Here is a 72,089-nt window from a genome sequence, read left to right on the forward strand (position 1 = left end):
ATGTAAAGGTGGACATGGTCTCCTTGCTTGCTTGTTCTGATCCATTGTTGTGGCTTCCAGATTGACGGCATCTCCAGGGAACGCCACGAACACCCCCCCCCCCCCCCCAGACAATAACGAGTTTGCCGTCAGACATTTCACGCTGTAAACGTCACGCGTCGTCTGTCTGATGGAGCATGAAACATGACTCATTTGAAAAGGCCATTTGTCGCCAGTCAGTAGACGTCCATATGCAGTATCGGCGTGCATATTCCAACCTTCGCCGCCTGCAAGCATCAGTTACCATGGGTGCATAAACCAGACGCCTGTTGCGGAGACCCATACACAGCAACGTTCGCTGGACGGTCGTTGAAGAGCCACTGTTGGTAGGCCCTTGGTTCGACTGGCAGGTCAACTGCTCAACAGTTGAACTTGTATTCGCCCGTACACATCCCCGCATCCGTCATTCACCCGCGTCGTCTATGGCACGTGGTGCACCTCAGTAGGCTCGGCTCTTGTTTTGGAAAGCCCCATTTTTTCATGCACGGCATATTTTAACCACTTTAACCACGGTGGTCAGCGAACAATTAACGGACTCAACCACGACGGAAATGCTTCCACCCTTGCGCCAAAAGCCAGCTATCATACCGTTTTGAAAATCGGAAGTCGGCCGCTGTGGCCGAGCGGTTCTAGGCCCTTCAGTCCGGAACCGCGCTGCTGTTACGGTCGCAGGTTCGCATCCTGCCTCGGGCATGGATGTGTGTGATGTCCTTAGGTTAGTTAGGTTTAAGTAGTTCTGTCTAGAGACTGATGACCTCAGATGTTAAGTCCCATAGTGCTCGGAGCCAATTGAAGCATTTGAATTAGAACGTCGGACAAATCGCTCCGTTTCCGCATTAGGGCAACGACTCCGTTGTTGGCCGCCCTCTTCCCATCCACCCCACCCCACCCGCCCACGTCACGCTTTATATATCCTCCACTGCTAGTGCTGTCACCTACCGTCTGGGGATGGTTATTGTACGTTGGTTTCGAAGAAAGGCACTTGTCACATTATGTGACCGGAGCGTGTAGTTATAACCTCAAGAACGGGCATAAATTTGCAGAACGAGTAATTTTTGTTATGTAAGGAATTTCTTTTATTCGTCTGCGTGAGTATTACCCACTTCAAGACTGGTATTATATGCCTGTGCTAGCGCTTTTTTAATCCACGAAACACGTCTAGAACCCGATCTTTGGAATACCTTTTAACTCTTTCAGCGCTGTGCTTTTAACCTCACTTCTGCTTGCAAAACGACGGACTTTTAAAGTTCTGAGAACAGAAGATATTCACACGTCGCCATGGCTGGTGAATGTAGAGGCTAGGGCAGCATTATTGTGTTGTTTTTGACCGAAAATTCACGAACAAGCAACTATGTGTGAGCGGGAGCAACATCGTGCTGCAGAAGTCGTCCACTTTTTCACCAAAAATTTAGACTGTTTTTCGGGTTGGTTCAAGTAGAACATTGGCCAGACGACAAGAACTATGGAGATCAGGTGCAAAGAACATCAGAGGCACACTAGTTTAAGACAGGTGACTAAGTCAGCCATTGCTGAACACTGTCTAGAACTAGACCATGCCATGAAGTATGAGGATACCAAGATTCTAGCACAAACACCCAGATTTTGGGACAGTGTTATAAGAGAATCGATAGAAATTAAAATGGCTGACGATCTTATGAACCGTGACACAGGGTACCAGCTAAGCAGAGCCTGGGTTCCGGCTCTGGAATTGTTAAAAGAGCAACGGGGCCAGCTGCAACACTACACAGACAGTAGAACCAGAGACAAGGAGATGGAAAACGAGCCCCTGACGGACTGCCAGGCGCACCAGACCGAAGATGGAACACCCAGAAGTGGGACTGGTGGGCGCGGACCGCAGAGGGAACATCCAGAGCTGCAGCGGACGAAAAACGGAGTGGCGACGCTCCAACAGGTCGTGGTGAGCGGGCGCGGACTGCAGGGGGAACGCTTGGTACCCCCAGACCGTAGATGAAACCCCCAGGAGCTGGTTTGGTGGGCGCGGACCGCAGAGGGAACACCTAGAACCGCAGCGGACGGAAAACGGAGCAGCAACGCTCCAGCAGGTCGCAGGGAATGGGCGCGGACCACAGAAGAAGCGCCTGCAGCCGTTGGCGGAGGGGGAAGGCCATAGGCATAAATACTGGACCAGGTCCACTCGAGGAGCAGTCTCAGGTCGCACCTGATGAAGGTTACGAGCTACGTGACCGAAATATCGTGCAAGTACGAAGCTGATATCCGGCAGAACACCCGACAACCCAAGATGTCATCTCCTGAGCTGTTGGCAATCGTTCGAAATTCATCCATTTTTGAACAAATTGTGCTGTACACGTTTCACGTCGCAACTTACGAAATACTCTACGGTGCGACTCTATTATGTCAACAACATCAGCAATTTCCGTGCTTGTGATTCGGCAAAAGTCCACAATCATTTCTTTCATTTTCATCGGTTGATGATGCGCTGTGTCGTTCAGGCGCGAATCGGACTCGCAGAATTACAAAATTCTCGTTGCTATTTGAACATACCTCGTAAGAGTGAAATTTGGGACTGTATTTAAGCCGCTTAAGGCGTCATTAATATTGTAAAATCCCTTTTATTTTTGTATTTAATTTGTGTTGTGTTAACAAGCAGCGTTTGGTACATCTATTATACGACCCACAACAGGAATCTGTGCGTAGTGGGCAAATCCATATTTCAGAGGGAAAGGAAGGTTATAAAAATCTATATGGAATAAAAATCAACATGGATTCCGCAAACAGAGATCCGGCGAAACTCAGCTTGCTCCGTTTCTCCCTGAGGTTTACAGCGCAGATGAAAACGGCGCTGAAGGTGATGCCGTGTTCCTTGATTTCAGTAAGGCATTTGACACCGTCCCACATTGGCGTTTAGTGACAAAAAAAAATAATACGAGCTTACGGAGTATCGGCGCAGACTCGCTGTTGGATTCAATACTTTCTTGCTGATAGAACTCAATAGGTCGCTCTCAACGGAACTAAATCGAAAGATTTAAAGGTAATATCTGGAGTACCACAGGGAAGTGACCGTTGCTGTTCACAATATACACTCCTCGCCATTAACATTGCTACACCACGAAGATGACGTGCTACAGACGCGAAATTTAACCGACAGGAAGAAGATGTTGTGATATACAAATGATTAGCTTTTCAGAGCATTCACACAAGGTTGGCGCCGGTGGCGACACCTACAACGTGCTGACATGAGGAAAGTTTCCAACCGATTTCTCATACACAAACAACAGTTGACCGGCGTTGCCTGGTGAAATGTTGTTGTGATGCCTCGTGTAAGGAGGAGAAATGCGTACCATCACGTTTCCGACTTCGATAAAGGTCAGATTGTAGCCTATCGCGATTGCGGTTTATCGTATCGCGACATTGCTGCTCGCGTTGGTCGAGATCCAATGACCGTTAGCTGAATGTGGTATCGGTCGGTTAAGGATGGTAATACGGAATGCCGTGCTGGACCTCAACGGCCTCCTATCACTAACAGTCGAGATGACAGGCACTTTATCCGCCTGGCTGTAACGGATCGTGCAGTCACGTCTCGATCCCTGAGTCAATAGATGGGGACGTTTGCAAGACTACAACCATGTGCGCGAACATTTCGACGACGTTTGCAGCAGCATGGACTATCAGCTAGGAGACCATGGCTGCGGTTACCCTTGACGGTGCATGACAGACAAGAGCGCCTGCGATGGTGTACTCAACGACGAACCTGGGTGCACGAATGGCAAAACGTCATTATTTCGCATGAATCCAGGTCCTGTTTACAGCATCATGATGGTCGCATCCGTGTTTGGCGACGGTGAACTCACATTGGAGGCGTGTATTCGTCATCGCCATACCGGCGTATCACCCGGCGTGATGGTATGGGGTGCCATTGGTTACATGTCTCGGTCACCTCTTATTCGCATTGACGGCACTTTGAACAGTGTACGTTACATTTCATATTTGTTACGACCCGTGGCTCTACCCTTCATTCGATCCTTGCGAAACCCTACGTTTCAGCAGGATAATGCACGACCAGATGTTGCAGGTCCTGCACGGGCCTTTGTGGATACAGAAAATGTTCGACTGCTGCCCTGGCCAGCACATTCTCCAGATCTCTCACTAATTGAAAACGTCTGGTCAATGGTGGCCGAGCAACTGGCTCGTCACAATACGCCTGTCACTACTCTTGATGAACTGTGGTATCGTGTTGAAGCTGCATGGGCAGCTGTACCAGTGCACGCCATCAAAGCTCTGTTTCACTTAATGCGCAGGAGTATCAAGGCCGTTATTACGGCCAGAGGTGTTTGTTCTGGGTACTGATTTCTCACTATCTATGCACCCCAATTGCATGAAAATGTAATCACATATCAGTTTTAGTATGATATATTTGTCCAATGAATACCCGTTTATAATCTGCATTTCTTCTTGGTTTAGCAATTTTAATGGCCAGTCGTGTATATAAACGATCTAGTAGAAAGCATCGAATACTCTTTAAGGCTATTCGCAGATGATGCATTTGTCAATATCAAAGTTGCAACGTCAGAAGATAGAAAGAATTTCCAAAATGAGCTATAAAGAATTGATGAATGGTGCAGGCTCTGGCAGTTTACCCTGTACGTAAATAAATGTAACATATTGCGCATACATAGGAAAAGAAATGCACAACTGTACAGCTACGTTATTGATGGCAAACAGCTGGAGACAGCGTCCGCCGTAAAATATCTAGACGTAACTATCCAGAGAGACCTTAAGTGGAAAGACCACATAAAGCAGATAGTTGGAAAAGGAGACACCAGACTCAGATTCATCGGAAGAATCTCAAGGAAATGTAACTCATCCACGAAAGAAGTGGCTTATAATGCGCTTGTTTGCCCAATTCTTGAGCATTGTTCATCTAACTGGGATGCCTATCGGGTAGGACTGATAGAGGAGGTAGAGAAGATCCAAAGAAGAGCTGCGCGTTTCGTCACGGTATCGTTTAGCTGGAGAGCGAGCGTTGCGGAGATGCTAAACAAACTCCACTGGTAGACGTTACAAGTAAGGCGTTGTGCATCACGTAGAGATTTACTATTAAAATTGCGGGACAGCACTTTTCAGGAGGAGTCGGACAATATAGACCACGAGTAGAATATTCGAGAAATCAGAGCCAATATAGAGGCTTTCCGACAATCATTCTTCCCATTCACTATTCGCGAGTAGAACATGGTTGGAGGGATCAGATAGTGATACCGAATGTACCCTCCGCCACACATCAGTAGGTCGCTTGCGTAGTATGATGTAGATGTAGATATTGTAAATGTTAGGGTTAAACATCCAACAAGAGGATGTCATTAGAGATGTACCTTTCATAGAAGCTATTTCGTAATTTGCCTTAAGCGAGTTGAGTAAACCACGGAATATCTGCATTTGGATGGCCAGGCGGCAGTTTAACCCATCGTCCTATCGAAAGTGAGTACAGTGTGCTAACCATTGTACCACCTCACTCGCTGTATGTTTAAACGTAGAGTAACTCCAAGTTTATTTAGCTTTCTCGCCTGAAACCGATACGCCACCTACTACAACGATCTACCAACGGACTGGTGTGCCATGCGGTGATGGAGGTTTGCCTACCGGATATTGGTCACCGCACAACACTGGAGACAGCGCTTTTGTAGTAAGTGAACACACCATACAACGGTAACTGAGCCATTCTTAATTGGATAACACCAACATTTACAAATCTCTAGAATGACTTAGTACGCACGGACGTTAAGAAAAAGTGATGACACCTGTATAAGGTTGTGTGGTGGCAGTAGCGTTTGACAGCGGAGGGGCACACATGACAGGACCGCCAATCGACAGTTTGCAGCAGCCACAAATAGGCTGGATATGATAGTTGAAAGAGTTTCACGACATGGGTTTTGGTAATGCCTGACAATGTACAGAGCGTTCATATAGTTCCGCTATCATTTCAAAAGATCATAACATGGAAACTGTTAGAGACAGAGTAGCGTAGTTTGTTATAAAACGTTTAACAATTCTTAAAATTTGTTTCTGTTACGCCAGAATTTTAATATTCACCGCTCTCGTCGCTAGTAGAACACCAAGGCGATATTCAAGTTTTGCCCGTATAAGGGTCAGCATTGCGCAACATCAACAGTTCTGTTTACGTCATAGATTCGTGCTCGAATTGTAGCAATGTCATTGACTGGCGTTGCGTGCACGCGAGATTTGCCGTAACGCCACAAAACAGAAGCATAATGACGTGACGTCGGGAGAATGCGTGGCCCACGCGATGGGACCATCAGGCCACTGTATGTCTCTTTAAAATTTTTGAACCACCTCATTATGCTTTTTTTTTTTTTGCCAGTGGGGTTTTTCCAAACTGACGTCGATAATTCCACAGTACTGTAGCCACAGATTTGGATTCTGCGTGACACATTGGCCCTTCTCCTGGTCTGTCACCATTTTGATGCACCTGACACCAAATCTGCGACAAGATACAAATGAAACAAACTTTGAGAGCTGTTAAATGTAAATGTTTCAAAACAAGCCACAACTCTCGGTCTCTTGCAGTTTCCAAGTTAAGATTTTTTTTTTAAATGATAGTGGGACCTCATTGACACCCTATACTACAATGAAATATAAGGTCTGTAACTTTTCTCTGTGGTAATTCGTTCCATATGTCTCTTCGGGATCCACTTTCCAATACGATAGTAGATTTTAACTGTGGTGAACTGTTAGAGCAAAATTCTAAGAGAGTAGCGTAGCCGACGGAGGTCCACATGTTTCTACATGCTCCAGTCATACTGATGTGGCCACTGCTTCTCTTCGAAGCCAACGTGCAGTGACTACTCACAGACGGCAGGTGGGGGCACTAATAATGACGGGTATATAAAGCGTGTTGGAGGTATACGGAAAACAATGCAGTCGTTGTCGTAATGCGGAAACGTAGCTATTTGTCGGACTTCCAAAATAGAATTTCATTGGCTTTCGGGTCAAGGGCGGAAACATTTCCGAAACGGCTAAATTTGTGAACTATTCGCCTGTCGCGCCGTGGTTGAAGTATACCGTGCATTGCAAAATGCCCATAAGCCACAGCGTCGCCAAAGCAACTATGGTGCATAACGGGCATAGGTGACAGGGGTGAACGACGGCTGCGGAAATCTGTGCTGTCGCGTGATCCCCAGCGCACACCCCTTTTACTTTATATGCAGTTTATATGGCATAATATTTTAATTAATTTTATATTACTTATTGTTTTGAGCACGACAGATAAAATACGATTTTCACTATTAGTTTCTGCAGTTGAAAATATTTTAACTTTATGCACTTTGACCTATTATGTGGGGATACTCACAACACAGAAAGATTTCCTGCTGTGGACCTACGATCTTTAATTTGCAAACTATTTTTATATAACACTGATCTGGCTTGTTAGATACGGAACATGGTGTCATTACTGTAACTAATTATGAGAAAAAAATTCCCTTCGCTACTTTCATCTCTTGAATGCACAGAAAATTACTCTTATTGCCTGTACGGAAGTTACAGTATGTTATGTTCACTAAACGTAAACGCTGCAGTGTTTTTTTTTTTAATATATGAAGACTATTGACTGCCACGACTAACATGAGAGCATGAAACAAACAAAAAATGAAATTTAATTATTATGTTACTAGCCAGAATAGGTTTTGCACAGCAGTCTTTGATCACACACAAGTAAAACTTATCACTCTTGAATTATTTACGAAACTGATAACATAATACCAGCTTCCGATGTCCACCTGAAAATGATATAATAAAATCCACAATGAAGTCTCCAGGAAGCTGAAAGAGATAGTTTTAATGTACCGTGCCGGCCGCGGTGGTCTCGCGGTTCTAGGCGCGCAGTCCGGAACCGTGCGGCTGCTACGGTCGCAGGTTCGAATCCTGCCTCGGGCATGGATGTGTGTGATGTCCTTAGGTTAGTTAGATTTAAGTAGTTCTAAGTTCTAGGGGACTGATGACCACAGCAGTTGAGTCCCATAGTGCTCAGAGCCATTTGAACCATTTTTTAATGTACCGTTACGTGCCCGCTATATTGCGGGAAAACTGCTTTCATTCAGATAAATTTCAATTTGCCGCGGCAACGGTTCCCGCGATCGCTGCACGGCTCTGCGTCATGAAAAATTCCTAATATGCTGAAAACTGCTAAGAATATGGAATGAAATCTTGGGCAAGCTAGCAATAAATTATTACAGGTAATAATTTTAACAATTTCTATATTCAAAAAATCAACATAAATTGAACGTACACCTTTTACAAATATCAACCACCAATGGCGTCTTCCGCGATCAAAGGACAAACGAAGGCTACTTACGCATTCAAGCGAGCATCACAGGCTCTTACAACTTTAACGGCTACAAAAAGACAGAGAGAGTAATGTTTTAACCTCCACTATTTATAGGCAATTTAATAAGCATCTTTGTAATTATTTTTCATTATCTGCTTTGATACATACATTCGCCGACCACAGACGTTATTTGTGAAATATAGATACGTAAGTATTGCACAAACATAAAAAAATGAAAAATTATTTCCTTTTATACATAATCTACAACCATTCATACAGTAATGAAATAATAATAATACAGATAAATGTTTATTTTTATTATTTTTTAATGTTCTACCGATTTTGTCAATGTCTTGCCAGGAGACGTCACAGTGCCGGCGTAGACGTGCATCTGCTGAACAACTGACCAACCAGATGAATCAAAGACCCCAGCGTTCAGCGAATGTTGCTGCGTATGAGCTTCCGCAGTAGGCGACTACTTCATGCGCCCAGGCTGAGTGCCGTTCATCAGCGACGAAATGCGCCGAAGCTCATTACTATTCATCGGCGACAAAGGCTGTGATCTGCACGACAATACCGCAAGTGGACTTCCACTGGGCGGCGATAGGTGGCTTTTTGACATGAATCACGTTTTATGCTCCAACTGATAGACGGCCATTGTATTGTACAGACTAAAATGCCTAAAAAGCAAATATCCTGCACCTAACGTCGGATGTGTTCAATCCGGAGGAGAGAGAGTTATAGCCTGGATAATGTTGTCGTGGCATTCTCAGGGTGATCTCATCATTCTGGGGGGCACAGTGGGATCAACACAAGTATGTAGCTGTCCTTGCAGACTACGTCCACCCCTTCACGCAGATTGCTTTACATCGCTAACGCGTGACACAGCTCGCAGTGTACGTGCAAGGCTCGAAGAGCAACAGGATGAGCTTACCGTGCTGCCCTGACCAGCAAACTCCGCGGATTTAAACCCAGTCGAGAATCTGTGGGACCACTTCGAGCGGGATGTACGCATCGTGGGTTCTCAGCCTAGGAGCGTAGCACAGCTGGCCACGCCCCTGGCTCCACCTTCCAAAACCTCACTGATTCTTTCCTGCATGTCCGCACTGCAAATGTTGGTTACTGAGGATATTGACAGGTGGTCACATTAATGTGAGTGGACAGTGTATATCTAAATCTACTCCCGTACCCTGCAAATCACCATGAAGTGCATAGTGGGGAGTATTGCCCATTGTATAGTACGTTAGTGTCTTTTCCCTTTCCATTCACCAATGGAGTGCGGGATGAATCACTACTCAGAAACCTCTGTGCGCGCTGTAGTTAGTCTGATGTCTCTGTGTGGGTGACTATAAAATGTTCCTAGACTGTTCACTTAATACTGGTGCTTAAATCTTTACAAGTGTACTTTCGTGGCATAGTTTTCGTCGGTGTTCAAGCACCAGCTGGTAGAGTTTCTTCAGCATTTCTGCGACGCCCCGTTGTGCATCAAACAAACCGGTCACCATTCGTGCTGCCCCACTTTGTACATTTTCAGTGTCTTCTATTATCCTATTGGGTATTGACGACTGTTTTGTAAATAGTCTTTTTAGTTGCCTGAGTGCATTTTTCTCATCTCTCTGTTGTGAACCGAAGTAATACACCTGCCTTACCTACAACTGAACCTATGTGTTCGTTCTATTTCATATCCGCTCAAGCTATTACACTCTCGTCTTTGTATGAGTTCACTGATTAAGACTACACTACTGGCCATTAAAATTGCTACACCAAGAAGAAATGTAGATGATAAACGGGTATTCATTGGACAAATATATTATACTAGAACTGACATGTTATTACATTTTCACGCAATTTGGGTGCAGAGATCCTGAGAAATCAGTACCCAGAACAACCATCTCTGGCCGTAATAACGGCCTTGATATGCCTAGGCATTGAGTCAAACAGAGCTTGGATGGCGTGTACAGGTACAGCTGTCCATGCAGCTTCAACACGATACCACAGTTCATCAAGCGTAGCGACTGGCGTATTGTGATGAGCCAGTTGCTCAGCCACCATTGACCAGACGTTTTCAGTTAGTAAGAGAGCTGAGGAATGTGCTGGTCAGGGCAGTAGTCGAACATTTTCCGTATCCAGAAAGGCCCATACAGGACCTGCAACATGCGGTCGTGCATTATCCTGCTGAAATGTAGGGTTTCGCAGGGATCGCATGAAGGGTAGAGCCACGGGTCGTAACACACCTGAAATGTAATGTCCACTGTTCAAAGTGCCATCAATGCGAAAAAGAGGTGACCGAGACGTGTAACCAATGGCACCCCATACCATCACGCCGGGTGATACGCCAGTATGGCGATGACGAATACATGCTTCCAATGTGAGTTCACCGCGATGTCGCCAAACACGGATGAGACCATCATGATGCTGTAAACAGAACCTGGATTCATCCGAAAAAATGACATTTTGCCATTCGTGCACCCAGGTTCGTCGTTGAGTACACCATCGCAGGCGCTCCTCTCTGTGATGCAGCGTCAAGGGTAACCACAGCCATTGTCTCCGAGCTGATAGTTCATGCTGCTGCCAACGTCGTCGAACTGTTCGTGCAGATGGGTGTTGTCTTGCAAATGTCGCCATATGTTGACTCAGGGATCGAGACGTGGCTGCACGATCCGTTACAGCCATGTGGATAAGATGCCTGTCATCTCGACTGCTACTGATACGAGGCCGTTGCGATCCAGCACGGCGTTCCGTATTACCCTCCTGAACCCACCGATTCCATATTCTGCTAACAGTCATTGGATCTCGACCAACGCCAGCAGCATTGTCGCCATACGATAAACTACAATGGCGATAGGCTACAATCCGACCTTTATCAAAGTCGGAAACGTGATGGTACGGATTTCTCCTCCTTACACGAGGCATCACAACAACGTTTCACCAGGCAACGCCGGTCAACTGCTGTTTGTGTATGAGAAATCGGTTGGAATCTTTCCTCGTGTCAGCACGTTGTAGGTGTCGCCACCGCCATCAACCTTATGTGAATGCTCTGAAAAGCTAATCATTTGCATATCACAGCATCTTCTTGCTGTCGGTTAAATTTCGCGTCTGTAGCACGTCATATTCGTGGTGTAGCAATTTTAATGGCCAGTAGTGTATGATTCAGAGATAGTGTAGTCATTAAGGGACTACGTTTTGGCATTATGTGAAGTGCACAATTTTATGTTAATGAATATGAGAAGAAAGTTGCTAATCTTTGAACCACTTTTATATCTTCTCAGGGACTGACTGAACATATCTGCAGTTTCTTTTTCAGACAGTACTTTCTTATAGATAACTGCATCACCCCCAAAAATGTCTGAAGTTACTATTAACATTTTATGTCAGGTTATTAATACATATCATGAACAGCAAGATTATCAGCACACTTCCCTGGGATGCGCCTCAAATTAACTATGCGTCTGTAGATGACCCTACATCCAAAATAACCTGCTGCGTCGTCCCTACAAATATGTGCCCAACCTAGCACAAATTCTACGTGATACACCACACGATATCACTTTCGTAAATAAAAGTTAGGGTCGTGCTGGGTCAAACATTTTATAAGCTTCGAGGAATATTGCGTCTACCTGATTGCCTTGATGCACAGCGGAAATGAGGCAAACGTATACGTCTCAGAAATGTTGCTATCGGACGTGCTCCTGATAATCGAACATACGGCTCTCACGTACAGCTCTGCTAACGGACTGTAAGACCGTTCTGTGTAAACGTTCACGTGATAAGGACAGTGATTTCAGAGGTGCAAGCTGTTGTCGTTCACTCGTTAGTGAACGCCTTGGGTACTATGAAAACATGAAACCGTAGCGAAGGGGCGTCTATGGAGACGATATTGACCTGCGCGGAACTGAATTTTAGTCACCGACATACACTACGTGATCAAAAGTATCCCGAGCCCCCCCCCCCCAAAAAAAAAAAACATATTAGGTGCATTGTGCTGCCATCTACTGCCAGATACTCCATATCAGTGACCTCAGTAGTCATTACACATCGTGAGAGAGAAGAATGGGTCGCTCCGCGGAACTCACGGACTATGAACATGGTCAGGTGATTGGGTGTCAATTGTGTCATACGTCTGCACGCGAGATTTCCACACTCCTAAACATCCCTAGGTCCGATATGACAGCTAAGTGGAGACGTGAAGGGACACGTACAGCATTAAAGCGAACAAGCCGAACTCGTCTCTTGCTTGACAGAGACCGCCGACAGTTGAAGAGAGTCATAATGTGTAACAGGTAGACATCTATCCGGACCATCACACAGGAATTCCAAACTGCATCAGGATCCACTTCAAGTACTATGACAGTCAGGCGGGAGGTGAGAAAACTTGGATTTCATGGTTGACCGACTGCTCATAAGCCACACATCACGCCGGTAAATGCCAAACGACCCCTCGCGTGGTGTAAGGAGCGTAAACATTGGACGATTGAACAGTGGAAAAACGTTGTGTGGAGTGACGAATCACGTACATAATGTGACGATCCGATGGCAGGGTGTGGGTATGGCGAATGCCCGGTGAACGCCATCTGCCAGCGTGTATAGTGCCAATAGTAAAATTCGGAGGTGGTGGTGTTATGATGTGGTCGTGTTTTCATGCAGGGGGCATGCACCCCTTGTTGTTTTACGTGGCACTATCAGAGCACAGGCCTATACCGATGCTTTAAGCACCGTCTTGCTTCCCACTATTCAAGAGCAATTCGGAGACGGCGATTGCATCTTCCAACACGCTCGAGCACCTGTTCATAATGCACGGCCTGTGGCGGATTGGTTGCACGACAATAACATCCCTGTAATGGACTGGCCTGCACAGAGTCCGGACCTGAATCCTGTAGAATACCTTTGGGATGTTTTGGCATGCTGACTTCGTGCCAGGCCTTACCGACCGACATCAATACCTCTCCTCAGTGCAGCGCTCCGTGAAGAATGGGCTGCCATTCCCCAAGAAACCTTCCAGGACCTGATTTGAAAGTATGCCTGCGAGTGTGGAAGCTGTCATCAACGCTGAGGGTCGGTCAACAGCACACTGAATTTCAGCATTACCGATGAAGTGTGCCACGAACTTGTAAGTCATTTTCAGCCAGGTGTCCGGATACTTTTCATCACATAGTGTACATTGCCTCCGAAGTCAGGTACCGCATAACGTTTGCCCGTGAGTTTTTCCGTATTCTGAATATCATTACATCTCTTCTACAGACAGATACTATTGAAAAGTATTGTTAACACGTTTCATAGGCATTTTGACAATATACATTCTATATGTACTCTTAACGCCATGTATCACAATAAAATATCGTTAACTTTTTTGCTATAGGAAAGAAGAGACAGGCATCGCTATTTATTGGGTTTCGTACTGCACTCTGTCGTATTGGCGAATGTCTGTTTACTAAACTCTGCAGCAACGACATCACGAAATGTACGGTATTTAATAATCACTTTTTGAATATAGCAGGTGAACAAAAATGAAGTTTACTTCCTACAAGGAATCATATAACTTCCATATAAAATAGCTTTACAGGCTTGTAATCCTATATACTCCTCGATGATACCGAAAAGGTGGAGACAGAGTCAATAATTAAATCACTAAAGACTACAGACTCTCAAGGGTATGACGGGATATCTAGCAGAATGCTGAAGTACTGTTTTGCTTATGTTAGACAGTATTTATGTACTTTCCTTTCGGAATGATCAGTTTCCTAACCGATTGAACAGGAGGAGGAGATTAGTGTTTAACGTCCCGTCGACAACGAGGTCACTAGAGACGGAGCGCAAGCTCGGGTGAGGGAAGGAAATCGGCCGTGCCCTTTCAAAGGAACCATCCCGGCATTTGCCTGAAGCGATTTAGGGAAATCACGGAAAACCTAAATCAGGATGGTCGGAGACGGGATTGAACCGTCGTCCTCCCGAATGCGAGTCCAGTGTGCTAACCACTGCGCCACCTCGCTCGGTCCGATTGAAGAACTCAGTAGTGAAGCCACCTTATAAAAAATAAGAAAGGATTAATGTAGACAGTTTTAGAGCTATTTCTGTGCCATCAGTGATTGCTAAAGTTACTCTAAAGGCTGTATATACAAGGGCAATTAATCACTTCAATTCACATAATTTGCTGTCAAACGTACAGTTTGGTTTCAGAAGCGGTTTAGCAATGAAAATGCTATATTCTCTTTCCTGTGTGAAGCTCTGGACGGATTAAATAAAAGGCTGCAAAAGCGAGGCGTCTTCTATGGTTTAATTAAGGCATTTGATTGTATTGTTCACAAAATATTATTGCAGAAGTCGGACTGGTATGGAATAAGGGGAGTAGCTCACAACTGGTTCACCTCTTACTTTAAGAACGGACAGCAGAACGTCTATTTAATTTTATCCATATTTTGCAGCTTAAAACGTGACTGTATTCAAAACATTGGAGATATGAATTAAACAACGCCTTCAGTCACAACTTTCTCGTGTTTTATTAACTACACGATGCATCTCGGACCCTGTGGGTCCATCGTGAGGTGTAATTTGTCATAATACATGTTTTATTTCTGCTCTTGAATGAGATGGAATGCATATTCCTGTCACGAAAAGGTTTAATGTTAGGTTATGAATTTCGTAAGTCGAACGCGGAAAATATGTGCAAAATAAGGAAAATTAATAGCGTAAACTTACCACACAATCCAAGGAAAGCATTTTTAACGTTTCAGCACCGGCAAATATTCTTTTCTCCGTCGTTTAAGTACATGTGACTTCATTCAATATGTACATTTGCACACACATGTTTATAAACACTTCACAGATGTTTTTGTACATGGTGTTGTCAAAGAAGAATTTATTCGTAGTGCTAAAAATATAACCACTAAACAATTGACATATGGAAGAAATAACTTTAGAATAGGTCTTTAAAATTATTGAAATAACGTTTCCAACATATGTTGTGCAATGACTGATTTTTCGTATTTCTTGAGCCCGAAAGCATTTACATGTTGTTGAAGACGGGTCTTGAAGTTTCTGCCTGTTTTCCCTACATAGTAGGCAGGACAACAGTGGCATGATACTTTGTACACTCCGCTATTGTGGTATGTTTGTGTATTTGATTTTACGTTATGGATGAGCAAGTTTCCTAACTTATTGTTGGTTGAGAATGCAACTGTTACATTTGTTTTTCTGAAAAGGTTGGCGATGTTTTGTGATATGGGGCCCAGGTATGGGATACTGGCGAATATTTTCTCTTCTTTCACAGTGTGTCCATTCATTGTCCTGCTTTTGCATATTTGTCTGCTTGTAGAAAATAAAGTGATGCTACAATACAGTAACACTCGCATTGTACAGTTTCCAGCATACATTTCAACACAAACTGACGATATGATTACAGAGAATAGGCATATGATTAGTGAGGCTGAACAGTTCAAATTCCTAGGCGTTCATATAGCTGATAAGCCTTCGTGCAAAGCCCAGATTATTAGTATGGTAACGATTCTAGGCCTTTGTGACATTTACCTGCGAAAAGGAACTTTAACCTCCTCTAGATGAGCACCCGTCGCGGTAACAGATATTCACCACTGCCATTATTCTTCTTAAGTCTGCAACCATCGGGTTGGTTAGCAGCAGTTCGCCATACATTTCTATCTTCGACCTTTCTCTTGAGATCAGAATAGGTGGTGGGCAGCAGGTATCCCCCATGATCTGGGTGATGTATTCCGGTCTCAATATGCCTCTTGTATTAACTGAAATCAGGTGATAATTCTAATCTGATGTTAGCTACATGCGCAGTACGATCTGCTCACCACACACACACACACATTCACACACACACACACACAATTACTTCGTAAATGAACGGACTTTTTGCCGACGACGTACATTGACTCCAAAAGTCACGTAAGGTTTGTCCGGAAAAGTTATGCAGACTTTGAGTATCTCTACATCGCTACCACATACTGATGTCTTGTGGATTTTGTACACGCGTTTCATAGACATTTTAATAGTTTTTATTCGATATCTGGAATGAACCATAGAGCTTTGAAAAGACAAACGCGAGGGCATTTCGCTTCTTTGCGAGAATTGTCTCAGCTCGGATGTGACTATTATTATTATATTGCAGGAAAAGAAGGGAAGGCTACTGCCACTATTAGTTTTTGTATTGCATTCGATCGTATTTGCGAGTCTCTGTTTTAATAAAATGTGCTACGGAGTTATCCGGAACGATTTTGTAGTTTGCGAAACTGAAAAGAGTCCCGAAACAGCATCGAATTTGGAGTTATGACATGAAGCAAATATGCGATTTACCACAAACTTAATTATTTTTATAGACAGAATTTTTCTGTTTTTACTTTCTGGTACCAAAATTTTAATCTTTGTTCATGTTTTGGGGAACTAAAACACTAACCGCACATAATCTTTCAATGTATCGTTGTTACTAACAGTATAGCCTCCTATTGTGACTGCTTTAAAATAAGCACAGTTGCCTGTTATCTCTATAATACGGAGAGTGACATATATACGTCATATCTGCAGATGTACAATGCTCGGTATGTGCAATTAACTGGCTGTACACTCCTACATTACCGAATTTATGTCGCCTTTATCTAATTAATAGATGACCACACAGTTACATAAATTTTACCCAACGATTTTAGGTCTTCATTACACCGTGCCTTGATACTAAACTACGCTCTTACTAGTTTGATAACTATAATTAGACCTTGGTAATGCTTACCTGCGAAAAGTAACTTATCCTCCTTCGACCTGTTTAGACTTGCTTCTGCGGCAGCAGCAACAATTTAGCGCCGCTGCAGTTGCTAATGTTTTGGTCTCAACACCCAACGTAAACATCAGCGTCATACCAATTGTAAGTAGGCTGTTTGGGTTTTTGTGTTGGTAACGCCACGTAGCGGTCTGTATGAAAATCACTGACTGCGCTGTGTGCTGTCTGTGGCTGGTTGGCATTGTTGGAATATTCGCTATTGTAGTGTTGGGCAGTTGGATGTGAACAGCGCGTAGCGTTGAGCAGTCAGAGTTGAGCCGCCGGCAGTAGTGGATGTGGGGAGAGAGATGCCAAAGTTTTGAGTGGACGATCTGGACGTGTGTCCATCAGAAAAAGGAAATTTGTTAAATTGGATGTCACAAAATTATCTATGTATATTATGACTTTTGAACGCTAAATACATTGTTCGTTCTCTATCAAAATCTTTCATTCGCTAAACATGCCTGTCAGCAGTGAGTGCCTTCAATGGTTAGACTCTTTTATTTAGCTGGCAGTATTGGCGCTCGCTATATTGCAGTAGTTCGAGTAACGAAGATTTTTGTGAGGTAAGTGATTCATGGGGGGTATAAGTTATTGTTACTCAGAGCCATTCTTTTATAGGGATTATTGAAAGTCAGACTGCGTTGCGCTAAAAATATTGCGTGTCGGTTTAGTGATGATCAGAATAAGTAGAGAGAAAACTGTCTGAGTACGTTGAGTTTTACTCAGCTGTTTCTGTATCAAATAACGACCAGCACAGTCATTCTTAATTTTTCTAACAGGAAGTTTCACAATGTCACGTGGCTGTTTCTTTGTGATATTGGTGACATGCCCAGTAACCCAATCGAAAGACATTTTTAGTCGTGTTCTAGCGGTATAGCGTCGCAGTCTTCAAGTCGCGGGATTCCCGGCTGGGTCGAAGATTTTCTTCGCTCGGGGGCTGGTTGTGTTGTCCTAATCATTTCACCCGATCTTCATCGACGCTCAAGTGGAAATACTTGCTTCAGGTGGCCGAACTACCACAGACGTGTTTCCCCGGCCAGTAATGTAATACGATCATTTCATTACTCCGCAGGTATTGCTACTCTTTGGATGGAACAATAGATATGCTGTACACATACTTGATACGCTCTTGCACTTGCTTCTGTCACGCTGCTGGCCCATAGATTTTTAACAAAACAGTGCCGTACGTTGACTCAGGTACAGAGCGCAGTAAGACAAAGATGGTCGGCGCGCCGCCCGCGCCATCGCTCTCTTACAGGAGTGGAGGAGCCAGCCCGCCCGCCCGCGCAGGATTACACCGAGGCGGTTACCGGCGTCGGAACAACCAAAACAAAAGGAAAAAAAAAGATCTCATCGAGCTCAAAAGAGCTTTCTTAATTGGTTTCCCAATAATCGCTCTATAGCGCTGCTCTGTTTCCCAGAGAAATAATTACGCACTAATTGGTATTCCGTGAGAGATTTTTCCATGCATAGTAACAGCAGCTGCAGGAGTCGGGTAGGGAGCTGTAAATATTCAGAACTGGTGTCCAGGTCACAGCCGATCTGGCTGCCCAGACGTCGTCACCTCAATGCAGTATTTGTGTGCGTTTCACTTACTTGTGCGGCTGCCAAATATACAGCTGGAAATTACGTGGGGTTGTCTGCTCTGGGCTAAAGACAACTTCCCAAGTGTTCCTATCGTTCTCGTCCCACTTGTGCACTGTAGTGGGCCTCTCAGTTTAGAGTACTGATCGTTTAATGCTATGACTGGTTCCTTGTTAGATGTGTTAATTCTAGAGTATTTACCGACACGATAGACTATATCCCCCATCTGTGTGTTCTTACTTTAATTTCAAACCCACTCTCCATTTAAATGAATTTGCTTTGCTTCTTCGGCGTTTACTCATCTGGGCCAGTTAAGTGTGGCCCGTGATGACAGCATTAATTGCCTGACTCTGAATATTAAATGTGTATCATGTTCTCCTGTAGCCTCTATTAACAAAAAACGTTCCTGTTAGAATTTTTAAGGCTCGATTATTAGGTAGGAAGGGTGCTCATGGATTGTGCAGTGTCAAAGAAAAAATTTAGGAAGATGTTCTACGTGTTTGTTGACTACTTTCACATGATGAACCTACGGTCTTCGAATCCATGTTATAGAGTAAGATGATGTTATATTATACATGTAATACATCTGCGACAGTGGCAGACAGAGTATTATATTCTAAAGAATCATTTTATTTGATCTGAACATATTAATTATTACACAAGAAAATACATTTTTTGCCTGTGTTTCCCAACTTTTTATTTTACACGAACTGGTTTCGGCTTAAAGCTCATTTGCTACCGTTACTTCTTCAAAGACGTTATTCATGTCTTCTGGTGTACTTTGAATCAAAAAATCTTCAGCCGACAAAGAAATTCAGTGACGATTCGAAATACACCAAGACATTAGAAACATATAAAGTAGCAACAAAATGACTGAGTGATCTTAGGCCAATGAATTATCTACATCTACATCCATACTCCGCAAGCCACCTGACGGTGTGTGGTGGAGGGTACCTTGAGTACCTCTATCGGTTCTCCCAGTCTCGTATTGTTCATGGAAAGAAAGATTGTCGGTATGCCTCTGTGTGGGCTCTAATCTCTCTAATTTTATCCTCATGGTCTCTTCGCGAGATATACGTAGGAGGGAGCAATATACTACTTGACTCCTTGGTGAAGATATGTTCTCGAAACTTCAACAAAAGCCCATACCGAGCTACTGAGCGTCACTCTTGCAGAGTGCTTTTCTGTAAATGCACTGTCCCTTAACTTGTGAGAGAAGACAGTATATTCAGTTGTGTACAGCAAATGAAGTCATACCATCGGTTGCAGTAGCATGTGTACAGCGGTCACTGAACAAGGTAAACTGCTCCGAATTTCTGTTTCCAAATATTTTTGAAAACTGACACTGGAAGTAGCGTTTTACTGAGCTACTCTGACAGACAAGTTCAGTTACTTCTACTTTTCGTATAATTGCTAGGCTTGAAAACAAACGAATCAACGTTGAAACATAGGGCCTATCTGGCATATTTCCACTCAATAATGTTTTATGAAGACATTAGAAAGAAATTTTTGAATGCTCGAGAGCGAGCAGTGAGAATAATATGTGATATCCGACAGTGAAGTTCATCGTAAAAATCTTTCACAATCTGAGAAGAATAATGATGTCCATACCTATTAGATTAGATGAAAAAATTACATTTATTACATATATTCAAAGCTGTTTTTGGCTCAGAAAGGAGTTTAACATGCATCAACCCAATGTTTTGATCACTTGGCCAGTAAAAGAAAATGTCTGACATGTGGCAAAAGGAGTTTTGAATTTAAACTAAAATTCTTTCTTCTTAACAATTCCTTCTATTCCATAGACGAATTTTCATTTAAAAATTACGATTTTACAGGCTATGTATAAGTTATCGGTTTTGACAAAAGTGAACATACTATTTTTCTTTCGTACGCATGCAAATTTCACTTAATTCATTTTTCTTGTAATCTTGTAGATAAGAACAGTGTAAAGCTATAGAAATTTGTAAGAACTATAGAATGCCAGATCTAACTAAACCTTTATTAATTATACGCAATCGTTTTCAGATGAAGCTATTTTTAAAAGAAATGAGCGGTTACATCGCTGGTATAAACACACACACACACACACACACACACACACACACACACACACACACACACACACACACACAAACTCGCTGAAAATATATCAAAATAGATCAGGTAATACTCAGGGTCCAAAGAATATACAAGAAATACATTGAAATCGAAGAAGATTTCGAAGCAGAATCTCGCCTAGATGATGTCTTGGAGTTGAAAATGTCGCAGCTTGTGACTGAACCATTCATTTTATTTTGTTTGCTTCGTTTATAAAAGACCTGTAGAGCTGACAATTGCCTTACTATATAATATAGGTCTATACATATAATTATTGACAAGTAAGAGGAAATTACAATATCAAGCTTTTAAAAGGAAACGGTAACGAAATATGCTAAAACGAAGTTAGGCAGCAACTTGCCAGATAGTAGTACCCACAGAGCTACGAACAAGCACACCTGCAAGTTTGTTTAACTTAAGATTCTGTTTGTAAAGCAGACGACGAAGGCTCGAAGATGTGCCTTTATAACGAAATCTTTGAAAAGCTGTAATATAATCGGAGATCAATTTATACGCTCAGCTGGTACATGTAAACTGAATAGTGGTGTTCAAAATAAAATCAGAAACTAAAAATACCATACGTTAGCAGACTCAACATAAAATAGTTATTGAAGATAAAATATCCTGTTGATGAAAATGCCATGTAGGAGCTCTTAAAAAGCATACTGGACTGTGCAATCTTGATGTGACTGCACCCGAGTTTTATTTTCCTATTCAGTCATGCGTCAGTTATTTGAGTATAGAAGTACGTAGACTACCGACTTTTGGCCTTCGGTGACTCGTTACAGAGTAGTTGGCCAACAGTGGGTCGGCAACTACGGTACTTTTCTGCGGCCAGTCAGGTCACGCTCTTCTGCTTCTAGTTTACAGGACTCTGTTCGGTACCCACATCGACCTTATTGCTAGGACTATCGTAACCAGGAAATAGTATTTTTTTGGTACATATATTTCATCTGGCAAAATAAGGGGTTGTAGGACCTTTCTTATAATTAATCAGACGCTTTACTGAGCCAATATTACAGTTTGTGTGATATGAGAACAAAATACAGTAATAATAATAATAATAATCATTTCAGATCAAAAGTGGTCTGAAATTGCTAAGAATTACTGCAGAAGATGCGCAAAACCGTGAAATCTTCAGGTCCAGAATTCATTGTGGTAAGTTGAGCAAGAGGAAAAGCGACGACTGGAACAACATGGTCTGAAGAGGAGAAGGACACCCACAGGAAGATGATTAAGCAAATATGGGCACAAAGCAAGGCAAATGCTCACCTCGAAGTACTTTGCGTAGTCCTAATAGGCTTATTCGCAAATAATAAAATAATTACAATAGCAGGAAATATGTGGAGATTAAGGAATTAAAAAAAATGGTTCAAATGGCTCAAAGCACTATGGAACTTAACATCTGAGGTCATCAGTCCCCTAGACTGAGAACTACTTAAACCTAACTGACCTAAGGACATCACACACATCCATGCCCGAGGCAGGATTCGAACCTGCTACCGTAGCAGCAGCGCGGTTCCGGAATGAAGCGCCTAGAACCGCTCCTCCACAGCGGCCGGCCAGTAATTACTGTTTTATTTACTATGAAGTAATTTCCTCGTTATTTTCTTGTCGAATATGAGTAACATCTAACACAAATATGTGGAATAGTACAGCAGAGACTTCTTCTTCTTCGGTTATCAACCCACAGGTTGGTTGGCAGCAGCACGCCATTCCGTTCTTTTGTCAACTTTCTTCTTCATATCTGCATAGGTCTGGCATCCGATGTCATTTATTACTTGTTGAATGTAGCTTAATCTAGGTCGTCCTCGGCGAGTTCTTCCTTCAATGATTCCTTCTAATATTCTCTTAATGAAATTGTTATGCCGTAAAATGTGACCTATGAAGGTTATTCTTCTTTTCTGTATATTTCGCCAAAGAGATCTGTTTTCTTTCACTCTTCTGAGGACATCTTCGTTTGTAGCCTTGTCTCGCCAGCTGATTTTTTCCATTCTCCGGTAGCACCACATTTCGAATGCCTCTAATCTTCTCTTTTCTTCTTTTCCACTAGTCCAAGTTTCACATCCGTAAAGGGCTGTACTCCACACATAGGTTTTCATGACTCTCTTTCTTACGTCTAAACTAACATTTCTACTCGTCAGTAAGTTTCTTTTTCCATTGAATGCTATTTTGGCAAGTTGTATTCTGTTTTTAATGTCACTTTTGCTCCTTCCATCTGCTGTTATTTTGCTACCTAAGTAGTTAAATTCTGTAACCTGCCCTAGTTTCTCTCCCTTTATTGTTATTCGTATGGGTTCATTGTAGTTCAGGGCGCCACTCACCATCACTTTAGTCTTTTTCTTATTTATTTTCATTCCATACTGTTCTTTTAAGGTGTTTTCCATTTCATTGAGTGCGGCTTCTAAATCTTCTTTCCTTTCTGTAATTATGGCGATATCATCTGCATATCGCAACATATCTATTTTCATTCCGTTAAGTTTTATTCCTACTTCAATATTCTCTCTTATTTTGTCTATTGCTTCTTGGATATATGCGTTGAAAATTACTGGAGATAGTGGGCATCCCTGTCTCACTCCTTTCCTTATTCTTGCTGTTTCTTCTTTGTTTTCCTTCTTAACTAAGGCTGTTTCATTTTGGTATATTTTAAAGATTATCCTTCTATCATTATATTTCAGACCAGCCTTCTTCAGAATTCTAAACATTTCTGGCCATACAACATTGTCAAATGCCTTTTCGAGGTCTACGAAGGCTATAAATACTTGTTTGTTTTTGGAAATTTGTTTCTCAATTATTAGTCTTAAAGATAAGATTGCTTCCCTCGTCCCTACACCGCTTCTAAAACCGAATTGGTCTTCACTTAGAGTGCTATTCAATTGGTTTTCAACTCTTTTCAAAATTATTCTTATTAGAATTTTTGATGCGTGTGAAAGAAGACTGAGTGTTCGATGGTTTTCACAGTCCATAGTAGATGCTTTCTTAGGTATGGGGAATATGATGCATTTCTGATAGTCTTCAGGAACTTCACCTGTTTTGTATATTTTCTGTATGAGTTGCAGTAATGTAGCTTTCATTTTGTCTCCTGATTTCTTAATTAGTTCAGAAGGTATATCATCAACACCTGCCGCTTTCTTATCTGGTAGTTCTTTTAGTGCTTTTTCAAATTCATCTTTCAGAATTGCGTCCCCTAGTTCTTCTTTCTCTACTTCTTCGCTTAATTCTATCATATTATCTGTTAGAGGGTCTCCTTGATATAGCTCTTCAATGTATTCTTGCCATCTCTTCAGCGTGTCATATCCAAATAGTACCTTGCCCTCTTTGTTCTTTATAGTTCCTGAAGATTTTACTTTCCGTTTAGCAAAGTTTTGTTTTATTGTTCTGTAGGCCAAGTCAGTTTTTCCTTTAACCATGTTTTCCTCCACCTCTTTACAAATGCTGTTGAGGTAATTTTCTTTTGCTTTCCTAGATTCTCTGTTTATTTGGTTTCTAAGCTTTCTATATTTGTTTTCGCTTTGCTCGTCAGAGGCATTTTTGTATAGTCTTCTTTCTTCCATTAGACAAATTATTTCTGGTGTTATCCACTCTTTCCTGTTTACAGGTTTGGCTTTCCCAATAAATTCTTCTGCTGCTTTATGTATGCCTTCTTTGATTTGTTTCCACTCCTCGTTAGTACTCCCGGGAATAATGTTTGATGCCATCTCATCAGTTTTCCGTGCATAAGGGATCACTAGTTCTTCAGACTTTAGGTTATCTCTGTTCCATACTTTGTTCGTTTTTCTCTCTAATCGCTTGAGTTTGAGTAAGCATTTCATCATTACAAGGTTGTGATCACTATTAATATCCGCAGACGGGTAGCTTCTGCAATCCTTGATTTGGTTTTTAAAACGCGATTTTACTAATATATAGTCGATTTGGTGTCTTCTAGTATCTCCTGGGGCTTTCCACGTGTACCTTCTTCTTTTATGGTGGTTGAAAAGGGAGTTCGCTATGACCAACTTGTTTTTGGCACAAAATTCAATTAGCCGGCTTCCTCTTTCGTTTCTATCTCCTAGACCATATTTCCCTACAATTCCGTCAACTTTCTCTTCTCCAACACTAGCATTCCAATCTCCCATTATAATTAAGTTCTCTTCACCTTTAACATAATTTATAACTTTGTTGATGTCTTCATACACTGTTTCTATTACATCGTCTTCTTCTGCCGATGTCGGCATATAGACTTGTACTATTACCGTGTTCTTTGGTTTGGTTCCAATTTTGACTAGTATTATCCTAGAGTTAAATTGCACATATCCTGTGACTAGATTCCCGAGTTTTCCTTTTAGAATTATTCCAACTCCACCGATTCCAGTTGTTCCTTGGTTAGTACCTGTATGAATGATACGATAATTTCCTGATCTGAAGTCTCCTGGTTCAGGCCATCGCATCTCAGATATTCCTATTATGTCTGTTCCCATTCTGTCCATCTCTAGTTTGAGGTTCTCTAATTTCCCGCATTGGAGGAGTGTTCTTACATTCCATGTTGCTATTTTTAGTGTATTCTTCAACTTTGCCTGACCTTCCATTGTCCCCACCCGGAGATCCGATTGGGGGACTATTACTCCGGATTTATGTTTAACAGAAGATTCTGGCATGGTGCGCTACTGATTCTTGGGATATCTTGAGTGATCTTTAATGGAGTGGTTTCCCGTTGCCTTCTCCATCCTATGCCGTTGACTGTGAAGTTCTTCCGCCTTTAGGAGCAATTTCTCACTCCAAGGACAAGAGAGTGCCCTGCCTCTATCCGCTCATCCGCTCTCTTTGAGACCGTTGGCACTTGATAGGGGGCGTTTCCTTATCCCGGGAAACACTCGGTCGTCAGAGCCTCGTTAGCAATAACAGGGTGTACCGTGCAGCAATCCTTAGCTGCAACTCGGGTAGGTGAGGTTGACATTTGTACAGGAGAGGCTGTTAGAGTCGCTTCACTGTACCTTACACCCAGAGACTAACGACGAGAAAAAGCTGACTGTTCAGCGGGAATATGAAAAAAAAGAGGTGCGGTTAGCAGATTAGATGGAAAGAAGAAAACAGAAGTACAGACAGATGAAGTAATTATAATGTGACAGAAATACTGGTTCCCTGTTAGACAGAAAGAAAACAGCTGGTCACTGCCGAGAAGGGAGCTATGTCTATGATGACAGATAAAGCTTTAATCTCATAAAAATTCATTTCGTTTAAGACTGACCATACAGGGTAATTTGTTCCACAGTCGTGTGACTGAAGTTGACAAAAAGGTGGAGGAAGATTGAGTGTAACGCAAACATACAGCCGATATACTGAAACTTTCCGATCTGGTGATGCGGTTATGGAATGATGGCAGGTATCTGGTATGTGAGGAGAAGTGTTGAGGACTGCAGTGACTAACGAAACGATGAAGTAAACAGAGCACGTGAAAATCAAGTTGTCTATCTGGTCGTATGCAACTTAACTGAATACAGGAAGGACTGATACGATCAAACAGCCAAACGTTACAGACACACATCTTACGCATGTGTTCATCACTAGCTCCAATCGTCTGTTGTTTTCGCCGTACGTTCCTTGTTGAACTGCATCACAGTATTGAAGAGTTGTCAGGACTAACGACTGCCACATTTTTTTATTTGAAGTGTAAAAGTTGTTTAAATTTTTGGATTGCATGTCTGCAGGAGAGAGATTTCTTTGTACAACGATTAGTTGTTGCCAGTTTACATGCTCATACTAAGCCATTTTACTGTTTTTATGAGATGGTAATTGAATACCAATGAAACGTACTGGAAAACTGTTTCACGAGAACGTCTGCTGATCAGTTTTTAGTGTGGTATGAGTACGTCAGAATCCAGAAATTCTTGAGCGTCGGTGGTGCATCACTGTCCGTTCTGCTGTAATCATAGTGGTCGACATTTTGAACGATGACTGTAAGGGAACAGTTCTGTATTTGTTGCATACGGTTCTGTTCACTGATAGGATGGACTGACATGACCACAAGGTAATAAGAGTGTACATATTTCGTCTGAGGCTTGTTACATTACTCTGTATTTTTTGTTCTACGACTTGGTAATTACACACTGTATGCTTTTTCGTTGTTTTGCAGGTATTTTCACAGAAGCAAAGGTATCTGCTGTAACAAAACGAATAAATTACATTTACGTTGTTATTCTGTAACCGGAGATCACGGATTCCTTGTACCAAAATACTCAGAAAATATTCCTGAATAGGCTTCGATTTTTTTCACAAACAGAGCTGCACAGTTTCAGTGTATTTCAGGAACAGCATCATGGAACGATCAAAAGCTGCTATAATGTGTATTTATTCACAGACAATAAGTTTTTTTATTAAAAATGTATAATAAAAGATGCATTTCAAAATAATAGTGGTGAACCACTCACCTTTTTCCGTGTCACTAAGTCCAATGCAATGTTCAGCATACTGCTGACCAGATGTGTATCATCAGCTGACGACTGAACCAGGTTATGTTCATTTTCGTCCTAGTATAGTGATACGTAAGTCGACCACAATACCACTGTAAATGGAAGTGAGGGTGCTTCGGCCATCTCGTGGGTTTATCTGTGCACTGCAGGCTCAGAATGTGCCCAGCTGTTCTGCCCACCAGACAACTAGCTAAAGAAGTTATACGGAGTTCCGCAGAGTATACGACAGCCGAGGAAATGGAAATGGCTTTAGTTACTACAGCGTCATCGCATGTTTCCCGTAACGGCCGCGGGAGGCCAAGTGTAGTAACATCGTGGGTGGGCAGTAGCTTTCATGTTAGAAATACAAGCATTAGCTGATTCAGTCGTCAGTTTATGATACCGCTTGCTCAGACAGTGCGCTGAACACGGGACTGGAACGTGGAATTGTGCCTCAATGGCTGACGGTTCATCATTATTATTTTGGCATGTAATATTTCTAATACAGTTTGATTAATATGTAGACGATTTGAACATGACCGCTTGAGCGAATCTGCTTTTCAGTGAATTATTACTGATTACAATAACTTTTCGTCGTTCCGTGATGTCTTTCTCCGAAATTTTGTCGATAGAGAACTTGATCACACTGCATATATTTTGTACTATCGACTCGGGGCAGGCTTTAGATCGGTAATATGTCAAATTTTGTAGATATTTCTTACATATTTAAAGGAGGTATAGAAATTGTAATAAAGATTGTTCTGTCTAATTGGATTTTGAGCGCGAGAGTAGCTTTTTTTTGTAGGGTTTAAGGGCGCTCAACTGCTGAGGTCATTAGCGCCCAGTCACTGGTGTTAGAGCACAAGGAACCTGCTAAAACTCAAGGGGATGGGGGGACATCAAAAGGACCTGACAAAGATGCAGATGAAATAAGTAAAAAGGTTAAATGTCTTTGGTCAAGCCAGTTAAAGTTATAAAACGCAGAAGACGAGCAGCTGCTCGAGCGTCATCAGCTAAAACATCCGGTAAGGTAGATGGCAGGGACAGGACAACACGAAATTGACTAAAACGGGGACACGACAATAAAACATGGCGCTCCGTTAATGCCTGACCACAAGGGCACTGCGGGGCTGGGTCACCAGAGAGCAGGTAGCGGTGGCTAAACCGGCAATGCCCAATCCGCAACCTGGTCAGAAGGACCTCCTCGCGCCGAGATGGTCGGGAGGAAGTTGTCCAAGCAGTTGGGAGCGGTTTTACTGCCTGGAGCTTGTTTCCTTGGAGGGATGACCAAGCATCCCACCACAAGGACACAAGCCTCTTACATACATCCCCACAAACGTCAGATGACGGGACACAATGGGAGGCTGGCCGAGGCTGGAGGACTGCAGCCTTGGCTGCAGCATCCGCAGCCTCATTCCCAGGCACTCCTACATGTCCGGGGACCCACAGAAAGCCGACAGAACCGCCATTATCAGCGAAAGAATGGAGGGACTGCTGTATTCGTTGAATCAAGGGATGGACCGGATAGGGAGCCCCAAGGCTCTGAAGAGCACTGAGGGAGTCAGTGCAAAGTACATACGATGAATGGCGGTGGCGGCGGGCATACTGAATGGCCTGATGGAGAGCAAAAAGCTCGGCTGTAAAGCTGGAACATTGGTCAAGGAGCCGGTATTTAAAGGTGGCGGTCCCGACGACAAAGGCACAGCCGACACCATCGTCAGTTTTGGAGCCATCGGTGTAAATATAGAGAGTAGCTTGACAGCTAATACTTTATCCTCCCTTTTTGCCGTAACGAATAATAAATGTGCGGCTTCGTCTTAGTCGCGAAGTGACCACCTATAAAGCCGACTTCAAACGGGACACGTTCTTCATCCGTAAGCACGCCAGACGTGGCTGATGCACGTTTAGAAACGAGCTTGCGCATTATAACAGTTTGCGACTTCAGTGCTTCCTAGCGCCACTTGTGCGCTATATCTCGCTCGCAAATCATACGGTTTGTTTACGAAAATTGACTGGCATTAAAGTCCTATAGTAGTTCTATAAGACACACATTTCCTCCACTGTCCTTATTCTAGTCATCCTGTAGTAGTTGTTGTGGTATTCAGTCCGATGATTGGTTTGTTGCAGCTACCGATGCTACTCTATCCTGTACAAACCTCTTCATCTCTGAATAACTACTGCAACTTACATCCTTCTGAACGTGCTTACTGTATTCAACTCTTGGTCTCCCTCCACGCTTTTTACTCCACACACTTCCATCTTAATACTAAATTGGCGATCTCGTCATGTCTCAAAATGTGTCCTGTCAACCGATCTCTTCTTTATAGTAGGTTGTGCCACAAATTTCTTTTCTCACCAACTATATTCGGTACCTCCTACCCACCTACCCTTCGACATTCTTCTGTAGCACAACGTTTTAAAAGCTTCTACTCTCTTCTTCTCTAAACTGCTTATCGTCCAAATTTCACTTCCATACAAGGCCACCTTATGTGGAAATACATGCAGAAAAGACTTCCTAATACTTCAGCCTATATTCGATGTTCACAAATTTCTCTTCTTAAGAAACGCTTTTCTTGCCATTGTCAATCTATATTTTATATCCTGTCTATTTCGGCCATCATCAGTTAATTTTCTGCCCAAATAGAAAAACTCATCTACTATTAACTGTCTGTAGTATACATAAATGAAAACTCTGATTTCCATGAATAATTTATTAGGCAAAAACGGAAGTTCCATGCCTACTCAGTAAGGACAGCAACTTATAAAACTTCCTTTACAAATAGTGGTATACAAATTTATAGTAGTCTTGCACGTCGTTCCCACTTTTTAGTAACACTCCAGTATCATTCCTACTAGATGGCTGTGTTTATTCGGTAGCAGAAGTTTTAGAAAAATTGAAACACAATACCTGAAACAAGAAAGTGCAAACTAATCTCGTAGAAGTAGTGCAGACTGTCTTGTAGGTAAAGCAAAATATAAATCTGCTTTATCTACAATATTTCCTGTGTTTCATTTAAGTGGTTTTGTGTGTGTGTGTGTGTGTGTGTGTGTGTGTGTGTGTGTGTGTGTGTGTGTGTGTGTGTGTACATGCGTGATTGTGTACATAATCATGAACGATATATTAGTAAAGCAACTATGTATCCAAAATCTACGAGGTTTTTTTATAGATAAATAAATACTGAATTGTGATCGAATCATAGAGTGACGTGTGCACAAAATCGAAAAAAAACTCACTCTTGAGAGGGAGAGAGACTACTCTTATATGTAGATAACATCGAATATTACAGAATAACTTCTTTTAAATTAATAATAAAGTATCATAATAATTAACAAAAGCAAAGTTTCATTAAAAACCAGGACGCCAACCAATCACACCTAACCTTTTTTTTATCTCTGCACCTCTATCCACTGCACTACGCTGAAATTCTTTAGCTGAAGATCATGTCTTGTATTGAGGGCGTCCCAGCAGGAATGGTCAGTATTCAGGGACATGACAGGAACGATAATTCGAAGCAAAAAGTTTAGTAAACATGGAGTCTTGAGAGCTATGAGAACTTCTTCATATTCGTCACTATGAAACAAATCTCTTCTACTTCAAATTATTTGCTATCCGTGTTTTTGGAGGAGGTAGTATGGACCAAAGTAGTAAAAATTAACTCATAAACATGGGCTCTAAAATTCGTACCTTAAGAGCTGTGAGCACTTATGCAGTAGGAAATACGTGTTTCACAGTAACGAAGGTGCAAATCATACTCACAGCTCTTAAAGTAAGCACTTTAGAGTCCACATTTACTGGACTTCTTTGCTTCTTTTGGTTCATACTACCATCTCCTAAAATGTGGAAAGCAAAGAGCTCGCAGTAGAAGAAAATTGATTGACAATGTCGAAGATGAATAAGTGCTCATATATCGCAATTTATGCATTTAAGAGGCCATGTTCACTAGACAGCTTTGCTTCCAATAATCGTCCTCGTCATATCCCTAAATACTGACAACTGATCCTTGAATATCTTGTATTACGAGCTCCTAAAGGCTTTAATTGCCGATACGTTATTAGCTGCCATTTAATTGTAACAAATCGTAACAAAACGGACTCGTTTGAGGTAAATCTTCTATTGCGTTAACTTGAATCTGAAATATGTCACAAGACGGAAGCTGTAAAACGAAGAGCACCAAATACGAGATTTCTTTAACTACCAGTGTGACGTTTTCTGTAATTTTTTTTACAACAAATGGTAATTATAACGACGTGATTTTGAGAGGTCTTTGATACGCTGGTCGTTTGAAACAGCTTACACTCACAGAATGTAAGTTATAATATAAAACACACCAAATATGGGCTTCAACTGAAAACGATGAAATCCAATATGGCGTCTCCTAAGTTCTGTTTATGATTTAGAACGCGGTCTTCTATTTTATTGACCACGTTCTTCTCCACGAAGCAAAGATGTGACTTGTCTTACTCAGTCTTTCACTCTACGGCATGCTGTAGAGCGTGAAATTTCATGCTGGGCTGTGACGTCACAGAACGCGTCCAGCTCCTCATCCGAGACCGCTTCCTCGTGGCGTGTGTGAACGGCCTAGCGGAGGGCGCGTGCCCACGGCTCACTCATGTCGGCAACGAGCGGCGAACCTCAACCCCCGTCCGGCGGCCGTTCCTCCCCCACGAAATAGGGCCCGCGCCAGGTACCTTCCATCCCCCCCAGTCGGAGTTCGGGCGACCCTCTGTAATCATGTCCGTCTCTTACCCTTTCTTAAATAGCTTCCCTTATGACTGCCTATCGGACGGGGCTATTTAATTGGCCGTATCTGTTAATTGAGATCTCGATTGAAATTCTTAGGGACGTCGTTTCCTGAGTAAGGGGTTGTTTCTAAAGCGTGGGGATGCAACATCCACCCCGACGTCTCCTGGTTTCCAAAGTCTCCGTGTATTTTCCATTTTACGTGTAGTCTGATAATTTCCAAGACTTCAACTTAAACGATTTATTTTCTTTTTTTTTCAGGAAACGCGTGTAATTCCTACCAGCGTGACTGGAATGAGCAATATTTTCCTTTATTCATCAGGCTTAACGGAACCTTCGCTATCGATACAAAAAAGTAGATAGGTAGATAATGTCGGAAGTTCCATGCGGCTTTTCGCGGATGATGCTGTAGTATACAGAGAAGTCGCAGCATTATAAAATTGCAGTGAAATGCAAAAAAAAATGGTTCAAATGGCTCTGAGCACTATGGGACTCAACTGCTGAGGTCATTAGTCCCCTAGAACGTAGAACTAGTTAAACCTAACTAACCTAAGGACATCACAAACATCCATGCCCGAGGCAGGATTCGAACCTGCGACCGTAGCGATCTTGCGGTTCCAGACTGCAGCGCCTTTAACCGCACGGCCACTTCGGCCGGCTGCAGCGAAATGCAGAAAGATCTGCAGCGGATAGGCACTTGGTGAAGGGGGTGGCAACTAACCCTTAACATAGACAAATTAATGTATTGCGAATACATAGAAAGAAGGATCCTTTACTGCACGATTATATGATAGCGGAACAAACACTGGTAGCAGTTACTTCTGTAAAATACGTGGGAGTATGCGTACGGAACGATTTGAAGTGGAATGATCATATAAAATTAAATGTTGGTAAGGCGGGTGCCAGGTTGAGATTCATTGGGAGAGTCCTTAGAAAATGTAGTCCATCAACAAAAGAGGTAGCTTACAAAACACTCGTTCGTCCTATACTTGAGTATTGCTCATCGGTGTGGGGTCCGTACCAGATCGGGTTGACAGAGGAGATAGAGGAGATCCAAAGAAGAGCGGCGCGTTTCGTTACAGGGTTATTTTGTAAGCGTGATAGCGTTACGGGAATGTTTAGCAAACTCAAGTGGCAGACTGTGCAAGAGAGGCGCTCTGCATCGCGGTGTAGCTTGCTGTCCAGGTTTCGAGAGGATGCGTTTCTAGATGAGGTATCGAATATATTACTTCCCCCTACTTACACCTCCCGAGGAGATCACGAATGTAAAATTAGAGAGATTCGAGCGCGCACGGAGGCTTTCCGGCAGTCGTTCCTCCCGCGAACCATACGCGAGTGGAACAGGAAAGGGAGGTAATGACAGTGGCACGTAAAGTGCTCTCCGCCACACACCACTGGGTGGCTTGCGGAGTATAAATGTAGATGTAGATGTAGAGAAAGTACCGTGGCGTATTTGCGTTGCTTTCTCCTAAAAACTGTAAGTAATTTAAGCTGGACATCGTTTCTCCAAACCGTTACTCTTGGCGGTTGTTAGAAGCAAGAACTCTCGAACTGTAGGGCGACTAGTGCAACATTCAAGACGAAGTCTATGCAAGTGAGAGGTCGGTAGAATAAGAGGAAAACGCTTCGAAAGAGGTGTAATATTGGCTTGAGCGGCGGCTCGCTGGTGGCTTATTTCCTCTCGATAATGAGGTATGAGGCGGTAAGCAGAGAAAGCCCTAAGTGAATCAAATTTACGAGGTTGGTCTTGTTTTTTTAACTGAGCAGAGTGCGATAAACTAAAAGGCGCATCAGACCTAACGCGTGGAAACACTTCCGTCTTCGGACCCTACCTATCAACGTCAGTTATTGCCCTTCTCTTTTCTGAAAATTGTAGGTATTACCATCGTGCAAGCTATGATTACAGAAGATTTGCTTTCATGGATAAAGTAAATGGATCGAAGGTTATTATGCACCCTGTTGTATGTTTTGCAGTTCTTTGTTTTGCACCCCAAAACTCTTGCGAAACGACAGAGCTGTACTGTTCAAGTATCTCACAGATGGACGCTAAATAATGTACAAAAATTACAAGAGGCGTTCCGCTTTGTTCAGTCGTGGGTCACTACACTTGCTGTAGTAAGTAGGCGGCATATGGTCCAAATGGCTCTGAGCACTATGGGACTTCACTTCTGAGGTCATCAGTCCCCTAGAACTTAGAACTACTTAAGCCTAACTAACCTAAGGACATCACACACATCCATGCCCGAGGCAGGATTCGAACCTGCAACCGTAGCGATCGTGCGGCTCCAGACTGTAGCGCTTAGAACCGCTCGACCACTCCGGCCGGCGTAGGTGGCATATCTGCTCTTTTTTTTTTACACATTATAGACGTAGTGTTGTCAAGTCGAACAACGAAGCATCAATTGCGGAAACAATAAATGATGTTTTTTATAAGAGTTAGAAACGGCTTATGCGCAAATAGACTAGCGTTACGCTATGGGGAAAAATGGTTTTAATTGTCAATTGTTTTATCAGAAATGGCATACGTACAATTAATGTTCTGTATCTACCAAAATTACTACGCAAATTAGAAAGTCCCGAGTTGTGGGCCTGCAGATTGAGGCATAACTTAACCTGGAAGAGCCAGGTAGCAGACCTACTAAAACGTTTAGTACCAGCTATTTCTGCGATAAGAACGTCAACTTTAGAGACACACAGAAATTATTTAACATATTTTGCATATTTTCCTTCACTGAACCTTTTATACACTTCCAGGAAAAATGTTCGTTGCGAAAAGAAATTAATTTTTAATACACTGTCTAAAAAAAAGTGAAGCACCCAGCACAAGTGGTCGAATGTCAACGTAACTTCGCACATTTACCCACCATCGGCTATTCACTGTGACACATAGAAGGGCCACCAGACTGCGTTAATGTTGCTCTTGAAATTTCCTCGCAGATTAAAACTATGTGCCCGACCGAGACTCGAACTCGGGACCTTTGCCTTTCGCGGGCAAGTGCTCTGCCATCTGAGCTACCGAAACACGACTCACGCCCGGTCCTCACAGCTCTACTTCTGCCAGTATCTCGTCTCCTACCTTCCAAACTTTGCCCGCGAAAGGCAAAGGTCCCGAGTTAGAGTCTCGGTCGGGCACACAGTTTTAATCTGCCAGGAAGTTTCATATCAGCGCTCACTCCACTTTTGAAGTGTGGTGCTACAGAACAATGCTGAAGATTAGATGGGTAGATGACGTAACTAATGAGGAGGTACTGAATAGACCTGATGAGAAAAGAAATTTGTGGCACAACCTGACTAGGAGATGGGATCGCTTGATAGAAGACATTCTGAGACATCAAGGGATCACAAATTTACTATTGGAGGGAAGTGCGAGTGGTAAAAACCGTAGAGGGAGACCAAGAGATGAAAACAGTAAGCAGATTCAGAAGAATGTAGCTTGCTGTAGTTATTCGGAGATGAAGAGGTTTGCACAGAAGGAGTAGCACGGAGAGCTGCATCAAACTAATTTTCCGACTGGCAACCACAACAATAACATTGACTTAAGGAAAATGGTTGTATGAATTTGCAGGCTATTATGTTTTAGGACACTGACGCGTCTGAGTTTCTCTGTTGTCAGTGTGAGTGGTGCAAACTAGAAAGTAGCTGGACAACATTCTGTTAAGCTGAGTTTTTTCATTTAGAATATCTTCTACAGCGCACACATTGTAAGATCCATTTGCAAGAAAATAGTCCTTTTCCTTAGATACATTTTTACTACAGGAAACCAGCACCCCTGTGAACTTTCGATGCAAACAGAGAACATCACATATACATCGTAACGTAATTTTAAATGTGAACATCCGTGTGATGATGAACCTGTCGTTTCGAAACCGGTAGCGGCACTATTAATTCTTAATAAACAGCAATGTTGATATTTATGTATTTATAGTTTACTGCAGAATAGACAGTAACTAATGCTGTACGCTATCTAAACATCGAAAAGCTTTTATCTTTCCCAACAAGTGGGCAAGAATTTTGGTTACTAGCTTCTCCAAAATAATGGCACGTCTCTAAATCTCAACTTAGAAGCTCTAAAGTATGATTAACATACATTTTTCTATCGGTTGAGAAACGTATCTCGAATTCCTGTTCCGCTACACTGGTTTGGATTTGCAGAGTTTCTTTAAGAAATGGCGCGACAGCTGTCTTCCTTCGTGCCCGTCCAAATGATCCTGTGCTCCGTTTCTTCCTTTAGCAACGAAGACACACTCACCGGCACACGCAGCAAAAGCTTTGTCGCCCTTCTCATAAAGGTGTAATCAACTATCGATGTACAAATAATTGTTACCCAACTGATGATGCTAGCTCGCTGCAGAAACGAGTCATACTGCTACACAGTGGATAAAATAAACTCTACTCAATCTGAAAACGTACTAGAAAGTTACTACGAAAGCAAAGAGACCTTCACCACAGATTTGCACAAAGCCAAATTCTAGCTGACAAACAGAAGTTGAGCGCAGCGAAAATGAGCATAGGACAGCAAGCTCGGAGTAGAATTTTGCCATCCGATCTGTCCATGAACCTATATATAATCTAAACCTGTATATCTCTATATAATCTGAAACCAGCAACCTAATCGAAATCGTGTATTCAGTCGATCGGTTACCATACTGAGATCGGAACGGAAGATGACAGAAGAAAACCGAAATATTGTATTCTGTCTTCCCAAAAACTTTACCGCGGAAGAGTGTCATATGGTCCGTCCATTCAGTTATCACACGAACGCCGATGCGGCACATATGGAAATAAGTGATCGTGGAAAAGGAAAGGCATCAAGAACGGATAAGATACCTGTAAGATTCTACAGAGATCCAGCGGAAATTGACATCAATCTGTTGTAGAATTATGGAGCACGTATTATGCTCAAATATTATAACGTTTCTGGATAACGAGAATCTCTTGTATAAAAATCAACATGGCTTCCGCAAACAGAGATCTTGCGAAGCTCAGCTCGCTCTGTTCCTCAATGAGATCCATAACGATGCCGACAACGGCGCTCAGATAGGCGCCTTGCTCACTGACATCAGGAAGGCATTTGACACCGTCCCGCACCGTGGTTTAGAGGAAAAAATACTGCGTATCGAAACACATTTGTACCGGATTTATGACTTAGTTGCAGACAGATTCAACCCGTTGCTCTTAAGGAAAGAAAATCGACAGATCGTTTCAGGAGCACCGCGAGGAAGTGACATAACCCCGTTACTGTTTACAGCATATGTAAATGATTTACTGGACAACAGCGAAAGCCCCTTCATGCTGTTTGCAGGTGATGTGGTTGTCTATAAGAAGGAAGCAGCGCCGAAAGAATGTAGCGAACTATAGGAAGACCTGTAGAAATCTGATGAATGATGCAGGGACTGGCAGTTGACACTGAACGTAAATAACTATGACATTCAGCACATACTTAGGAGAAGAAACCCCCTACTGCACAACAACATTAGTGGTGACCAATCGTGGAAACAGTAATAACCGCAAAGTAAGTAGGAGTAGTCATCCGAAGTGACTTAAAATAGAATGACCACGTAAAACGTATTGTAGGAACAGTTTGCGACAGGCTGGGTTTATAGGATGAATCTTAGGAAATGTAATTTATCCACGAAAGAAGTGGCTTACAAAGCATTTCTTCGGCCGGTTCTTGAATATTGCTCGTCTGGGACCATTAACGGAATGGATCAATAAGAGATAGGTAAGATCCTAGGAAGAGCGGCGCGTTTCGTCACGGGTTGTTTAACCCGTACGAGAGCACTACTGACTTGTTCAACAAACTCCAGTGGCAGACGTTAAAAGAGAGGCGTTTCGCGTTACTGAGAAGTTGCGACTGAGATTTGGAGAAGGTTCCGAAAAGAGTCGTGCAATATAATACTTCCTACCGAAGAGTCTCGCGAAATGACCATAACGAGAAAATTTGAGAAATTGAAGCTACAGACAATAATTCTTCCCTATGTGCCATTCGTGAATGGCACAGGAGAGGGGGTTATCAGATACTTGTTGAACCGTGATTTATTTTCAAGGGATATTCTTAAGAATTTATTTTATTTACTAGCGATTTATCAAGAACATTAACAAATTCAATCACACTATGTATGCATGGAAGTAGTTGCCACGGAGTAACTGATGCAATCATAAGCAAATTCCTTTTAACAAATGGGAATTTTATTCACTTTAATAGTGCCTAAAGCATTTCTTTAAAAGAAACATTTAAAATTATGATCAGAAAGCACCCTCTAAATATCAAGTTACGATTTATTCAGAGGCAGAAAGAAACAAGTATTGACTGTATGAGCTTTCGGGCCGAGAACCTTGCCGCTCCCTTTTGACACAGCCGTAGTTACGACCGCTCCAACAGCTTCTGAAAGATTACACTGGTGCAAATCTGCAACACACCAGATTAGTTTAAACTAAAAGTTTTAACAATTTACACAAGCATACAAACTATGCACCTCCGTAGGAGGGATCGAAATGGTACAAAACACTAAAAATTAAAATATTAACTTTGCCACCGAAGGCGCAACTTGATTTTAACTTCTAAGAAAAGTCTTACGGTGAAAGGGTAGCAGCTTTATATACTAAAATGATCATTTAAGTAAAAGTCCATGAAATGCAATCTTATATAAAATTCTACAAGGTTGGCCAAACAAGTTAAGATGCTCTACAGTACACAGATACCGCCTCTCAAGATGATAAGCAAGATCAAAACATATTTCAGGAATTAGGCCGTTACACTCCAAGCAATAAATTCGTTAACACACCAAATCCGACAAACATGACAGAGGCCGCTACTAACGTACAGTAGATTGATAGGGAGATTACCGGACAACCCGAACCGCAGGTTGCTCTAACCCGCCCCTACTCCATAAGGGAAAAACAGACCACCCAATTTATAAACAACCACCTTCCCGCGGGTGGGCAAACGGAGAAGAATGGTGGGATGACCCCAAACCAAAACGGCTGGTTACCTCACCAAGAAAACAAGTCGAATTTAACAAGAGTAAATGAATCAACATATCACCAATCACTTAACTTCTACTGCGATTTCTCGAGAAGATCTGGTGTAGCACCCCCAAATCGCTTTCCCGAATCGTCCGCTGCCAGCCGCTTCAACGGACGCAGGAAGGAGCGCCGATCTCCCGGCTCACGACATTGCAGCTCGCACCGGCCAGACCGATGTCGTGGGTTGACTCCTGTTGCTCCCGTGTCGACCACGAAGCCACTACCCCTCGCTATACGGCGCGGCCCACTGGACTCACGAGGCGACCTCAAGACGGACAAGTCATCTTGTGTCTCAGTGCGCGACCGACCAACCGATCGATCCAACCGCCAATGACCTGCCTGAGCAAACTCGAGCAGACTGGCGGCCTAACGCGCAGACTCAGATGCAGGAACTAAGCCCCGACCGCGCGACCACTCGCTGAGTTCTCTTACTGGCGGAGTGGAAAGACCCTCATTTTGCCATCCTTAAGGATTGATCCGAACGATAGACATACTAGCACTCCGAACGACAGACAAACTGCTTCACAAATGCGGAGGAGAGACAGACTAGCAAGATGGGGATCAGAGACTGACCCAGACTGACCCACTGGCGCGCTCATAGCGCCCCTTAAATGCACGTGAACAGGCAAACTTTCCCCTTTCCCACCAGAGGGAGACACCAAAGCTGCGATTGACACAGCGGCGCCACCGCCAGAAACGGAGGGCGACTGCTTCACATTACGCGCTGCGACGCGCTCTTCTAAACAGTAATTTTTACCACGGCTCAGATGTACCAGAAGTTTCCACCAACACACACGGTAAGGTGGTTTGTAGACTATAGATGTAGACGTAGATTTTATGTATAGCGGCGTGGCAATCTGGATCTCCAGACCTCGATCTAACAAACTCTTTTACTTGGGTTGTTTTCTTTCGCTAATTCAACAAATAACATGGAACGGCAATAGAATCTTGGCTAAATAATTCATGGGTTCTTGCGGCAGCAGATGTGTATTTAAGTTCAAGCTTCTGACGCCTTCCTCTGTCGTCATGAATTATCTGTAGCCTGAGTGGTACTTTATTTAGTTGGCTGAATTAAGTCATGCAGAATGTCACGGAGTCACCTAACATCTAGAGATTACGTCCATCTCTGTGGTGGAGGAACATTAGTAGCGATGATAATTTCATTAGATGGTAAATAACTCAGAGTATTTCTTTGTAGCCTTCCAGTTGCAAGCAAGCTATTCCACGCTGCTAACCCAGTTAACTTTGCGGTTACATGCTCTGCGCTCAGTGGCTTCTTTGATGACTCTATTCCAGAAGACAGCTGCGTGGGATAATATTCTTCTTTCATTGAAAAAATAATGCTATGTTCGTTTAAGAGCCTGTGTCGAAATCGCCATGTTTAATGTGTCGCTGATGCTTTGCGCAGCGTTTTGAAATCTTTCATATTAACTGATCTTCTACCGCGCTGGCAAGGACTTTAATAGACTCCAGACATACTAAGACCAAGGTTGCCTTCTACTTTGCGCAGCTACTCTCCAATTTCCTTGGGTACTCGCAAAATGAATTGACCGCGGTAATAGACCAGTATTCTATCTATACAACATGAATCAGGAGAAAATATGTATGCTTCGAGGGGTGATAGTAATGGTGAATCTTAAGAAAAGCTCAAATGAACATATGCCCTTTTCTTAACCGTACCCGACATATAGCTGTATGCAGATCACGAGCGTTAGTTGCATGTTCGCCTTCACCAGTGCTCACATGCGAATACGACCAAAGCGATATTAGGCTATATAGTGTGATCTTTACTGACCATATAAAAGCGCACTTCACTTGCGCATGGTGGCATGACAAGTTATCGATCGAATTTTACATGCGTGTGCCTCAGTGAAGGGCCATACGAAACAACTCGGATCAGCAACACAGCAGCTGTCTAGAGGAGCTACAAAATATATACATAGCAATTGACGGTGGACACTTCGAACATCTTCTGTGAGGGAATGTGCGCAATTAAACAAAACAGTAGATTACAATGTTTTATTTACTATCACTTGCATTTTTCCTGTTCCCCATTGGTTTCATTGTATTCCTCCGAAACTGTTATGAACAGGACTTGTGTTCATATGACGTTTGTTGTTCAGAATCACTAATTCGATCACATCTAAAAGCCTATAACTTCCTCCAGACTCACCTTCTATTAAGAATCGAAAAAATGGAACTCAGTATTTATCCAGGACTGTAGTGGTATTTGTTACTATGCTCACCCCCGATATGAGTTGTGAACCTAAGTAGCATCAGAATACCGTTTACATTCGCGTCGCGAAATAAATGCTGAACAAGTCGATGTTGGTTAACTATGGTAAAAAGAGCTTACATTTGAGCCGTTAAAACTTGTACAAAAAATAGATATCCTTTTTTATATCATTACTGCGTCAATTTAAATCCCGTTTTGACTCCACTGTATGACTAAGCGCAGTAATTAAATAAGTGATATAGTGAAGCATTAGGTTAAATGGGTATGATGCACTACCGGTAGCTGGGTTAAGCCTGTGAACTATGTCCGTGAAGTCTAAATTCGAACAGAGTAATGCCTTTCAGTTCCGAGAGCGGAGTAGAAATGGTGCGTGAGAAGCCAATCCAGTAAATTGTCATTCCTTGTTCCATGGTTATTGACCAAAAATGCTTCAGCTACTGTGTCGGTGTGTTCTCGGATGCTCCAGCTTGGAATGAAGAGTGATTTGGTTGGGTTGTTTTAGGGAAGGAGACCAGTCAGCGAGGTCATCGGTCTCATCGGATTAGGGAAGGACGTCGGCCGTGCCCTTTGAAATTAACCATCCCGGCATTTGCCTGGAGAGATTTAGGGAAATCACGGAAAACCTAAATCAGGATGGCCGGACGCGGGATTGAACCGTCGTCCTCCCGAATGCGAGTCCAGTGTCTAACCACTGCACCACCTCGCTCGGTGCAGTGATTTGGTCTTCCAACAGAAGGTTCCCGCTAGCAGCTACTCGCTGCATCGCCCTGTTACGAGAATGTAGCGCGCCCTTTTAGAAAGGTTAGGCTGTAACAAATCCGTCCACTGGTAAGTGGGGTGGCGTAGTGGTAATTGAACCCCGTAATGGTGGTACACGGAGCGCTCGATGCCTGCGGTTGCAGGTGCAACGGCCTGGCGTGCATATCCTGCAGGAGTGGCCAGCCGACAAGCCTCTCTCCGACCAACGTGGCTCGTGCTTGGTGTTGTAAACACTTTCGACCGCAGAGTTTTTTAGGGACAGTAATACTGATAATGGAAAAACCATCTCTTAAAATGACCAACTAGCTCTAGCCACAATTATTATTTTTTCTATTTACACACAAACGAACATTCACGCCTGTCTGTGTTTTATTGGTCCAGAATTGAATTTAAAAAAATTATTTTCCTGGTTCTGGCCACGGTTTTCGGGAGCTTCCTTTTTGTTGTAAGGCAAATGCCGGAGTGAACATAACCTGCAAAATATGTTAGTTTGGCTACCTCTGCCGAACAATCCGCTAACCTGGTGTTTTACTGAACAGACACAGAGTTCACAATGGGTCACAACTCCAACAGGTCGCCTAACATTTTTGGGTAGAGAATGAAATACACGATGGTTGCCCAGCAAGTAGTGCAACGCATTTTTTTCTCAGCTAAAAACAATGCTACGAATGCGAACCGTATACGTTTGTATTATTTGGAGTCTCCTGAGTGAGCGCGCCAAGTTTCCTTCATTTCCGACAGATAGCGTAGCTGCAGGACAGTTTCAAAATGGCGTCTGTAGGTGATGCAAGTTACAAGCAACGTACCGTCATTGAATTTCTCACTGCAGAGAAAGAGACTGTGGGGAATATTCACAAATACTTGGGCAAAGTCTATGGAGCATCTGCTGTCGACAGAAGTATAGTTAGTCGCTGGCACGGAGGGTGAAGTCATCTGAAGGCTGTGCGGCGGAGCTCCACGATTTGCAGCGCTCGGGGAGACCATCCACACCTGACATGTTGCAGCGAGCTGATGTTGCCATTCGCAAGGACGGACGCATTACGACTCGGCAGTTCGCTCTGCATCCGTCAATCAGCAAAGGAAGTGTGGTGGCAACTATCCGCACTCTTGGATATTCAAAAGTATGCGCAAGATGAGTCCCGCGGTCTCTAACTGTGGATCACGAATCGCACAGAGAAAACATTTGTCTTGATTTGCGTATTGAAGCTGAGGGGGAGGCCTTCTTGCCCCAGAATGTGACACGTAACGAAACCTGGGTTTACCATTTTGACCCCCTAAACGAAACGACAGTCGATGGAATGGCGCTACACCCACTCACCACAGAAGAAAAAAATTCAAAACAACTGCTTCCGCCATTAAGGTCATGACAACCGTGTTCTGGGACTTTAAAGGCGTGATTCTCATTGATGTGATGCCAAGAGACGGCACCATTAATTCAGAAGCATATTTTGGCACATTAAACTGAAGATGCGCTTCCGGCGACTTCGGCGCCACAGCAACCCAGAAGATGTCTTGCTACAAACCGAGCGAGGTGGCGCAGTGGTTAGCACACTGGACTCGTATTCGGGAGGACGACGGTTCAATCCCGCGTCCGGCTATCCTGATTTGGGTTTTCCGTGATTTCCCTAAATAACTCCAGGCAAATGCCAGGATGGTTCCTTTGAAAGGGTACGGCCGACTTCCTGCCCCGTCCTGCCCTAATCCGATGATACCGATGACGTCGCTGTTTGATCTCCTCCCCCAAACAGCCCACCCACCCCCTCTTGCTGCAACACGATAACGCTCGGTCCCACATACGAGTCTGAGGATTGCTGAACACATCGTGAAACAGGATTGGACATCCACCCTAGAGACCTGACCTGCCCCCCTCGGCTTCCAATTGTTTGCGCCATTAAAAGATACCATTCGTGAAAGAAATTTTGAGGACGATGAGGAGGTAATTCACACAGAGAAACACTGGCTCCGCCACCAGGACAAGGATTGGTACCGACAGGGCATACACGCTCTTGTTTCGCGCTGGAGGAAGTCCATAGAACGGGATGGAGATTTCGGGGAAGGAAAGGGTGTGTAGATAAAACATCATTCTTTCGTATGTGTAATTCTCATTATTTCAATAAAGAATTTTTGATGAAAAAAATGCGGTGCGTTATTTTTTGCGTAACGTTCGTATATAGAAGCTGAAGTAAGCGGTTTAGATGTGCTTGTTGCAGGATATGGCGATTCTCTCCTATGATTCTCCGACATGGCCGAGCAGAACCTTACGACGAGTGTGCCTGCCCCACCGATTCCTCGCGCCCCGCATCTGACCACTATCATATCCGAATGACCCACCAACCTGGGTAATGCACGATTCTGTCACCAGGCCAGATGGAGACCCACAACGTGGCTCCTGTCAGCTGCTGGTAATTGCGTCTCACACTAGTACGCGGCGTCTCCGTGTGCCCCACAGTGATCACTCTACACCTGAAGCTGTTCACGCCCCTTATATATCCGACCTGGTCTGGTAACAGCACTAAACACGAACAACACTAACGCACTTTGGCGGCCGTTCTACGTGTCACATACAATTGCAACTCTTTTATCATTTCCGTACCTGCCGATTTGGCATGCGCGTGCTAAGTTACACTAACAAAGGTGAAGCACCCAGAAGACGGGTTGGGGTGGTACAGTTACCAGGGAGCATGAATTGCTGATGAATGGCGTCGGACTGCATTCAGCGATGAATGGCAGCGATCTGGGGAAGGGTACCATACATCCAATGGTTTCGCGAGGCATAGCGGTGTTTCTCCTGGCTTTATTGTGTTTCGTACAGTAGCTTCACACCTTTGTAAAAATAAAGTTTTAACAAAATTTCAGTTTGGTTTCCAGAAAGGTTTTTCAACGGAAAATGCTATATATACTTTCACTAATGAAATATTAAATGCTCTGAGTAACCGGAAGTCATCCGTTGGGATTTTTTGCGATATCTCAAATGCTTTTGACTGTGTAAATCATGGGATACTTCTAAATAAGCTCAAGTACTGTGGTATGAACGGGATAGCGCTCAGATGGTTTAAATCATACCTAAATGAAAGAGTGCAGAAAGTTGAAATAAGCAGTTCATATAATATGCAAAAAACTGGTGATTTCTCAAACTGAGGAACAATCAAGAATGGGGTGCCTCAAGGTTCGGTCTTGGATTCTCTGCTGTTCTTAATATATATTAATGACTTGCCATTCTATATTCACGAAGATGCAAAGCTGGTACTTTTTGCCGATGATACAAGTATAGCTATCACACCCAACAGACCGGAATTAACTGATGAAATTGTAAACAATGTTTTTCAGAAAATCATTAAGTGGTTCTCTGCAAATGGGCTCTCTTTAAACTTTGACAAAACACAGTATATACAGTTCCACACCATGGAATGACACCATTAATAAATATAGACTTTGATCAGAAATCGGTAGCTAAGGTAGAATATTCAAAATTTCTAGGCGTATGCGTTGATGAGGGGCTGACCTGGAAAAAACACACTGAAGATCTGCTGAAACGTGTGAGTTCAGCTACTTAGGATATTAAGGTCATTGCAAAATTTGGTGATTTGTATCTCAGTAAATTAGCTTACCACGCCTATTTTCATTCTCTGCTTTCGTATGGCATCATATTCTGGGCTAACTCATCATTGAGTAAAAGAGTGTTCATTGCACAAAAGCATGTAATCAGAATAATTGCTGGAGCTCATCCAAGATCATCCTGCAGACACTTATTTAAAGAGCTAGGGATCTTCACTGTAGCCTCACGGTATATATATATATATATATATATATATATATATATATATATATATATATATATATATATATATATATATTCACTTTTGAAATTTGTTATTAACAATCCCAACGAATTCAAAAGTATCTTCCTCTCCTTCTGGGTGCTTCATTTGTTCTGTCTAGCAATGGATACGGACCGTGATATATGCATAGTGCACATATACCGCACACGTCGCGCTGATAACCTCGCCATTGAGCGCCCGTAAGTTCTTCTACGGCTTGTTAAAGAGTTGGGAATTATAGCTATAAAATCCAGTTCCATCGGGTTCAGATCGGACGAATTTCGTGTCACAACATCAACGCGAGTTCACTATCATGCTCCTCGAACCACTGAAGCCCGATTCTGGCTTTATGACAAGGACGGTAATTCTGCTAGAAGATACTTTCGTCGTCGCGGAAGGTATCAAGAATGAACAAATATAGGTAGCCCACAATAACGTTCGCGTAGTCCTCGGCTGTTGTGGTGCCTACAATTACTAGTGCACGTCCAATGGAAGCCCAAGTGAATGCTCCCAGACCATAATACTATCACCGATGTGCGTCCTTGGCGTGGTGCATGTTTCGAGCAGCTGTTTGTCTATATGATGGTGTATCAGGGCACGACCATTAATATTGTGCATCGAGAAACGTAAGTTTATCGACCGGTGACACGTTTCCATTTATTTACTGCCAAATCTCGACGATTCCGTACCCACTGCAGTAGTAATTGACGATGTCGTTGGGTCAACATGGGGACATGTAGATATCGTATGCTGCGGAGTCCCATGGTCAACAATGTGTGCTGAACAGTGTGCTGTAAAACTGCCTGCTTCAGAATCGTTCTCTGTCGTCAGATCTGCCACAGATAGCCGTCTACCCTACGCGTGAGTCTTGAACATACAACGTCGCCAGTTCGTGATTTCAACGTCCTTCAGCCACTTTCCACAGAACGCGAACAGCTGACTAGCTTTGCTGCTTCCGAGATGCTTATTCCGAGGCATCGTTCCATGACAGTCGGCTGTTCATCAAAGTCGCTTCTGACAATGTATTTCCTCATTTTGCGGGCCGTGTCATCGCTGGAGTCATTCGCAAATTGTCTCTGTCCCGTTTATATACGAATACTTCCATTACCGCGTCACGTACCCTCAAAAATATCAGGCGTCATTAAATCGTGCGATAACCATAACCTTTTGTCTCATCAGGATGTACTGCATACGGATATGTTACCACAGTCCTCCACATAGGACGTTAAATTTATCTGTGGTATTCAGCCGTGTGGTAGGACCTTAGGTCACGCAACGCGTTGACAAAATTATTGGCCCACAACAACGCTCATTGTCGCAGCCTGACTGACGTACTGAACAGCACAAATAACGAGCAAATCATACGTCATACTAATAAAGTATTCCAAGCCAACTAAACACAGGGAAGAAACGCTAACATGACATTTTTAGAACATTTTTATATATTATCCCCTTCTCATCATCATCGCCATCCATAGAGGTGACAGTGGTTATTTCCGTAGTACTTTTACACAAAAAATGGTTATATATTACCAGCATTCTTTAAAATTACTCTAGGCGTCCCTTGTCATGCCTTTTCACCCCTTTCCTAGGCGGTATGAGTCCTAGGTGGCCGGCCGCGGTGGCCGAGCGCTTCTAGGCGCTCAGTCCGGAACCGCGCTGTTGCTACGGTCGCGGGTTCGAATCCTGCCTCGGGCATGGATGTGTGTGACGTCCTTCGGTTTAAGTAGTTCTAAGTCTAGGGGACTGATGACCTCAGATGTTGAGTCCCATAGTGCTCAGAACCAACCAGTCCAAGGTGGTCTTACTTTTATAGTAAACTTTTCCAGCTTGGAAGTGATTCGTGTGGCCACTCTGGTACAAACTGCTTCAGGCATTACAGAGATGTTCTGATATGTCACTGTCTTTGCGAATACGAAAATGCAGGGTCCACGTTGTGAAGAAGTACTATGCGATATTCCTTCGGATATGCATGCATGTTGGAAGGAACAGGCACTGCGTACCTACATTTCCTACAAAAGGCATGAAGTGTATTCGCAGTTGCCAATATGAACAACCTCCAACCGTATAATGGTATGACGACAATAAAAATTTGTGCCGGACAGGGACTCCAAACCGGATTTTCTGCTGTATGCGAGCGGTCGCCATAACCGCTTCAGCTAACCGAGCGTGACACACGGCCTGGCCCAAACTTCCATATGTCGTCGTCCATGTGTCATACCCTCACTCCTGTGTACCATTAACGTTATTCCCGTACAGGGGAGACATTTCTTTTTACAAGTCTCTGACCAGGTATCGGCCGGTAAATACGAAATTGCAATGCGTGTTCTGTGAAGAAATACGATTCAGTGTTCCTATGGATATGCATGTCTCTTGGTTGTACGGGTACAGGTATGGCACATGGACGAAGAATTTTTAGTGTCGTCATTCCATTTGCGGCTGATGCTGGTTCATATTCGCAACTGCAAAAACGTTTCATGATTAATGGCATGCTAGTCCACCGTTGCCACGCAGATAAAATAGCGATTATGTGTGGTACGGATTCGAAAAGTCCGTGGTAGATTTCCAGAGACATACGGCACCAGTCGTCTACACACACGTCACGCAATTTCTGCGAATTACTGGTCAGTGGTTTTGTTGACGTGTTGCTGGCGCCCCGTAGCGTTCCAGATGCGTTCCATTGGGTTGAGATCAGCGAATCTGGTGGCCAAGACGACTACTTGAGTTCTCTATCATGCTCCTAAACCATTCTAGCTGTCTTCAGACAGTTGTCTTGCTGGATCATGCCATCACCGTTGGGGAAAAGATCATACGTGAAGAGTTACCGGTTGTCCGCAATAAAGTTCACGGAATCCACTGTTGTGGCGCTGTCTTGAATGACTACCTTAGTCCCTTGGAAGCCCACGCATCATAATTATCTGGCTCATCGGTGCATCTCTGACACTCTCTATCTCACTAAACAGACAACTGAGGAATGATGTAGGTGTCTTTTTAACCTTTCCTATCTCTTCTCGTAATTCAACAAGGCAAGTGTACCATGTGGAAACTGTGGGCAACTGACATGGTTTCCTGTCACCATCTACCGTTATCTACACAGCGTCACTTCTAGGACTTTCAATGTTGTACTTCGAAATTCCTCATCTATAGGAAACCATTATAATTCAGTTTTATTGATTTTATTTTTTTATTGACATCATTAATGCAGATGAATACTGAAGATAGGCATAGCTGTCCGATAGCGTGAAGTATTCTCAATTTCTTATGAAACAACAGTGAAGTTTTGTACAGAAAGTATTGACGTGGAGGGTAATTTGACTAGCAACACCGGATTTTTCCTGCTCGGTGTTTCCGTCCAGTGGCCGATTTCAAGACCATAAAATGGCATGTGCACTAGAGGTAGCCATACGTAGTTTCCGGCATTTTGTGCTTCTTCTTGTTACTTGAGGTATGAGGTTGTGTTTTGTCGCATTTGTTCATATATTTAGTTCTACTTATTTAAATGCAGTATAAAAGCTATTTTGAAGATATCATTACTTCTTCAGTTACAGAATTTCGTGCTGAGTAAAATAACTAGCAGCATAAAGTGTGGACTTCGTCAGTCGTGCTCCATATTGTACCATGAAATGGCAGAAGGTCTTCTATCATGGTGCATTTGGTATTTGCAAATGAACTGAGTTTCTTTAGTGTTTTAACAATTTTAGCTGTTCTGAACACGGAAATTGTATTATTTTTCAGTAGTTCCTTTTTCAAAATGCATTTAACCTGTAAATGGTCTTCGACAATACTTCTTCTCGATTGTATTTCACTTACTGATTATTGGGAACTCGTCAAGTGATAGTGTAACAGGTATTCAATTAAATACGGTAGTGAGAAGATTTTCTCGATTGCAACTCCTCTAAACTGCAATAGATTGTTTGTAGCTGGGTAAATCACCATATTGTAACTTTGAACACTTCTACAGATTTGGAAAAAAATTTTACTTTTCTGGAATATTTTTTGTAATTTAAGAGAAGGGCTGCAGTACATTAAAAGTGAATGTTATGATTAAACAATCATATATCAGATATCATATATCAGATATCTATTGGAAAGCTGGCTATAGGCGACAGACTGAACAATATTGCAAGATAAAATACTTTCCCCTGTAACTAAGTAACTTTTGTCGTTAACCTTCTGTTGCAAACTCGCACTTCTACACTCATCGAAAGTCTGTTTGACTCGGGCTTTGCCCCGAAACTAATCTGGAATTTTCACATAAGTTATGGAGGCCTTGAAACGTCCCCTTTGAACAATTATACATGACTGTGCTTAAACTGACACACAATATTTTGTTAGCGCAACGCAATCTGACTTTCAAAATTCCCTACAAAAGAATGGCCCTGACTAACATTAAACTATACCTTTCACAAATCACTTACCTCACAAAAATCTTCGCTGCTCAAGCTACTGCAATACAGCGAGCGCCACTACTGCCAGCTAAATAAAAGATTCAAACTATGGAAGGCACTAACTACTGATAGGGATAGTTAGCAAATGAAAGATATTAATAGAGAACAAGCAATGTATTTACCTTGATATCATCATATATAAATATAGCAGTTCATGACAAATTTCAAAACTCCGCCATCTCTCTCCCCACATCCACCACTGCTGGCGGCTCACCTCCAACTGCGCAACGCTACGCGCTGTTCACATCCAGCTGCCGCTGCCCAACACTACAATGGCAGACAACAATGCAAAACTAGCCACAGACTGCACACAGCACAGCCAGTGATTTTCATACAGAGGTGGCGTTACCAATAAGTAAACTTAAACAGCCTACTTACATAGCCCCCATGTTCCCCACAAAAAATTTTACAAATTGGTTTGGGCAGTGGCCAATAATGATTTGATAAAATTTTTCATAATTACAATAACAAAGATATCAAATGCACACACTTATTGATACAATGTTGGTCAAAAGCTAAAATTTTGTCACAGTCCATAAAGACAGTCCTGATCATTCATCATAATAGTAATTACAGGTTTTTTTTCGCAAAGTCTCATTAGTAAAAGAAATTGCACACAGAAGTAGTGGATTCCCACACAGTCTTGAAGAAGTAGTGTTGTCCTTCCAACGGAAAGACAGCGCTGACTCTCGACATGCACACAGGTAATGGGCCACAACAGAGCAAACCCACAGCAGAGTCATTCGACGTCTTCAAGAATATTGGTAGGTAGGTCATCACAGAGCAGACCCAGTGTAGTCCTGGTAGAGATTGTGGTATTGGTGGGCCACCAAAGGTGCAGAACCACTGCAGTCCTTGTAGAAATAATGGTATTGGTGAGTCAGCAAAGGTGTAGACCCACTGTAGTCCTTGTAGAGATAATGGTATTGGTGGGTCATCAAAGATGCAGACCCACTGTAGCCCTTGTAGAGATGGCCAGCAGCAATCTGTTGTGACTGCACATCTGTGCACAATCACCATTGAAGAGTCTTGCGGATAATATAGCAAGTCCATAACCACCTCTTGTGCACTCACAAAGTTTTTGGAATTGTCCTTAGAACCAGCAATGCTGTTATCCAGTCCCTTGCTGAATTATTAACACACGTGCAAACACTAACAGTCCCTACTTCTCACATATTGTCCATATACTATGACCAACAGAAACGTGTGCAGTGAAATGTAACTTACAAGTTAATAATATGATGAACTTGTGACAATTACAATTTTATAACATAAGAATACAATTACAAAGGTACAAAATACATCATTAAAACATAACAATACAGATAACATTTGTAGTACAGGCTTTACAAAAGAATAGAAATAGACATATACGTCAGTGTTACAGGAATTATGACATGAGTACATACATAAAAGATCAGAATAACTTTCGAAACATCAACTTCACACATGAGCATTAAACAGAACAGAATTAATAATGTCTAACATCTTTACAAAGTAAATAACACATTATTAATGCCAATTGTATTTGAGGATAACAGTATTCCTCATCATAGTGAATGTAACTTAGTATTAGAAGAGAAAAAAGTTCTATGAAACAGTACACAGAGACAAGAAGAAAACAAATACACAAGGGTACGCAAACATATAGTGGGATAACACAAAAGGAAAGGACAGGGTTTGTTTCATTGCAGTATTTTGCAAACAAAACTTTCTTTGCTTCTTGGAGATCTCCCTTCATTCATCATTATTCCCAAAAGTCCTATCTAAGCCTGCCTTCTGTATTTTGTTCACATCCTCTGTCAAAAATAGTTTTTCTCCCTGCTTTCTGTATTCTGTTCACATCCTCTGTCAATAATAGTTTTTCTCCACTGTACAGTATCCTTTTTGTTTTGCCAGACCATTTTCTGATAGCTTCTCAATGCATTTCTCATAAATTTATAATAGTCAGTTTCTTATATAGTCTACTCCTCTTAAGCTAACTTAAATCTACTGGGCTCAGATGCTAAACTAAGGGATGAGGCAATGCAGCAGCACATAACAAATTAACACAAACAGCAATGCAAAAAAATGGAAAATTGCAAAGCAAGCTACAGTAAATATAAATTACCAAGCAATGCAACATTACAACTAATATGAGCCAATGTGCAGTAACAAGAAAAATAAGTCAGTAGTAAAACTAGCTTAACAGAGTAACACAATTTAAAATTCAGTAGCACTATGCCTGGCAAACAGCAGCAGCAAATATAAAAAATATAAAAAATATAAAACTTATATCTATACATGACAAAGCTCAAGCAGAAAAGATATTACAGTAAAAACAACAATGCAGATAAGGGAAGTGTATATTCACATCTTAATGTCTATGTAAATTAAAGTGGTGCACCACAACAACTTATTGTAAAAAAAATATTACCATGTACTTGAAAAGAAAATTATGTGTCCAGTTACTGTTACTAGTCCCTTCTTATTGTTCTTTCCTTTCCAAGTGCTCCTTTTTTAAAGAATGTGGATTACAAAATTATTATTTAATAGATCTGTTGACAGAAAGTGTTCACATTAGCAAATGCATTTTATTTTATAAAAGCAATGCTGCAACACAGCTGGAAACCAGATATCAAGTGAAATAAGCAACTACGAAAAGCAAAGCATAAAAATATCATTCAATAGTCATGTGACATTTCATAAATTAGTAGAAATTCTCTCAACTCTCGTAGAAAGACGCTTGTCGTAATCAGGTGTGCAGATGTAAAAATATTTCTCGTCATTTCATTAGGCATTTCAGTAAATATCATAAATTACGAGCTCCACAGTATGCTTTCGACAAGGAAATGTCAATAGCGAGGATAATGGCCTTCCCTTTTTTTTTTCTACCTGTGCTTCCGGAAAGGCACACCCTAATGGCTTGTTCTCCAGGTGTCTGACACAGCTGTGTGCCGACGACGCACGTGCAGGTGGTCACTTAACTTCCTTACGGAAATATTTACGACAGCAGTTTCCGGTACAGTGACAGTCTCATATAAAATATTTCACAGGTCAAGAATTTGCGTTGCAAATGTGTAGAAACAAAATGCTATTGATATAACAGTGTCCAAAAAATTTTCGCCGGCATTGTGATACATTCACGCATTTGCACACATTTCATAACTCTTAAAGTACGATTCTTGGTTTCCAACATCCTTTTTCACAAATCAAGAGTCCCTACCCACTATTCATTATTCCTTACCTTATTACACATATACATATTCGTATTCATCAACACATGATAACTACATAGCATAATCAGATTCCTCATATAACATCAGCTTATTGATCATAAACATACCTCAACAGCATAATACACATCGTCGTCGTAAAAATAACATCATTACACCTCAGTCAAATCTCAAAAACGTCGTAGCTTTCTGCATTAATGTCAAAACCTAAAAAAATTATCTGCTCATGTCAAAAGTGTCATCTGCCTCAAACGTACTTTAAAAATCATGATCTCAAACCAAATACATCATTCAAAGCTCTCATAATATCACAATGGGTCCGAAAAAATATGAACAGTTCACAAAGTACAGACAAAATACAATTTCGTAAGTGTGAAGTTATCCAACTGTGTAATTACGTAAACATCTGTCACTGACATAGTAAAAAAAATGTTTGTCTCTCTCAGTTAAATGATCAGATAGCTGTGTAATTCTGTCTTAGAGAAATATGGTACCGATGTGTAAAGTTGTATAAGCAAATACCATATTAGCTAGGGCTCCTTGTGCTTGCCAAACACATGGTACACAAAGTATGCATGTACCCCCTTGAGGATTAATGTAATTATACCCTCAGGTGTTACAGATTACAGCAATGGAATGAAATGTATCACGGAAAACTTTCTTTGTAATTCAAAAATCTTTAAAAATAAATGTTTTAAGTACAAAATTAATCACTCAAATACGTGTACTGTAGCGCTAAATGTGCGTCTTGTTGCAACATAATCTGTGTGGAAGTGTCGTAGTTATCGTCCTCCGAAAGCTAAGTTCTGCAGAAGTCAATGTACTTACCTCATAATACACAAAAGTGAAATGCTTTGCGTATAAATGTCTTAGTTATTACGCTTATTGCCGTGATGAGGAAAGTACTGTGCTGTAACATATTGTTGTGCTACGGAAAAGGCAGTCTCATTGTTGCTATACCACAAAAGTTACTACTAAAACCTGTTTTACTTTCCAGAATAAAACAGAAAACTGTGCAGATATAAAACAGAAACACTGCAAAAGCAACATTGTAAATTGTCACTCATTAGTAGCGTCGTGATAAAATCGTGTAGCTGTCACATAAACTAACCACTGCGCCATCTGGTATCTCACTGAAAGTACTTTAAATCCAGAACATATTTTCAAGTAAACCAAAATGTTGCATTAAAATCTCACTAGCAGTACTGGTAAATGTTCTAAGTATGTAAGCCTTATAGTCGTTCCATAATCGTGCAACTAACAAGCAAGAATGTACACACACAATAACACTGTGACGTCTGTTCACTATAACAATGCATTCGTCATTTCTGTTTCAATAAATTCTCTTGGTTCTTGACTGGATATTTAACTTCAAACTTTGTTGCATGTTAACAGATTCTAAGTCTGACAAGCATACTAGTAATGTAAAGTGAAAAGTTTTATGGCAATGACAAAGTTAAAAAGCAGATTATTTTTCAATAAACGGTTTTACATGTGAAATGTGGTGTAAACCTTTACTCTTCATAGTACTCAGAGTTTGAACTTGAATGCAATTGTCAGGCGGTATACGTCGGTAAAGAATACTGGAATTTTTCTCAAGGCTAGCGTCTATGTTATTTTTCTCTGAGCCACCTGGCGCACGCGGCTGCCTGCTGTGCGAGTCATTGTCTGTCTCTTTGTTGGCGCGCGTCGTTATTGGGATTAGGAGACCTAACTTCTACAAATTCGCCTTGCCGAGAGGGCCCAGCCGTGTTAGAATCCCGCCAGTTCTGATGAAATTGACGTCTGTCGTTATGATTATATCGTCTGTCGTCATGTCGGTAGATTCCATAGTTTCTTTCCTGTCGGTCACATGGTGGAGAATTTTTCCCTGAATCGTAACTGCGCGCTGGTCCGTTGCGTCTAAAGTTATTCTGTCTCCCTTGATAGTATTTATTTTGGTTCCCATATTGTCTGTTTCTCTTATTGTCTCTGTGATAGTCATTACTGCAGAGAGGTGATTTTTCCCTGTAGTTATTACTACTCTGCCAACGGTTGTCATACGGGTGGTGTCTGTTTTGGTCACGATATGTGTTGTGAGAATAGCCTTGTCGTGTCCAGTTATTACTTCTTTCATCGCGGAATTGCGACGGATGTGACCTGTAATTGTTGTGTTCCTGGTTTCGCGTTCCGCGATTGTCAGTGTCAATTTCTAATTCTTGTAAAAGTCCCTGAAATGCTTCAATGTCGTCTTTGCAACGTCCTGCCAAAATAATATGTCGTAAATGTTCAGGTAATTTGATTAAGCAAATGCGGATGAGTTCTGAGGGGCTGTATGGGTTTGAAAGATACTGATTCTTATGCAACATGTCTTCAAAATATTTCATAAGACTGGAAAATTCAGATTGTTCGAAACGTTTCATCATTATGATGCTATGTTTTACTCGGTCTTGTGTGGCTTGAGACCAATATGCTGAGAGGAAGGCATGGTAAAACTCTCCTTCACTGTGGCAATCGTGAATTACCGATCGCATTCTTACAGCTGGTTCATTCTTCAAGTAGCCACACATAAATTCTAATCTGTGTTCTAACGACCAGTTGGGAGGAAAACAATGCGAGAATTGATGGAGCCATGCTTGTGGATGAATGTCGTTGCCAGAATTCTTAAATGTTTTGAATTTACGTGTAGTAATGAACAGCTTATAGTCAAAATCATCATGTCGGCGAGTCGCATATCGGTCATTGTTAGGTCGTGTCGGCCGTTCCATATCAAAATTCGGTGCACATTGCCAATTTCTTTCATAACTTCCGAAATGCCCTGTGTTATTATTTTGTGGCTGTTCCGTATTTCTGTGTCCCTCTTCCCGTATTGGGGCGCGAGTATCCTCTGAAATATGTAATTCTTGTATTACCTGTGTCAGCTGATCTTGTACTTCCCGGATTTCTCTTTTGTACTGTGTATTGATTTGATTTTGATTGTGTTTGAATTTTCTAATTTGTTCATACTCTTCTGTGTCAGTGAAGGCTACAGGTCTTGTGTCATTCAGATCATCATCTACCTTTGTAGATAAGTTAGTGACCTGATCCGAAAGTTCGGCTACTTTCTCCGATAGTGAACACATTTCCTCAGTGTGTTTTTCTGAACCAAGTTTCAGAGTGTCCATTTGTGTTGAAATCGAATCTACTGTGTCCTTTAAGTTTTCCTGAGTTATTGCAAGTTGCGTAAACGAATCGGTAGATGCAACTGAGTCAATTTTAGGCCACAAGGTCTCATGATTTTCATGAACAATGGCTTGCAGTTCTTTTATGGCTGCTTCATGATTCTGTAATGCATTTTCATGCCGCGAAAAAATAGGTTGAAAATGCTCACAAATTTGTGTTTTTACGTCATTACAGACTTTTTGACATTTCGATTCAATGTTATGTAACTCAGTAGTTAAATCTTCACGTGTTTGTTCAAGTGTGGTGTCTAACTTTTGAAGATTTTGTTCCATTGTGTCTAACTGTTGCTGTGTTTGTCTCTGATGTTGTTCCATTGTGTCTAACTTTTTAAGATTTTGTTCCACTGTGTCTAACTTTTTAAGATTTTGTTCCACTGTATCTAACTTTCGAAGATTTTGTTCCATTGTGTCTAACTTTTGAAGCTTTTGCTGTGTTTGTCCCATTTGCTGTATTAATTGTAATAACAATGCACTGGTGTCTGGAACATGTTCCTCAGTGCTTTTCGGCATTGAATTTGCACCGGAAACATTCACATTTTGACAAGCAGAAAATGTGTCATGACTTATTTGAGAAAACGGTGAGGATCCAAAACCTGAATCTACAGTATTTGCGAGATTGTTTCCTGTCATTTCGGATTCCTGAGGCGAGCTGTTGCCGACCGATCGATCGATAATGCTTCCCTGTTCTCTAATTGTTTCACTGTCTACACCATTGTTTGCCGCCCGCTCCATTTCCCTATGCACAATTACCAAATTACTACTTTGAACATTAGTTAATTCATTACTCTGCGGCGCTAACACACTGCTTTCGTCTTCACTGTCATTTCTCAATTTACTTTGGAGCCTAGTATTACGTTTTTCACACGCCATTATTGTCACAATATTTCACGATAACACAGAAAAGCACAATTTGAAGAGCAAAAATAAGAGAACACATTAACATAACACTGAAAATAATATCTAGTTAATTGCAGCTGCGAAATACTTGGTGCAAATCTACATGCATGCCACAACTGTTTTACTGTACAACAATGAAAGACTGCAACTACAAAGGAGATTTTCTCTACAATTACGCGCTAGCAATAAACAAAAGCTACGCTAATTACACAAACTACAAGAAAAAAAAATCAGAAGATTCCAGTGAGGTATCCTCGGCTAAGGGTCGACATATGAAACGTCCCCTTAGAACAATTTATACATGACTGTGCTTAAACTGACACACAATATTTTGTTAGCGCAACGCAATCTGACTTTCAAAATTCCCTACAAAAGAATGGCCCTGACTAACATTAAACTATACCTTTCACAAATCACTTACCTCACAAAAATCTTCGCTGCTCAAGCTACTGCAATACAGCGAGCGCCACTACTGCCTGCTAAATAAAAGATTCAAACTATGGAAGGCACTAACTACTGATAGGGATAGTTAGCAAATGAAAGATATTAATAGAGAACAAGCAATGTATTTACCTTGATATCATCATATATAAATATAGCAGTTCATGACAAATTTCAAAACTCCGCCATCTCTCTCCCCACATCCACCACTGCTGGCGGCTCACCTTCAACTGCGCAACGCTACGCGCTGTTCACATCCAGCTGCCGCTGCCCAACACTACAATGGCAGACAACAATGCAAAACTAGCCACAGACTGCACACAGCACAGCCAGTGATTTTCATACAGAGGTGGCGTTACCAATAAAAAAACTTAAACAGCCTACTTACAGCCTTAAAGTGACGGTACCGGGATATCTAACTGATTCGTTGAGAATTCTGTCACGGCGTGGACACTGCAGTACTCAGTGAAGTCCATTTTATATGAGAAACATTCGGTCGAAAATCGACTATTTGTTGTGAGCGTACGTCACGCGCTTGTGCGTGAATCAGCCGCCATCCACCTTGTCAGTGGAACTGTCTCGTCTTTGGTCAACTGAGCATGCTGCAGACTGCGCATGTGCAGAAACAGGAGAGTGTGGTATGACCTAACATATGGAGTTAACCTACTTTTGCCGAGCTCACTTACGTTACAGTACTAGATTTTGTGCTTTTGTATGTTCTTAATCTTCATTATTTCCTTTGTTTTGGTGAAACATTGCAAAGAAGGCACGAGAACTTGGTATTTTTCAGTGCTCTCCCACAAAAGGGACGAAATATCTGAAAGGGAAAAGACAAAGAAAAAGTCTATGCATAAATAAATAGATAAACTTTTTAATGTATTTTAAGTGATTGTAAGTAGATATTTTATCGAGCAGATAAATGAAGAAATTCTGAAATGTTTGGAAGACACTTATCCCACTCTTTTAGTACTTGCCATACTTCGTTTATCAAGAACATTTGCTATGAGTTTTGCTTTGATCATTAATAAATTCATTCATCCTTGCCCATTCCTCCATTCTGTTATTATTCTTCGCTTTTTTTCGTCAAAATGATGGTTCCTAGTAAACTCAGTTTCGCTATTCAGCTGTCACGCTGCACAGCAGATAGCTTCCACAACACGTATAATATTGACGTGGTAACGAAATCAAGCACGGGTGAGAGGCGGTACTCAGCACAGGAGTGAAACACTAGGGACACTGCGGTAGACTCACTTTGCCACGAGCAGTCGACTGGGACAAGAGGACAGACTCTCGCATGAAAGGGATATCAGGATCATAGCAGTGAGCGATGAAGGTGACTACAGCCCCTGCGGTTCTGCAACCTGGGTAGCAGCTCCCGAGAATAAGAACTAGGTTTAGCAACTGATAACAAAACCGTATTTTGCAGGATTGGACTGAAACTATTTAATTGTTGAGCTATGAAGGATTTGTTGCGATTGTAACATTCAGATTACAACGCCTAAATTGACAGCTTCTAATACATTCTTATGTTGAAAGATTTTTACCATGTAATTCGGAATGACTGCTGTTAATACGAAGACAGTGGGAAAGTTACTCTTAGAGTATCTTATCTTGGTTAGCTGCAACAACACTCAAGGCGTAGTAATGCTTATGCTAAAACAAGGTTTTCTGCTGAGCCATTATCGATATAGAAAAATTATGCAAAGCATGACAAAAAACAGAAGAGACCATACTAAACTTGCAAAAATGGTTCAAATGGCTCTGAGCACTATGGGATTTAACATCTTAGGTCATCAGTCCCCTAGAACTTAGAACTACTTAAACCTAACTAACCTAAGGACAGCGCACACATCCATGCCCGAGGCAGGATTCGAACCTGCGACCGTAGCAGTCCCGCGGTTCTGGACTGCAGCGCTAGAACCGCACGACCACCGCGGCCGGCACTAAACTTGCAGTGGTATATTAGTGCACGATCTTGGTGAGTGATATATTTTATCAAAATCGATGAACACAGTGGCAGTGGAGATGCAGCTTAGTACTGATTTGGAACGTTCTGGCAGATTAAAACTACGTGCCGGGCCAGGAGTCGAAAACGGGATCTTGCCGTCCATGAGGTTTGCAATATAGGAGAGAGGAACTTCAGAAATAAGGCAGTGAGATTGAGTCGAGAGTAGTGGCTGCAAAGCTCAACTGAGCAGCTGCCCTCGAAAGGCAAAGGTCTCAGGTACGAGTGCCAGTCCCGTAAACAGGTTTAATCTTCCAGGAACTTTCAAATCAGCACAGACTCCGCTTCTGCCCGAAAATTCATTCTGGACGCCATCGACGTGTACTTGTGCACCGTCAGAAAACGTCGTATTCGAAACTGATACAAAACATGCAACTTACAAAATATACCACCTGGCAATATACAAATGAAGCACACAGAAGGGGAAGAGAAAACGAAATAATGTTCCACGGTTTGAAGAGGGTATGTGATGTTACATCAGTGATTACAAAATCAATTTAAGAACTCGACAGGATGAGCCCATTTCTCAGTATGACGTTGCACCCTTCATGGCCTGGGTGCATTCACTGATTCGCTCGGAAAGGGTGTCATAAAGCCGATGAATCGTCGTCTGAGGCATGATGGTCCACAACTGTTGTAGCAGGTCCTTGATATTCTTGGTACTGGCACTGGGACGGAGTTGGCATCCGAGCTGCTCCCACACATGTTCTATTGGGGATAGATCTGCGGTCCTTGCTGGCCTCAGGAGTATCTCAACGTCACGTAGGCAGTTCATAGAGACGTGTCATGTGTGGATGAACACTGTCATGTTGAAAAATGGCGCCACTATACCGTCTTATGAGAGGCAACACATGAGAAAAACGGGATATCTATGACGTATCGTTGTGCAATCAGAGTTTCCTCAGTCACTGCTAGCCGTGGCCAGAAGTCATTTACTTCCGATTTTTACACGGTACTCTACTAAACATTCAGTTAGGCATACACTTCATACACTATGTGATCAAAAGGATCCGGACACCACCAAAAATATACGTTTTTCATATTAAGTGCAATGTGCCGCCGTCTACTGCAAGGTAATCCATATCAGCAACCTCAGTAGTTATTAGACATCGTGAGAGATTAGAATGGGGCGATGCGCAGAACTCACGGGCTTCGAAAGTGCTCAGGTGATTGGGTGTCATGTCTGTACACGAGATTTCCACACTCCTAAACATCCCTAGATCGACTGTTTCCGATGTGATAGTGAGGTGGAAACGTGAAGGGACACGTGCAGCACAAAAGCGTACAAGCCGACGTCGTCTGTTGATTAACAGAGACCGCCGACAGTTGAAGAGAGTTGTAATGTGTAATAGCCATACATCTATCCAGACCATCACACGGGAATTTCAAACTGCATCAGGATACACTGCAAGTATTATGACAGTTAGACGGGAGGTGAGAAAACTTGGATTTCATGGTCGAATGGCTGTTCATAAGCCACACATCACCCCGGTCAATGCCAAACGACGCCTTGCTTCGTGTAAGGAGCGTAAACATTGGACCATTGAACAGCGGGAAAACATTTTGTGGAGTGACAAATCACGGTACATAATGTGGCGATCCAATGGCAGAGTGTGGGTCCGGCGAATGCCCGATGAACGTCATCTGCCAGCGTGTGTAGTGCCAACAGTAAAATTCGGGGGCGGTGGTGTTATGATATGGTCGTGTTTTTCATGGAGGGGGCTTTCACCCCTTGTTGTTTTGCGTGGATCGCAGCACAGGCCTACACTGATGTTTCAAGCACTTTCTTGCTTCCCACTGTTGAAGAGCAATTCAGAGATGGGGATTGCATCTTTCAACACGATCGAGCACCTGTTCATAATGCACGGCCTGTAACGGAGTGGTTACATGACAACAACATCCCTGTAATGGACTACTCCGCACAGAGTCCTGACCTGAATCTTACACCGAGCGGTTCTAGGCTCTACAGTCTGGAACCGCGCGGCCGCTACGCTCGCAGGTTCGAATCCTGCCTCGGGAATGGATGTATGTGATGTCCTTAGGTTAGTTAGGTTTAAGTAGTTCTAAGTTCTAGGGGACTTATGACCTCAGAAGTTAAGTCCCACAGTGCTCAGAGCTATTTGAACCATTATTTTTGAATCTTACACAACACCTTTGGGATGATTTGGAACGCCGTCTTCGTGCCAGGCCTCATCGACCGACATCGATACCACTCCTCAGAGCAGCACTCCGTGAATAATAGGCTACCAATCCCCAAGAAAGCTTCCAGCACCTGGATGAACGTATGCCTGCAATAGTTCAACTGTCATCTAGGCTAAGGGTGGGCCAACACCATATTGAATTCCAGCATTACCGATGGATGGCGCCACGAACTTGTAAGTCATTTTCAGCCAGGTGTCCGGATACTTTTGATCACATAGTGTATCTACGAACAGATTACATACAGTCTGATCGAAACTAGTGGGCACCTAACGTTTAAAGTTCAAAGATGATACTTTGTGACAGCAAGGTTTCTCTGCAGGCAGCCGCCACTACGTTTTATTTAAAGCCTGTGTCTCTGACAAAAGCCAAAGCCAAGTAAAATATCTCAAATTCACATACGGTATAAACATATAAAGTGTCCGCTAAGCATTTTAAAAATCTGTTCTTACTTTTAATTACGGCCTGAGCGCTTTTTTCCGAAACATTTTCCTGTTCATGATCATAAACAAGCGCTTTTTTCCGAAACATTTTCCTGTTCATGAACATAAACAGCTTCAAACTTGTCACGTCGTACCTAAAAGCCAATTTAAATCACGACAGTGCATTTTTGATTATGAAAGTATCTTGCATGTCAACGAATCTTTACAATGTTGCACATTGCTTCGCGTTTTCTGTATACGAGCTTATGACAACGGCGTTTTTATGAAGGTGTGTTAATATTTAATTCGTAACACGTTTGAAATATAAAGACTCTGTTTCCTAGGGAAAAAAATACTTAAAAATTCTGAAACTCACGTCTCTCTCTCAGCAGTATTTCTAAGTACGTCTAAAGTTTTATCTAAGATTTAATTGGTGCTGGTATTACCTAACATGTTGACAGAGAAATTTTAGCGTTATGAAATTTTCCTTCTTATCGTAACACTATTAACATCTTGATGTCTACACTCTTGTCTGCACTATTCTAATGTGCCACCCTTATTCCAGTCTTCCTGCATAATCCGTTTCATATTTAGCTGCTTCCTTGGAAAGGTGTCCCGCCTCGGTCACCGTCAATTTCTATCATCTGTAGCAATAAATCGTTGGACCTGAATCCAAAGAATTCTGTTGCCCTGATATGGCAATGGTAGGGAAGTAGTCTGAGACTTTATGTCCATATTTTCTTTCTGTTTCATCCACAAGATAAAACGGATGGTTTGGCTTGTGTTGCGACGCAATATCTAATAAATCTGCCTTTTTCAAGTTACTGTCAACCGATATGTGACGTTCCTCTAGCCAGCAAACAATGTCTTCTCCCTCATTGCCTTTGTGGACGCGTTGTCTTGTACAAGCGAATGGTATTGAGCGTTATCACAAAAAAAAGACATTGAGTTTTTTGTGAAGTTTCGAAGCAGAGAGTATTCAGACCATTTCATAAAACTATTGTATCTCATCTCTTCTTGTAAACTCGATTTGAAAGGAATAACAGTAGTCTGTTAGGAATAAAACATATTAGATTTTCTACTTGCGCTACAATTACTCTCTGCCATACTGCCACAGATGATATCAGCTGTCAGCCTTTTCATAACCTGTGTCCCGCATTCACCCATATTTCACCAAGACAATCGATATCGTCAAAATTTGTAGCATACTAATTCGCTAAGAAAACGGCAGCCACAGGATGTAATATCTTGGCGTTTCATTAATAACAAATAGATTTACAGCGGTATCCTAACTTTTCGACAACTGACAGAGAGGACGATTTATTACCTTGAAACAGCTCCGGTGTTAAAAGGTCAGCGTGTAACTTTTTAAGTGTCGGATGCTCCTTCATTGAGCAATACGCTTATATTTCACGACGAATCCTATCTTTCTGAAAAGAGTCAAGATTTCTGACACTCCTTTCGAGGCGTCTCTTCTCCCCAGGCGTCGTTAATTTGGATGACTCGCTTAATTTTATTTCGTCACTTGCTCCTTACTAATTCTTATTACGGATCGTTCTCTGATTTGTAAAGCAGCTGCAGTTCAGTCCACCACTTTATGCAAAGGAGCAAAGGCGCTCCTGCATCCTTCTCTCTCTTAAAATATTCTCTCAAGAAACACACAACTGAAAGTTTCCTAGAAGTGTGCAGTATCGGTCTTTTATCGACTACTTTCATCACACATTGTAAGATACGAGGAGCCGAAAGTCACTCTAATCTCTGACTGCAACAGCTCATCGAGAACTCGCTGGTACTGTGCTTTACACAGCGCAGCGCAGCGAAGTATCAACACAGTGGCGAGCGACAGTGTCAGGCTCCCAGTGACGTGTTGCTGGTGCGATCAGTCCACATCGCTGCCTGTCAGGCGGCAGGAATTTACATCTGACTGTAATGCCCTTAGATTAAAGGGTGGTGGTTTTTGGACACGCAGCTGGTGCCTTATAGCGTCCAGCTGTGCTCCATTGGGTTCAGATCAGACAAATTTGGTCGCTAAGACATGGTTCTCACGGTCCTCAAACCACTGTAGCGTGATCCTGGCTTTGTGACAAGGACAGTTATCCAGCTGACGAAATGTGGAGGGGGGGGGGGGGGGAGGCTAGACCTAGGGGTATGGACAATTTGTAATATCTTGAGAGACAAACGGCGACTTGTAAGCAGCCGTAAAGAAGTTTCAGTTTCGACCCTTTCAAAGACCTGTATAATACCGCAGATCCTCTGGATATCTAGATCAATTTTCCCCATGTCATAATATTGCCTTCATTAGCCTGCGTCTGTTGCGCTGTGCGTTTGGAGCAACCGTTCGTCGGGATGACAGCTTATCCAGACAAGACGTTCGACTAGCGCGAATGCAGCCAGCGCGCTCGCGCTGTGTGGACGCAGCATTCTGCGAGCGTGCAGATTGTGAAACCGCGTCGTGATGCCAGCACCATTCTATAAACTGAGGTCTATAGTGTCGACGTGAAGGCCGACACAAACATGCGTGAGAAAAACGCTCCTAGCCGGCCGCGGTGGCCGCGCGGTTCTAGGCGCTGCAGTCCGGAACCGCGGGACTGCTACGGTCGCAGGTTCGAATCCTGCCTCGGGCATGCATGTGTGTGATGTACTTAGGTTAGTTAGGTTTAAGTAGTTCTAAGATCTAGGGGACTGATGGCCTAAGATGTTAAGTCCCATAGTGCTGAGAGCCATTTGAACCATTTTGAAAAACGCTCCTCTGGCAGTAAGTGAAGGTGCGACGAACTGCAGCTGCTCTACAAATCAGTGAACGGCCGGTAATAAGAATTAGCAAGGAGGAATTACGAGAAAGAAGCATTACTCCATTCTTCTTTCGTAAAGTGATGCATCAGGTACTGATGAAAACAAATTATTATAATGAAACGTTTTACGTTTCGTTGTTGTTTGTGGTTGTGCTGGTCAGGTGGGTAGAGCACTACACTCCCGAACTGAAGGTCCCGAGTTCAATCCCACAGAGAGGCGCGAATTTTTCCTCTTTCCAGTCTCTTCTGTCCCCAGACCTACTCAGGCTGCTATCAAATACCGGGTGATCAAAAAGTCACTAAAAATTTGAAAACTTAATAAACCACGGAATAATGTAGATAGAGAGGTAAAACTTGACACACATGCTTGTAATGACATGGGGTTTTATTAGAACAAAAAAGTTCACAAAATGTCCGACAGATGGCGCTGGACAGCAAAACGTAAGTAACTGCTACCGTGACGGGTGAGAGGTACGCCGATATGTTACAGAATCGCATCATCCCCAGCCTGGCTGATAAACACTTGGTGGAACGTACGACGTTTATGCAGGATACCGCTCCACTCTATATTGCTAGACGCGTGAAAGATCTCTTGCGCGCGTCGTTTGGTGATGATCGTGCGCTCAGCCGCCACTTTCGTCATGCTTGGCCTCCCAGGTCCCCAGACCTCAGTCCGTGCAATTATCGGCTTTGGGGTTACCTGAAGTCGCAAGTGTATCGTGATCGAACGACATCTCTAGGGATGCTGAAAGACATCATCCGACGCCAATGTCTCACCATAGCTCCGGACACGCTTTACAGTGCTATTAACAACATTATTCCTCGACTACAGCTATTGTTGAGGAATGACGGTGGACTTATAGAGCACTTCCTGTAATGAACATCATCTTTGCTTTGTCTTAGTTTGTTATGCTAATTATTGCTATTCTGATCAGATGAAGCGCCATCTGTCGGACATTTTTGAACTTCTGTATTTTTTTGGTTCTAATAAAACCCCATGTCATTCCAAGCAGGTGTGTCAATTTGTACCTCTCTATCTACATTATTCCGTGATTTATTCAGTTTTCAAATTTACACTGACTTTTTGATCACCCGGTAAGTAGCGGAGATTTTTCCTGCGTGGGTGCTCAGTCACGGGCTTGGGTCACAGAATTATTTAGCTTTACCTTTAGTGTTCTTATTATTAAAACTGTAATCACCTGCCAGCCACTGTGGCCGAGCGTTTCTTGGGGCTTCAATCCGGAACCGCGCTGCTGCTATGGTCGCAGATTCGAATTCTGTCTCGGGCATGGATGTGGGTGATGTCCTTAGGTTAGTTAGGTTTAAGTAGTTCTAAGTTCTAGGGGACTGATGACCTCAGATGTTAAGTCCCATAGTGCTTAGAGCCATTAGGACATCACACACATCCATGCCCGAGACAGGATTCGAACCTGCGACCGTAGCGGTCGTGTGGTTACAGACTGTAGCGCCTAGAACCGATCGGCCACCACGGCTGGCTAGAGCCATTTGAATCATTTTTGTAATCACCTGTAAAATGTGAATGATCGCCAGTAATAATAAAATTAAATGGATGGGAGGGGGGAGGGGAGACAGTAGAAAATTATAGACACGCTCTCCCCCTCCTTCTTTCCCCCAAACTGAACCCTGGATCAATCCGTCCACAGATACATAAAACAAGAAAAAACGGAAACTCGTCAGTTTATCAGCTAAGTAGTCTCGACAAAGGAGCATCTACGTCTCAGCGGAACAGGAAGACGTAATACTATGCGCTAAACATCTTGGAACAGAGACCGGATATGCCCTGGGGGATATTGAGGAAGGAGGAGAAGGGTGAGGCGATCGCCTCCTCTTAACCCGTGTGTTTTGTGGGATGGGCGTATTACATCGGGGCCTGTGATGACGTTGTCTGTCTTTCTGTTGCAGGTAAGCCGGCCGCAGAGCCTCTTTGATCCTCCCACGCACCCTTACCGCCGAAACGGGAGAAGGGGCCCTCGCCGGATGCTGGTCGTGAGTCCTGCATGACCTCCTCTAACAAAGAGCGCTATGCTGCGTTTCTTCGTTCTTCTGTAACTGCATCTGCAAAAGAGCTAATGTTCCTGAAATTTTGCATCTGTGATAATATAACATTTGTTATTGATTTTATTATGATATCTCGATCGTTTCTCGTAACTTTCGAAATCACAGGAGTGTTTATCTGCGTAATCAATCCACACTAGATACTTTATTTGTTTATTTTCTATATTTACTTATTTACCAATAACTGTGCATGGTAGGCGTTGTGCTGCCTCTTTTTCGTTCTAAGAAGGTACGTGTATGCGAAGCAGAGACATTCCCATATACAAAAAATAAGAGGAAGACAATTATCTTTTGGACATAAAATTAATTCTGACCAAGGTTAATCAGGCACCGTGGGAAATAAAGTATTGTAAGTGTTTCCGTTTTATTTCCTTCGGCAATCCCGCTAGTGAGTGTGCAGAATGGATTTTTTCATTTTTAAGTCACACGAACTTGAAGCGATTGACCTCGTCTCTTGTTGATGATCACTCAAAATGCAAGACGAATGGGTATCTACAGTAATTTGAAATCAGATAAGAGACAGATTGCGCTTCATATTTTTAAAGTGTTCCGAGTCAACTAATTACAGGAAAGAATTGCCACAGACCGTTTCCGGACGTTCTCACACGTCACCGCTTCTCATCGTAATCCCCATCCCTTCGGCGGAATCCATTTCCGTAGAACAGCCTAGCTATAGCGCAAAATATCTATTTTCACTACAGCTAAATTGCCTGCACCTTAACCGCAAAATATCAGTAATGAAAACCGCAAATATAAGGTGTGCGACGGCTTACGTTTAAAACTGGCAGCGCAACACATTGATTGCCCCGCTGAAACACTTTTCCTAGAGTGGGATAGCCTGGAACGGATGTGCAACTCTTTTTCGCACTCCAGTAACGACAATTCACCACAATGATAATTATCTCACAATTCAGTAGCAACACGATGATTCTCAGGGTTATGTCAATTTATTTTTATTTTATAATGCACTGCGTTAGAGCAGAGATAGGTTTTGCTTTGCAGTTGCTTTAAAACTTCCGTAAATTCGTTGATCGAAGCATGGGATTTGTAAAATTGTAAGTCAGTAAAACGACTCCACACCAGTTGTAGTTCTGATTTCATCTGTTGGTATACGGGCCTATAAATTAGGAGGAAATTTAGCATCGTCACTTACATAGTTTTCAAGCACATAATCTAGAAAAAAATGTAATTGTTTGTGATTGGGAGCAACACTATGCAACTCTATGAACGCATCCCCCACTGTGCTTGGAGGCTGACATCATAAACTACCAAACACAACCCACAACCTTCTACATTGTGTAGCCCTGTCTACAGTAAATTTCTCCTGTAGCCATAAAGTCTACACATAGCCGTCGATGTAGTGGCGTCTACAAGCATAAGTAGTTATACATGCAAGATGGGATAGAATAAACGAGGAATTGCAAAACTTACGCAGTATTTAATTAGGAATTTACTTTACCGATACTGAAAATGTATCATTTTTGGTAATGAAAAAGTATTTTTACGGTAGTGAAAATTAATTTTTGTGGGATTTCTTTTACGTTTTTGCGCATTTGCTATCCAAACTACCCCTAACGGTAGTAGGGTACCTTACGCCCACGTTCTGTAGAAATAACGAGTCATGTACATAATAAATTTGGTTGAAACTTAGTTATGCTTTTATGTCATGCCTTTGCAACCCCAAACCCTCAGCCATAGACCAGCTAAGGGTGTCGTGGAGTAACAATGCATTTTTCCAGTTAGCAAGTGATAGATTTGACAATTTTGGCAGATATTCCTGCAAGCGTTACACAGATACGTTGATATGCCATTGTCTTTGTATTTTCCTCCGAAGGGATGAAATGCCATCGTGACGATAAATCTAGATACCCATAAGGCTATGAATTCGGTGCTAATATCTCTTGTTATAGAATGTTTTTTCATGTTACTTCTTCCCACCTCCCACCCAACCTCCCCACCCCCAAGCCAACCGTAGGGGTGGCTAGTGTACATTACCCCCTTTCAGCACAGTAAGCTCAAACTGCATTGCAGAGCCTCTCCATCTGTACTGGAGTAGCACTTCAGTATCGAAGAAAACAGGGGATCCTGCCTGAATACAAGGGGGGAGAGGGGGCGATATCTAGTGGACTGAGGCGTGAATAAGAATTTGGATTGAGGGGGGAGGCTTGGCAGGGTCATCGGTTCAGTTTTGCACCACCACTCTGCCAGGGTGGCACAATAGTTAGCTGCCTAGTGAGTAATAGACCCGGGTTTGAATCTCGGCCTTGGTAGAGCTTTTCATTCGTTGCTTCAGTCTGTATATATAATAGACGTTCGAGACTTGAAAAGGTCTCTGGAACCATGTAATTTCAATTGATAATTTTTGCATGTTAGATCCGCGCCTAAAAAGTTCGATGAACGAATCAGTCGCTGGCAGGGGAAGTGACAAAAGAGCATACACATGCACGCACACCGAGGGACGTTTCGAAAAACGCCACGCAGTCGAAGATTTTAAACTAAAGTACGTTTGTCTGCTAGATAAGACTGAGACTGCATTGCTCGTCATTAAAGTTACAACACCAGGAAGGATAGGAGAAACTGAAATCATCCTTATTCTGCGTAGGCCAATACAGTGTAGGAGGGAGAGTACACGATTAAAGATGTAGCCGATTTGAGAGTGTGCAGGGTGAGAACTTCTGTACTGCCACCTTTAGCAGCAATAACGGCACTAACCTGGCTGAGTATCGAGTCGAACTGAACTTGGATGACAGGTACGAGTATGTCAGCCACGCTGCTTTATGTCTACGCCACATTTCATCAGTCGCAGTGGCTGGGAAGTGCTGTCGTGCAGTCTCTGGATGACAGATCTGGAGAACGTACTGGCCACGGCACCAGTCCAACACTCTCTGTATCCATGTAGCTCAGAACAGCGTGAGTAAGAGGAATTATAGTGTTGAAGTACACGTTGTATAGCCAGTTCTGTTTCAGGCTTCTAGGGATTGTAGAGAGAGCTAACTACATGAAGTTCTGGTAAGAAACATACATCCGAAAATGTACCGTTCGAATGTAAAATAAATTTGAACACTGGATCACGTTCAAATCTCAGGCATTGAGGTACGCACACAGCGGAAATAGTGAGTTCCCACATGTGCACTCTACAGGAGGCCATGACGTGGACAACGTCTGGAGTGCTCCTCCGCAGGTTCTCTTCTACGTGACGAAGGTCGTCGACCTCTTCTGAGTTGACAGTGTGACTAGTCGGCGCAGTACCACAGTCAACCCTCCCAATTTTCGCAGCCGTTGTTATACTCGGACGAAAATTGTATGTGATGTCATAATTACAACAGGGACTGACGACAGGGCCCTCTTCTCAGTGTGTGTGCTTACCACGTAGCGGCTAATTTGAAAGTGATCCGATCATCAGACTTATTTTATATCCAGATTTTCGAACATCAGTTTCTCGACAAAAATTATTCTACAAAGTCTCCTCTACAACCTCTAGAAGCCTGTAATAGGAATTTTGAAATACCTTGTACAGCGCCACTGATACCTCGAAAACAGGGGACGGCCGTCGGCCTTAATACGTCAGGAATGTTACGGCTTCTGTCCAGTTTACCGTCACAGGAGGTGATCGAGTTGTGAACCCAACGGCAGTCGGTATCATCACACTACGTATAATACCGCATGACGATGATGAATGTAGTCTAGCAACGTTGAAACTTGGAGCATCCGCACGCGGATACGTCGATCACGAAGCTGTACACGTCAGGATCGGCACTCGTATGAAAAGACGACGTGATGTCACTACTGTGTCGAGTATTGCCCTTCGGCGCACCACTGTCGGCACGCTCTCTCTCCAATGGCGTAAATGGAAGCCGCGGTGCCGGCAGTCGGTGATGCTCCAACACTCGTTTCACTGTCCGTGTGTAAACGTGTCCCGTTCCAACCAAGACTTTTTCCGCGTTCAACCCACAAGACGTGGCTATACAATCCTACAAGATGAAGAGACGGTAACCGTTCTCTCGGGCGCTTGCCACTCGTGGCGTTTCAGACTCTCCATGGCAATATGAACCCATCGATTCCGTATTCGTTTGGCGGTCGTGTCCTGCCGACCAACGCGAACAGCAAGATCGCGTAAAGATAAATCAATATGGCGTTGCTCTTACCTATGTTGTCCGGTTGCGCTGAAATGTTAGTTATTCGCATACCCAAAAATATAATAGCACATTCACTGACAGTTTCATGTTTGTTGCAGACCGTCTTTATTACGTTGCAATTTTAAAGACCAGCAATGCATTCCCCTGAGACTTTCCTCCTCCGAGATTCAAAGACATCGATTCGAAACAGTATGTTACACATACACACCCTCTATATCCTTTTTCTTCTCGATTTTGCCGGCCGCTGTGGCCGAGCGGTTGTAGGCGCTTCAGTCCGGAACCGCTCTGCTGCTACGGTCGCAGGTTCGAATCCTGCCTCGGGCATGGATGTGTGTGCTGTCCTCAGGTTAGTTAGGTTTAAATAGTTGTAAGTTTAGAGGACTGATGACGTCAGATGTTAAGTCCCATAGTGCTTAGGGCCATTTTTTCGCGCATATATT

This window comes from Schistocerca americana, chromosome 1 (genome assembly GCF_021461395.2).
Source record: "Schistocerca americana isolate TAMUIC-IGC-003095 chromosome 1, iqSchAmer2.1, whole genome shotgun sequence".
NCBI lineage: Eukaryota > Metazoa > Arthropoda > Insecta > Orthoptera > Acrididae > Schistocerca > Schistocerca americana.